This window comes from Coenobita brevimanus, chromosome 76 (assembly GCF_032717465.1).
Source record: "Coenobita brevimanus isolate Jiangsu-jjx chromosome 76, ASM3271746v2, whole genome shotgun sequence".
Taxonomy (NCBI): domain Eukaryota; kingdom Metazoa; phylum Arthropoda; class Malacostraca; order Decapoda; family Coenobitidae; genus Coenobita; species Coenobita brevimanus.
In genome coordinates this window covers 1,417,368-1,489,456 of record NC_137029.1, presented here as the reverse complement: position 1 = coordinate 1,489,456, position 72,089 = coordinate 1,417,368, and positions in this window count along the sequence as shown.

Here is a 72,089-nt window from a genome sequence, read left to right as displayed (position 1 = left end):
CTGTGTGACGAGAGAGAGAGAGAGAGTGTGTGTGTGTGTGTGTGTGTGTGTGTGTGTGTGTGTGTGTGTGTGTGTGTGTGTGTGTGTGTGTGTGTGTGTGTGTGTGTGTGTGTGTGTGTGTGTGTGTGTGTGTGTAAAGCACGGAGAAAAATATTACCGTTTTCGTCTATCTTAACCTGCCTGAGACTTGTTTTTCTGTTTGGAGCTTATTTCCATTATCCAACTTCATTTAGTTAACAGTGAATCATATGAGAGTGAAAGTGTTAAGGGAAGAATGGAGAGGAAGAGAGAGAGGGGGTGCAGGAAAGAAATGGAAATAAAGGTTGACTGAGAAATAAGAGAGAGAGGGAGGTTCAGAGTGAAAGAAATGACAGGTAGACTGAGGAAAGAGAGGGAGCGGTGTACAGTGTGAAAAGAAAAAGGTTGGCTACGTAAAAAGGGGGAGATGTATACAGAGAGGAAAGAATAGAAAGGTAGACTGAGAAAAGAGGAAGAGAGGTATACAGTGAGAAAAGAAAAGTAGACTGAGCAAAGAGGGAGAGAGGTGTACAGAAAGAAAAGAAAAGATGGGTAGACTGAGGAAACAGCGAGACAGGGGTACAGAGAGTAAAAGAAAAGAAAGGCAGACTGAGAACAATGGGGTGAGAGGCGAACAGACAGATTATAGAGCATGTGAGTGATAAAAGTTTGGCACAAAGGCCAGGCGCTAGGACCGATGTGGTTATTCAGCGCCTAGGACAGATAATATAGATGGAGGGAAAGTAAAGCAGTGCAGACCAGCACAATAGATGCTGACAAAAAACTGATGAATACTAATATCGGCATACTACAACACGCACATGCCGAACTTTGACCTTACCTGGTGATACTGACCTTTGAGAGGTTGTTCTCAACATCAAATCTATCATCTCTGGCTAATTCTAAGCCACTCCACTGAGTTTGGTATAAACCGTATAAAAGCTCTTTAAGTTGACCTTGTCATGTGTCTTTGACCTTTTGCCACACTGTTCTAAAAAAATAAAAGTAAACTCCATGGATGACTCTCACTCCTTCAACCAAGTCTTGACCCAAATCAGATCAAAACTGTTTACTTATATTATTCACACACTCATATATACACGGTTCTAAATTGGACCTTAACCTGTGATCTTGATCACTGACTGACTGTTCAAAACAGCTTTCGTTCTTGTCGTACTCTCAACTCATCCACCAGTTTGGTGAATAAAAAATGTTTATGTTGACCACTGAATGTGACCCTGACTTTTTTATCTAATGTACTGTAAACAGTAAGTATCTTGGCCTCAGTCCTTTCACCAAGTTTCCTTTAAATCCAATTAACACTTCTTGATAAAATTAGGAAACAAAAACTCGGTCCCTTAGTCACTAACTTAGTTTCGTAAGAACAAAGTCAGTGATTAGGTAACATTTTGAGACGCTTGTTAGAATCAGAAAACAAATAAATGGATACAAGAAGAAGAGAGGGAAAGAATCCTAGAAAGAACAATGGGAGAGTGTGCTATATACAGTAGAGTAAGAGGGAGAAAGAGGTAGAGGGTAAAGAGGGAGAGAGGGGTAGTGAGAGAAGAGGGATCAAGAGGATAAAGAAGATCAGCTTTGTATCCAGTGGTGAGGACGAAGAAGGTGGAAGAGGAAATGAAGCAAGAAGTTGAGAAGATGACTCAGTGTAGATAAGGAAGTGGAGAATAGGAGAAGAAAGGAGGGAGGAAGGGGATAAGAAAGATAGAAGAGGGGGAGGAAGTAAAGAGACTGATGACGGAGAAAAATGAGGGACTTAAAAATGATGGAAAAAGTGGAGAAAATTAGGTAACCGAAAAAGTGATACTTCAAGAAACGAAGGAAGAGGCAGAGAAAGGCTGATAACGGAGAGAGACATGAAGAATATCGGAAGTGGAAGAGGTAATGGAGAAGGTTGTAAACAGAGAGAGAGAGAGGGTAGGAGAGGGGTAAAAATGGAACTAGGTAAGAAGCAAGTACAGAGAACAATGGAAAATGAGAAATTATATCCAAAGTGATAGGCAATGCATCAAAATTGTGAGTAATATTAACGTTTCATCCTGCAGTGAAGATATAGAAAGGAGAAGGAGGGGAAGAAATATGCGTAACGATTGATAATGTGGAGAGAAAAATGATACCGTCGATGATGGAAAAAGAAAAGGATAATGATGACAGCGTGAAAGCTAAAAGCATGAAAAGTGTGAGGAATTTCAACATGTTTTTAAGCAAAAGGGATATTAAAATGGGTGGAAAGGAGAATGAAAATAAATGAGACGTGAACGAAGCTCAGAAAATTGCTAGTATTAAAGAGAAAGCATCACACTTTAAAAATTAGTCAAGATATGGAAAAAGGAAGGGAGAAGAAATACAGGAAGAAAGAGATAACGACTGAGAATGGAAAAATGAGGAGAGATGAAGGTTAATGGTAATGAGAGGAACAAAAACAGGAAAATATTGCAGTTTGGGAGATTACGACATCCAAAGAGTGGGGAATATCATTAAAGAAGGTGGGAGAAGGTAATAACGAATGAAGAGAGAAAAGAGTCGATTATGAAAGTGGAAAAAAAATTAATAAACAAGCGGAAGAAGGCATAGAGTAGGAAAATATTGTGTCAGGAATATAAGCATCCAAAAAAAGTATGACGAGAATGAGAGGCAGACAGAGTAAAAGACGAGAAAGAGGTGGGACAGGAGTAGAATGGAGGAGAAAGGAGGAGGGAGAGCAGGAAAATACAGACAGCCTGAAAAATAACGGCATCAAAATTGTCAGGAAGACGACCAGTGAGAAAGGATGAGAGTGGGGGCGTTGTATAATGAAGGAGGAGGAAATGGACGAAGAAGCAGAGGGAAGGTGAAAGAAGAAAGAAGCAGTAAAGGAAAAAAAATGAAATGTGTAAAAGACCATGGAAACAAAAGTGTGGTCATGAGCGGATATGAATATAAGAAGTGGAGAATGAGTGGGACATATGAGGAGTGAGCAGTATAAGTTGAGAGTGAGTGAGGAATATGAGGACTGAAGAACACGAACACATAAACCCCTCTCCACCTATATCTCCTGGAGGTCAACCCCCTAATCACTTATTTTCCTCAAGGGACCTGATTCCTCATGCACCTACTTTTCCCATGTATCTCATTTTTTCCCAAGTGAGTTCTTCCCCATGAACCACTTTTCCTCCATGAACCACTTTTCCTCCAAGTACCACTTTTCCTCCATGAACCACTTTTCCCATATGGACCTCTTCAGCCCCCTGGACTTCTTTTTCCCAACGGACATTTTTCCCTCCATGCACCCTTTTTACTCCATGGACTTTTTTCTTTCATGGACATACTTTCCACGCTTGATCAATTTCCCCAAGGACCTTACTTCCTACGAACTTATTTTCCCTTCATATTTTCCCTCATGGACTATCATCCCTTATGGACATATTTTCACACAGGAAAACAACATGATTACTACTTGGACCATTTTCCTCTCATAGGTCTAATTCCCCTGAGGACCTATTTCAACGCGCTGGACTTATTTATTTGGACCAATTTCGACAAGGACTTATTTCCCTCATGGACCTATTCCAGCTATGGACCTTATTTTTCCATGGACCAGTTCCTCACGGACCTATTTTCCCCCACTCCCACACCCATCCACCCACCCACCTCACACATCCCATCCAACCCACCCATCTACCCACCCACCTCACACATCCCATCCAACCCACCCATCTACCCACCCACCTCACACATCCCATCCAACCCACCCATCTACCCACCCACCTCACACATCCCATCCAACCCACCCATCTACCCACCCACCTCACACATCCCATCTCACCGTCCCATTCACGCACATAATCCACCCCACCCACACACCCATTCACCCACGCCATCCATCCTGCCTACCAACCCCACCCATCCACTCCACACACCCTACCCAACTAGCTCACTCATGCTCCTCATCCTACCCATCGACCCCAACCACCTGGCCCACCCAGTACCCCCTAATCCACTCCCACCCACCCACCCACTCACCAAGCAAACTATACAGGCAGGACGACTAAGCAACTACACACACACACACACACACACACACACACACACACACAGGAAGGCAGAGCGGCTCATAGTGTTGACAAATTAGGTGACTGGAATATTATGTGAGTAAGGAATATGGCGACTGTGCAATATGAGTAGTCAAGAATTAGATAAGCAGCGAGTATTAGCAGTAACGCATACGAAGAGTAGAGAATACGAGGAATGAGGAATATAAGGGAGTAAGGAATGGCACAGGTGATGGTGGGAAGGGAGATGGCGCGGTGGTGCAGGCTGCCCTCAGTTCCACCTTCCTTCCCCAGCTGGTGTCACTGTGGAGCAATGAAAATACACAAGCCTCTCAATTAAGCACCGACATTCCAGTCTCCTTCCACCGTTGAACCCTGCAAGGCTCAATATCTGGCTACTACATCCACAGCTCTCTTCCGTGTCACACCTTTACACCGGAGTTCAAGTTGGCTGTGTGACCGTTGGCACCTTGTTAAAGGTTTAGGGGAGTTCTTTGCATGTCTTGTAGGTGATATTTTTTGCTTCGTCAGCAGCAGCAGTAGCAGTCATCATCATCATCATCATCATCATCAGCAGCAGCAGCAGCAGCAGCAGAAGCACCACCACCACCACCACCACCACCACCACCACCACCACACAACAACAACAACAACAACAACAACAACAACAACAACAACAACAACAATAATAGATAAAATAATAATAATAATAAACAATAAGGGGGTGACTTGGAGCCCATCATGATGCCCCTGTTAACTGGGTGGAAACATGCAATTGTGATACAAACACAGGAATCAAACCTCCAAAGCAATCCCCGTTTGAATTTATGTTGTACTTGTTGTTGCTGTGTTGTGCTACTCCAGTCTGTCTATGTGGTAAGGCACCTTCAGCCACGTGGGACCATCATTTCGCTGCACGGGATGGTCCTGCAGGGGTGGTTTCTTACCAGCGGTTGATGGGTCTCCTCGATCAGACAGACTAGGGTAGCAAAACGTAACGAAAACCACATGTACTACATAAAATTTCGGTCCAGCCAGTAACTGTTCTTCAGACGAAGTACTCCTTTGCCGGTATTACGTCTTCCTTATTTTATCCTTTTCTCCTAATTCTCTCAAGTCCTATATTTCACGTGGCGGCAATATACAATATAGATTTTGAAACACCCGATGCACGCGACCTGCCGAATACCAATACATATATTTTTGGGATTATGGCCGATTAGAGATATTATGAAACCGCGACTCCACTGTTTTTATTCTTCCTTGTCACGAGAGCACCTGCCCGCCTGACCTTCGCCACTGACAAAGGTGTAATGACGCTCTCGTTTGCTGCTGCGCCTTAAATTACTCCTTCCAATCAGGTGACACATTTTTAAAAATCATATCATGCTACCTTCACATGACTTTATTCAGCTCAGAGAGAAAGCAAGTTAGGCAGTGAATAAGTACAACGCTGCTAATCTCGTCGCAACGGATGGTTTCTCTAAAAGTGTCTGTTTGTACCATGAATTAAAAAAAAAAAAAGTGTATATATGAGGAGATTAGTAACGTGAAGCTCATATGACTCACTCACTGGCGTGTATTCTTGTCGGCTAAGGAAGCTCCCTAACACCTCTTTCATGTCGACTTACTTCTAGCTATGATACGTTAGGGTACAATTCTTTTGTATGTTATACTGTAGATGCAGATTTTATCGACGCTAAAACGTGATCAAAAAGTCCATGTGCACTTGAACAGTATCGTGTTTTAAGTGAAAGGAAGAAAAAAATGTATCCAGAATTATTTTAAAGGAAAACAATTCTAAGGTAATTTTACCTTTAACTTTATATGAGATTCCTTAATTTTACTATTATAGCTGAGTATTATAAACCGTCTCCTGTCTAACACTATAAAGGTGCACAGAGCCATTTCGATCACCCCGTAGAATGCAGTAACTAACATAAAAGGGAAAACTAATGTGAAGTATGGTAAATAATTGGCTAAGGAAACGGTGCCAGGGAGCCTCCATACCCCACGCGAATATGGACAGCAGAGCACCATGGACAGACTAGACATTTCGTGGCTTCTTCAAGGCGATTTTACTGAACTTAGAGAAATCCTAGTTATCAAAAGCTGTCTCGATTTACCCATTCTTAGTTATGGACTCAAGTATCATACTGAGATAAATTTCTGGAGAGGGACGCATATGGGGACACCAGTATGACCGGGAAACTAATTTTCGTTCTGTGGCTCTGTGTAACATTACTGCACTTCTTTATTTTTATCCACCAAAACCTAGGGTAGGTTAGAATTGTTTTGTTAGTACCAAAATAGGTTTGTTTGTAGGTCAGTCAGGTTAATCTGTTCGGTTAGGAAAGGATAGGATAGGACAGACTGTTAGGTCAGAGTAAAAAAGAAAAAAATGAAAGACCGATCATATAAAATCAAACACAGAGTCTAGTGAGACAACTGTATACAGAAGGCAAATTTGCGACCACGTGGTAGAGCTCCCTGGCTAAAGAATAAAAAGTTTCAAAATCTCTGCTCGATCCCAAAAAAAAGAGGATGGAGGACTGCAGAATAAGGACAGTTTCCAGCTACAGTCCACAGGGTTCATGATTTTATGAGCCTGGAGTTCCAACTACTACTTATAAACGATTTCATTGTGCTGACAGAAGTTCGTGTGTCCGTTCGCCCATCTGTCTGTCCGTCTGTTTGTCCATATTAGGTTGACTGCTGGACCGGTCCTTCATGTAGGGTGAGTGATGGCCAGAATTAACTTTCCTGCATGATGTTGAAGTGCAAATAAAAAAATAAAAAAATCGTAGATACCAAAGGGTAAACTCCACCGATAATGAACAGGCTTTTGAATTGCTTTGTTATCTAACCTCTTCAACCTGATGATATTTTTAAGACATGACTATTCTGGGCTATATAATTAAGGATTCTCTCTCTCTCTCTCTCTCTCTCTCTCTCTCTCTCTCTCTCTCTCTCTCTCTGTAAAAGGTAAGTGTGAAAAATACAATCACGAACTCATATTAACGCATACACTGCAATGCTTTCTCTAATATTTTATTCCTTCCAACAGCGTACGACTTTCTACTGCTTAAAATGAGTTAAAACTGCCCATGAATGTCAATGTTGTCACCATTAAACCTATCATGGACGCGAAAACATTAGGATTCTATTTCTGCTACCGACAGACCATTTTATCTAGTTGAGAGTGAGGCATGGAAGATTCAGTGTTAATATGGTATCATTAACCTAGGGAAAACTCACTGATATTCTCTTTCAGCCTCCACCAGACGATTTTACCTGGCATAGTGTTATTACGCATAAGAATAATAACGCTACGCATAAAAAAAAACCTACGTAATTCGTCTCATTAGTGACGAAATATGGAGCATGTTAGGATGTGGCCTCATTGCAATCACCACCATCATCATCGTCATTCCTCCACTCAGTGCTGGAGAGGGACGGTAGTATAAAACGTCCCTCAGCTATATTCCCTATCCCTTGAATGGAGGAAAGGGATGATTTTAGGGTCATATCACCATCGTCAGCCCTCGACTCAATACATCCATGCAATTCAGCTCATTCCATTATTTTTTCACCATTGTCACCACCGTGTATAAAAATAAATAAATAAAAACATACAGGCCAGTCCATTTTAGCCTTCCAACCCGAATAATGTAAAAGGCTAATTCTAGTTAATTTACGCATGATCCACCTAATTATGCTAATGATGAGTTCATGTATGTTAACAGTTCGTGAAACACTAATTGCATTCCAAATTTGCTGTTTCCTGCGACACCAGAGGAACAGCGTTTAGCATTACTGCCAACACCCCAACCTCGTACTGCCAACACCCCAGCTACCAGAGCCTCATACTGTTACCATATCAACTTCATACTTCAAAAACGCCAGCCTCATACTGCCAACACTAACCTCACGATACCAACATCCCAATCACTTTTTTTTCTTCAAACATCGCAACTTCATACTGCCAACACAGCTTCATACTCCCAACAAACTTCATAATGCCAACACCCTAATCTCATAACTACATCCCAGCCTCATACTACAAACATCCCAGCCTCATACTGCCAACATCCCAGCCTCATACTACAAACATCTCAGTCTCATACTGTCAGCACTCCAGCCTCATACTGCCAACACCTAAACCTCTTACTGTCTACACCCAAAACTCATACACGCAATACCCAACCTATTATTGCCAACACCCCATCCACATACTGCCAACACTCCAGCCTCATACTACCGACATCCAAGCCTCATACTGTCAGCACCCCAGCCTCGTACTACCTGCATCCATACTTTTTACTGTCTACACCCAAACATCATACTCTAAATACCCAACCTCATATTGCCAACACCCCAACTTCATACTGCCTACACCCTAACCTCATACTGACAACAACCCAACCTCATACTTACAACACCCCAATTTCATACTTACAACACCCAAACCTCATACTGACAAAACCACAACAACATACTGTTTACACTCCACTCAAGCTGCCTACACCCCAACCACCTCTCATAAAGACAACATCCACACCTCATACTGCCCACACCCTAACCACCCATCTCATTACGGCAGCATCTCAACCTCATACTGGCAACAACCTAGCTTCATACTGCCATCATCAAAACCCCTCCCACTGCCAACACCCCATTTTCATACTGTCAACACCCCAGCCTCATAGTCCAACACCTGAGCCTCATACTACCAAAATTACAGACTCATACTACCAACAACCTAGCCCCATACTATCAACACCCTAGCCTCATACCACCAACACCCCAGTCTCATACTACCAACACCTAAGTCTCATACTACCAGCAATCTAGCCTCATACTACCAACGCTCCTGCCTCTTATTACCAGCACTCCAGCCTCATATTAGCAGCACCCCAGCCTCATACTGCCAACACCCCAGCATCATACTGCAAACAATCCAGCCTCATATTACCAACACTCCTTACTACCAACACTCGTTCCTCTTACTACCAACACCCCGGCCTCATACTACAAACATCCCAGCCTCATACAACCAACACCTGTCTCATAATACCAGCACTCCAGCATCATACTACCGAACAGTCCAGCCTCATACTTCATACCCCAGTCTCATGCTACCAACACCCTAGCTTCATGCTACCAAACACTCCAGCCTTATACTACCAACACTCCAGCCTCATACTACCAACATTTCAGTCTCACACTACTAACACTCCAGCCTCATACTACCAACACTTCAGTCTCATACTACTAACACTCCAGCCTCATGTTCTCTATTGTACTATGAGGTGTAAGGCCTTTGTTCACAAGCTTACAGCAAAACGACCCCATAACAATAACATAATCCCTTCAGGCCCATGACCAATTTTTATCTTGTTTTTGCTATTCTCGGGCAATTTTACTCAACTCAGAATATCTTTTCCAACTGAAGGGTTAGTTAACTTGCCTTAGCCTCTTGAGTTCCAAACATTCTTCTTGAGTAAAATCGTCGTTGGTAACCGGAGTAAAGGAAGAAAGTACGTCATGATGAATAAATGATAAAGTTTTAGGAGTTAATATACAGTTTTAATCCCATAAAACATGAATCTAACAAACAAAGGGAAAACTGTACAAGCTCATTCCCCTCCCTCCCTCTTTCACAAGTTTCTAACGACTGGCCATATTCTTAATGGCACTGGTGATTTCGCAACACTTCTTTTTTAGGGACTTATTCTGCACACTACACCTAAGTAATCCTCGTGTGTGTTATTAAGGTAAATTATGATGATATTACAACGGTATAATAATGGAGAGAATGCTTAGATGTAATATCCAAAATAAATTGCCAAGGGAGAGGCGCTACGACCCCTCCATCATCATTTAAAATACAGGCATACATCTCTTCAGGAAGTAAAGGAAAAGAGTAGACTAGTCTAGCTGTTATGATCCAAATAGAATGCCCTCAGGAATGTAGAAAGAGAAGCGGAATTGTCATTATGGATACTGAATTAAAGATCAGAAGGACTGAAATTGAATCAAAACTGGGAATGAGAGCCGGTTGTGCCCTGCTGTTACCGTTCTGGCCATAAGAGTTGTCGGATGGCATAAACAGTTCCACCATAAAGTGTCATGTAAATTTACGCAAACTGTCAACTCGCTGGCAGTACATTATGTGAAGTGTACGGGACACTTGCTCACACTGTTTACTGACAGGATGATGCTGGAGAGGGACGCTGTCACGCAGTGATACCGATATTTAACTGGGCGATTCTGCTGCCCTGTTATACATATGTCACTCAACTCCTTCCCTAAAGGAGGATGGAGGACCGCAGGAGGAGAGCAACTTTAGCATGCAGTTCACTGGGTCCAGGTACAGATGCGCCTTGGTTCACAATATCAACAGCAACTGACATGACAATCGTGGAGGGAGACGAACAATTGGCGAGAACACTGATTTTTATTATATCTGATGAAACAACTGCCTCGTCGTCTAGTGTCGTAGGTTGGAGAACACCATGTCTGACGCGTAACGGTTAAACGGTAAGAGGTTACTGGGGCTTTGTCTGTCATGAAAACTGTAGTCAGGGACGAAGATCAGTCTCCTACAACTTAAATGTCTGGATAATGCAGCCAAGCATTAACCAGCATTATCAGCTCTCTGATAAGGATAATATGGGACTGGCTGGTACCATTAACATGATAATAATTGTCGCTGGGTGCACATTTTTTCATCAGGTTGTAGATAACCCACGAACATATATATATATATATATATATATATATATATATATATATATATATATATATATATATATATATATATATATATATATATATATATTTCAAGAGTAGAGTTATGTACTTTTTATAACAAAAGGGAGAAATCATAAGGCAACATGACAGTTTCTTATTATTTATGAGAGACTGGAATATACTGTAACTTACAAGCAATACATGAAGGGGAGATCTTTGTAAAGCAAACTCAGAAGATTACATTTTATGTTCACTAATACAACTGGGGTGTTACTTCGTAAATACCACTTGGCTGGAAATGCATGGTGATGAAAACCGTTGAAATGAATATCCCGCACATTTAAACTGAGGAACAGACATAATTCCAGAGGCAAATTATAATGCTATCACTTTAAAAAATCATTAACCTATCAACATATGGAAGAGACTCTACTAAAAATCAGATCTACTATACCACTAATTTTACACGACTACTTAATCCTTTTATGATGGGGACAACCCTAGTGCTCCTTCCCAGCTAAGGCAAACCAATTCCGTTTAGCTGAGAGTGATTATAGGAGACTGAGTCAATAATGTTACCGTTAACCCTTCGTGATGGGAAATGTATATTATTCTACTTCAGTTAACGCCCGACGATGATATTCAGTTGATACTTAATCGGTTGAGTGATGAGATTTAACAGAAATATCGAATGGACGGGTTACATTCTTGGGCTCTTTAGACAGAACTTACACTTCTGAAGTAATGATGAGTGAGCAAAGAAGCAAGAAAAATCTCTGAAATGTTCTTATTCACTAAAAAAAAAAAAAAAAAAAAAAAAAAAAAAATACGAAAAATATAGGTTCCCACATTCCTGATTGGCGACAAGTTTGTCTCCACCGGGTTTAGTACACCCGCTTTATCAAGCAAGGTAAAAAATAAACTCTGTGTATCAATTTTGCCTCTGTTCACTGGAAAAAAAAAAAAAGTGTTAGCGTGATCTAACACTAAACCCCATTATATCTCCAAAAAGACCTACTATTAGGACTCCATATTATAATTACAAATCATAATAGATTGATAGATAAATAGATAGATAGACAGCTCTATGCGAGCCTGGGAATGGGAAATGATCTTGCAAGTTACACTGAGGAAAAGCTGACGACAGACTAGGAAGTAGGAGTCAGGAGATGATGCAGTTAGTTGGTCAGCGATCACCAGGTGAACACACATACACACATACTCACACACAGGCTTCTAGAACTTTCCAATCACAGGGAACACACGTGATACGACTCCTGTTTCACCAGAATTTAGGAAAGAGAGCTCAGAAGGAAGCTAGCCATAGAACAGACAGGTCGCAGGGAGAAGGGCTTAGCAACTTGAGAGAGAGAGAGCGAGACAGGGAGACAGGGACTCATACTCACTCGTGAGTGAGAGACTTGTTAATATTTCCAAGACAAATAAAAATAGTCCCATACTATTCTTTACCTCTCCTGTCACTACATGACAAATGGGAAAGAAGATTATCTACTTACAAAGCTACTCAAGTATAACAACCGCTCGTCCACAAGTCTAATATATATATATATATATATATATATATATATATATATATATATATATATATATATATATATATATATATATATATATATATATATATATATATATATATATAACTTCTCTACAAGTAACTACAAAGTCCTTTTATGACACTACAACTAAAAGTAAAGAATGAGGGCGTCTGAGGTATTTTCCCATGGAACACCTGTACCAAGTTTAGAGTGAATCCGAGAAGAAATGAAGGGATGGAACCAACAACGAAAAGTGTTTGGAAGAAAGCAGAAAAAAAAGAGCATGGGCAAGTACAGTGTGATCTCGATGCTAGTGACCATAAATATCCATCCCTGTAATGACCGCTATGTACCAAGTTAAGAGTGAATCGGAGAAGAAATGAAGGGATGACACCAACCACGAAAAGTGTTTGGAAGAAAGAAAGCAGGAAAAAGAGAGCATGGGCAAGTACAGTGGGATCTCAGTGCTAGAGACCATAAAAACCAGTCCATAAAATGACCGCATCCAGTTCTTTTTCAGCCTATTTGTCTAAACTTTCTCAGCATATTTAACCTGATTTGAAAGGAGGGGAGGAAAAGGAACGCAGGCACTTATCTTGTTCAGCTAAGCCACTTCCTCCATCCCCTTCTCTAAGTTAATCACTTCGTCTACTTCTCTTCCCCTAACCTTAGTCCTTAATCTCCTTCCCTTCCCTTAACTTCATCACTTCATTTTCATTCATTCCCCTAACCTCATGCATTTGTCTTCCACCCTCGCCTAACTTATTCCCTTCGTCTCCTTTCCTTCGCCTAACATCATTCATTCATCTCTTTCCCTTCCCCTGACCTACCCTCTCTGTCTTCTTCCCTTACCCTAACCTTATCCCATACTCTCTGTCTCTTTCCCCAACCTCATCTCTTCATCTCCTTCCCTTCCCCTAACCTCCTCCCTGTCTCCTTCCCTTCCTCTGACTTCACCCCTTCATCTCTTTTCCTTTCTCTAACCTCAATCCCTTCATTTCTTTCCCTTCCTGTAACCCTATTCCTTCATCTCCTTTCCCTCCCTTCCCTTCCATTCCTTTCCCATCCTCTTAACTCATGCCTTTGTCAGTTTTCCTTTCCTAACCATCCCTCCAACCCCTCTCCGTCCACCAGTCTCATCTCTTCCCCTAACCTCTTCCTTCCGTTTCCTTCCCTTGCCATAACATCATCTCTTCATCTTTTTCCCCTCCTCTAAGCTCTTCCGTTCATTTCCGTACCTTCCTCTAACTTTTTCCCTTCGTCTTCTCTTCCCCTTCTTTCCCTTACCTAATCTCTTCCTCCTCTTTCCTTCCCTTAACCCCGTTCTTTCATCTCCTCCCCTTTCCCTAGGGTCTTCTCTTCATTTCCTTCCCTTCCCGTAAACCCATTCTTCATCTCGTTGCTTTCCCCTAACCTCATCCTTTCGTCTCTTACCTCTCCCGTAACTGCATTCCTTCGTCCCCTTCCATTCCTCTACTCTCATCCCTTCGCCTTTTCCCTTCCTATCCTCATCCTTTCACCTCCAACCCTTCGTATACCCTGTTCCTTCATTTCCTTACCTTCCCCTAACCCCATCCCTTTGGGTAATTTCCCCTCAACAGTATAAACCACAGTTTCCCATTACAGAATCCCCAGTCTCATTGTCATCATCATCATCTGCACGAGCACTGCCATACCGCAAACATCACCAATATGACTGCCATAGACACGGCGCTGATATAGCAGGGACAGTGTGTGTGTGTGTGTGTGTGTGTGTGTGTGTGTGTGTGTGTGTGTGTGTGTGTGTGTGTGTGTGTGTGTGTGTGTGTGTGTGTGTGTGTGTGTGTGTGTGTGTGTGTGTGTGTGTGTGTGTGTGTGTGTGTGTGTGTGTGTGTGTGTGTGTGTGGATACACTGGAAACACTGGTAACGAACACAATGTTGCCATAAAATATGTATATCAGAATATTAAAGGCGACATTACTGTAAACGTGTTCCATACATACTAGGGAGAGGAAAAAATGATCGTATTAGAAGATTCACTTTGCTGATAATTGAGTATTATTATATCAGGCATGACAGACATTGTTATTTAAGGTGAGACAAATATGACCACGTTATTTTGAATAGCAGAACCAGTCTTAGAGAAGAATGTTTAAAACGAAAGGCATTTTATTTACTGACAGTGTTTTATTAAATCTAAACAAGAATTTCATGAGTCAATTTGTACTGGTGAAGAACGACAAGACATGTTGTACACTTTTTTGCAAGGAGAGATATAAAATAATCCAGCCCAACGACAGAGGAAGATACTTGCGAAAAAAAAGGAATGTATGACACGCATCAAGTTCGTGCCAGATTTGTGTACATGCTCTAAGTCTAGGTAAAAGCATGTTTCAATCTAACTAGAGGCAGGATTTAAACTAAGCCGGAAAAGACAGTGCTATGAGACAGGCCGGAGAATGACAGGGATCGTTTCTAGGATGTGCAAAGCATGGGTTTTGGGTAGAAAAGGAAATAATGGAGAGGGACATCCTAATCAGCACGTCAGCCCAGGTTTAATGTCGCGTGTTTGGCATCTAGTGTCACTCGCACGCTCCTATAACTCCATTACAGCTGAATACAATCGTTTGGCTTTTGCTGCAGCACAATACAAGAGCTGTGCTATCCATATGATGGTTAAAGTCGACAATAGTTCCACTCTCCGCTTTATTTCAACCATACGAAGCAGAGGAACGGCCATTCAGTGCTGGTTGCAATCGAACACTACAGAATACGCAATGATGCAACAAAGGTCACGAAAATATTGAAATTATGTGGCAATAATTTTTATTTTCACTGTCGTCTAAACGTAAACCTAATTCACTGCATAAGTCTGATTTGTGTGGCCCAAAGTTTCTAGCAATAACAGTTCGTAAATACTTGAGTCAGATAATTATGGTCAGCAGTGAACGTTGACGTTTATTGTTGGTATTAATTTGCTGCACTTGCACTAAATGTGACGCAAACAAGGCTGCTGCAACACTTAAATACTGCACGCCTCGTAATTACCAATACGGTTTAAAACTGTCCGCAACTTATAGAAAAAAAAAAAAAAGATGAAGATGATGAAAATATACTTATCTGGATTAAATATAAGGTAATCAAGACTCAGGAAAATGCGCAGGTACCATACAATGATGTCACAGTATATATATATATATATATATATATATATATATATATATATATATATATATATATGTATATATATGCAGTATGAATATTATTTAACCTAGGAATGTTCAATCCAGGGTATTTACATCCAAAAATAAAGAATCCTGTGCCCGGATATGAAAGGAACATTATATTCGTGTAGAATTCCATGAAGATAGGATGAAATGCACGTCATAATTCACATTTCACATGTAGGCATCATCTCCCCCCTCTCTCTTCGTGTGTGTGTGTGTGTGTGTGTGTGTGTGTGTGTGTGTGTGTGTGTGTGTGTGTGTGTGTGTGTGTGTGTGTGTGTGTTTATAAGGTCAGAATAATCTTTCTAAGAACTCACAAATATCTTCTTCTCCTGCACCATGTGCCATTAATCATTCATTCAGATTTGTTTATACTATATATAGAATGTTAATAACTTCTAGACACTCATGGAAATTGTGAAAATTAAATCATAACATTCTCCATGATACAAAAAATAAACTCTCTCTCTCTCTCTCTCTCTCTCTCTCTCTCTCTCTCTCTTTACCATCATACATTATTTCCAAGATACTTTCTCTAACGCAATGCAACACACACACCCCTGGCCATCAAACATTAATAATACATACTGCACCCGCGGGTATGCATTAAAGGCTTGTAATATATTGCAGCACACGTGACACATACGCACAATACACCAGGGCAATATATTCGAAACATAGAAATTCCCATCAGCCACAATTTTCTCTTACACAGAAACACACACATTTGCAAAATAAACTCAGACATGCACACAGACACAAATATGTACACATACAGCATACGAAAAGCACATACATAAATGCAGTTACACACATCCATATACACATATAGCACAGGCAACACGAACATAAATCAACACACACACACACACACACACACACACACACACACACACACACACACACACACACACACACACACACACACACACTCACTCACATGTACCAGGGCTCTCACTACACAAGCCATGACCATTGAGGCCCCTTCCACTCAAACTGCCATTATTCACTGAGCACGACCCATCCTCCACAAGGCCACTGCAGTCGCTATTCATACAATCACCCCAACACACATCATTCGTAAACAACACACTCTCCATAATACCTTACACTGACAGTTTACAAGCATCACACCCTTGGCCATTACCTTACGTATATGATCTATAAACACCAGTTAACTGTACATAATACACTGATGAGTTTCATGCCTTACGTCAGTCACAAGCTTAAACAATTATTATATATATACTGCATACATAAATACAATGCTTACATTCTGCACAAAGTATACTTACCTACATCATAAACTTGTATATTTCCTTTCATTCTTTAAATACGTTAATCTATCTCCAACTTTCATGCATACATAAACCATGCACAAACTAACACATTACACCCTTCATAATCTTATACACCGTCTCGCATTTTTCACAAGCTTATTTAGCTACCTAGTTCATTAACTTACGTACTTACTTGCATCCTTCACCAACATATGCTGACCAACACGTCAGGGAAAATTCATGCTTCCGGCTATCATTCACGAAATAATTATCTTTGCGATTCAGATCTATTGGACCAAAATACATACAAATTATGTACACTTAAAGGAAATCAAATAGCTTGGTCCCTACCATGAATCTGAATTACTGAGAGTACTTTAAACACCAAAACCTTTTTATTATCAATACGTTTGTCGCATGGGACTCATTCTAAAGAACATTCACATTAATCATGTCACATATTTCTAAGTGCCACACATTAATCTAGTACATCCTTCAAAGTTTCTCGCATCGTTTAAATCCATAAGTCCACAACTTTCACCTTCTACAACACGATTCTCTTCCTCCGGAAAGACCCCACATACTCTTACATTCACCTCCCCTGACACGCAGTCCCATCCCGCTACAAACTGCATGAGCATATTCTCTCCCATGAAACTATAACGACACACAGCCTATTTTTTTTTTTTTTTTAATGTGTCCGACACTGGGCATAGGCTTCACAGCCTGCTCTGAAGGCCCAGTAGTCCTCCTACATACCATAAACCCCTACATGTCACCACTTCGGCGCTAACAACCACCGTCCATATTGAATACATGCTAGGGCTGTTTCATACAGGACTGGTGTATTGGTATTAGCGGGGGTATTTTTACGACATGTCGGCGGGTCTTCTGGTAGATCAGTGAAGTCTGCATAATAAATTCAAATCCTAAGCTGTTCCCTGCCCCAGCGGGGATTTGAACCTGGGTCCGGTAGGGCCGCAAGCCACCTCTCTACCGACTGAGCTACCCCATAACCCATGTATGAGCTCATTTCCTACAACACGCAAACCCATCCCTATCCATAGTTCCGCACGTCCACGAACATCATCCCATCGACACAGTCTCATATCACTTCATAACTTCCTATAAATCCACATTCTTCTCCACATAACCGAAACCCACCCTTTTCTAAAGCTTTATAATTCCACGTACATTCACCTCAACGATGTACAAAATCATGTCTCTCTACAACAGTCTGAAGTACTGTTACACCTTCTAATCCCATGCAACACTCATACTCAGTTCCGATGACCAATAAGCCTATATATATCCATGTCAAGGAGGTTATGTTTTACCCCGCGTTTGTTTGTTTGTCTGTCTGTCTGTCAATTAGCAGGATTACTCAAAAAGTTATGAACGGATTTTGATGTAATTTTGTGCAAGGATGGGTCATGGGCCAAGTACGTAATAATTAAGTTTGGGGACGGATCTAGATCCGGATGCGGAGTATCCCGCACAATATCTTCAAAATTTCTCGATGAACTTCAATGAAACTGTGTGGAAAGGTGGGCCATGGACCAAGAAAGAATTGATTAAATTTGATGGCGGATCCGGATGCGGATCCGGATCCTTTTTTATGGCAATGGCACTGGCGGAGGTATGCGATCTTTGAGTGCTTTCAAGCTCTTTATATCCTGCACACATATATACCTACATTCACCTTCCGTAACACAAACCATCCTTCTTTATAATCCCATATAGGCTATACTGTATAGGCTACACCCACTGTAAAGCCCCATCTCTCTCCATAACACACGATTTACAGTTGCATCCATCTCTTAATCTATACATACACTCATGTTAAGCTCCCTTGGCCCACAACCTCATCCCTCTGCATAAATCAACACGCATAAACTCGCATCTACATCTCACGACACAGCCCTACACTTCTCTGTTTCACATGTACTCACTCTCTATTTCACATATAGTCACAGTCACCTTCCACGACGCAGCAGACTAGGTAACTCACATATATACTCACATTTACTGACGCTAATCCCCATCCAAGTCTCTGCCTGAAGTATGTATATTCTATTCCACGCTTCCCCAACCTAATTCTCAGCATTAAGCACAAAGAGATGGCGCAGTCCTACCGGACCCAGGTTCAAATCCCCGCTGGGACAGAGAACAGTTTAAGGATTTGAATTTCATTAAAAGCAGACTTTACTGATCTACTTGACGACCCGCCGACATGTCGTAAAAATACCCCCGCTAATACCAATACACCAGTCCTGTATGAGACAATCCAAGCATGTATTCAATATGGACGGTAGGTGTTAGCGCCGAAGTGGTGACAGTACAGGTGTATGGTATGTAGGAGGACTACTGGGCCTTAAAAGCAGGCTGTGAAGCCTATTCCCAGAGGCGGACACATAAAAAATAAATAAATAAATAACTCCATATGCATGGTGGAATACTACTCAGTCTCTCTCCATAGCCTATACATACATTCAACCACCACGTCTTGTAGTTCACATTCACATTCATGTTTTGCGACTTATAACACTTCTTAAAACCCATATATACTTTCGCATTCAGTTTCCTCTGCAACATCCAAATATACCGTACATTTATATTCATATCGTTTAAGTCATACTGTCGCCCTATTTTTTTTTTTTTTCTTTCACGACCAGAGACCCATTTTTCTGTATAATTCACACGTACATTTACAATCACTTTTCATGAAACTCAGCCCTTTCCCTCTCCATAAACCACACATATTTTCACATTTGCCTCCGACGACACACACATCTACACCCCTCCCACCCACGTCTCCTACATAACTCACTCACTCAACATATATTTCTTTTATGCGTCATAGAACTCTTGCCTCTGCATAACCCACACGCGCACCCTCATTCTACTGCCACGACCCCAAAATTCATTTCTACCTTATACTCCTCCCACGCACAGTCACGCTCCTTTGCAAAACCGATGAGTTCTTATACTCGTATACACCTTCCACAACATGTAAGTCAATTTCTTTGCATGCCTCACACATCCATTCATAATTATCTCTCCGTAAAAAAACAAAAAAACAAAAAATCCTGTTGATGTGATCAAAAAGAAAAAAATACTCTCCGTAACTTCAATATAGGTTCAGGTTGATTTTGCACGATACACAACGCTATTCCTCCAGACAACTCACACAACCATGGGCTATTTCCGCCTCGCATTACTTTGCCTCACCTGCCTTCAGTACAGATATTCATACATATCCTCACATTCACCTCCACTGGTCTACAAGCCCATTCCCCCTGAATACTCGAACTCACATATCGAGGTACACTGACCTTCTTTGACACAAAACCCGATCCTCCAATTTTTCCCCCACGATACACCACCTCATCTCACTCCATAACCCACAAATTTCAACACAAACACCTCCCACGCCACACTACACTACCACACACTTCATGCAACACAATGATACAGTACGCACACCCTCCTCTACTGAAACACAGCACCATCACACATCACCGTGCGTAACACATCACGCACGGGCATCTCTAATGCCATACTGCAATATCACACATTCATTTGCACAAAGCACGAATCCATGCACCCTCGTTTGCAATGACACACAACACTATCACACATTCCCTTGAATATTACTGAAAGCCATGCACCCTCACTGTCCGCACCACACGACATTATCACACAATTTACTGCTTACCACATGTTCATTTACACTCTCCTCCACAGCCACACAACACTAGCACCATCTTGAGCAAGCCACAAATCCATGGACGTTGACTTCACACTCACTTCGCACGCCAAACACCACCATTAAACACACAAATCAAGATTCGTTTCCCAAACCACACAACACCATTACACATTCCCAAGCATAATACAAACATCACGTACACTTTTCTCTCACGACACACATCATCACTCATCATCACCACCACATATCGCCATGCAAATGCCAGACATCCACGCAGACCTCCCAGGGCACACACACAACTCCATTATACACTCCTTGTTCAACAAATAAATCCACGTACACTCAACTTTCATGGCAAGTCATTCATTTCTTTGCGTAGCTATCTCAAATACACTCACTCCCCGCCCACGCAACACAATCACACGTCCTGTTAAATAAGCCATTCATCCAAGGACATTCATAACCTAAAAATCTACTCACTTCAAAATCTACACATCCGCAAACTTATACTTATACATCCACACATTCACCCACTGATACCTACACAATCACACATTCATACCTACACATCCACACATGCATACCTACACATCCATTCATACCTACACATCCATACATATTCAGAATCTACAAATCAACACATGTTCACAGCATGCACATTCACACACGTTCAAAAGCTAAGCATCTACACACATTCAAACGTAAACAGCCACACACATTCTAACAATTTATACATCCAACTACATTCACAATCCAATCCGCACATTCACAACCCACACATCCACATCTTCACAATCCACACATCCACACTTTCACAACCCACACAACCACACCTTCACAACCCATACATCTACACATTCACAACACACATCTACACCTTCACAATCAATACATCCACACATTCACAACACACATCTACACATTCACAACACACTCATCCACGCACTCACAACCCACACATCCACACCTACATATCCACACCTTCACAACCCACACATCCACACATTCACAACCCACACATCCACACCTACACATCCACTCTCATTCTTGCTACACCCTGGCTCGTCGAGTCGAGGTTGAGTGCAAAATACTTAAACAGATTAATTTTGTGGCGTTGGCAGGTGACGACAAGGACTCTGGCTGCGACTAAAGTGGTGTTGTGACGCATGCTGGGTACGTGAGGCAGTTATGCACTAAAGGAATAAAAATGAGAAGTCGACGATTGCTGGTGGAATAGAAATTTTTGAGTCTGCCATTGGTGCGTAAATTGGCAATGTGGCACCATGATAAACGTGGGTGAGGGAGGGCCATGAGGGATGTTTTGCGTGTGTGTGTGTGTGTGTGTGTGTGTGTGTGTGTGTGTGTGTGTGTGTGTGTGTGTGTGTGTGTGTGTGTGTGTGTGTGTGTGTGTGTGTGTGTGTGTGTGTGTGTGTGTGTGTGTGTGTGTGTGTGTGTGTGTGTGTGTGTGTGTGTGTGTGTGTGTGTGTGTGTGTGTGTGTGTGTGTGTGTGTGTGTGTGTGTGTGTGTGTGTGTGTGTGTATTTCTGTATGTGTGTAAGTATGCATGTGTAAGGGGTAGCATTTTTATGTAAGGGGATCTTGCCGATTTGTGTCAAACGATAAGCTAACACAAAATTAATCAAATGGTGTCTCTAATTGTTTGTAAGAATGGGAATAAAAATAAACAGGAATAAAAGGAAGGAGGACGAGGAGGAGGTGTAAGGAGGGCAAGAGGAGGTGAAGTGTCCGGAAAAGTAGGCTTCTTGGCTTGAAAATGGATCGGTAAGTTTTAGGTACTCAGTAAGTTTGTAGCCGAGAATGGAAAAACCACTCTAATATTTGCTTCCCCCCGCTCACCACCACTCCACACCCTGACAGGCCCACCACAATGAAACTCTTTCTTCCTCCCCTCCATTCCCACTCCACGCTTCCATTTCTCTGTCCCCTTTTTCCAACTCTCTCACTCCTATCCTGCCTCCTCTGCCAGATCATTAATTTCGCCTCTTTTTTTTCTCTTTCTTCTCCAGACTTTCTCTTCTAGTCCCTCCCTTTATTCTTCTTTCTCTGGGAGACCATTTCAGTTCGTTCCAATTTTCCTTTATTTTTTAATTCGTGTTTCTTTTCTAGTTCCTCCCCTAAATCTCCTTCCTGTGTGAGACAAGTTCTATTATTTCTACTTTTTTCCCTCTCGTTTATCTGATTTTCTACAGTTTCTCTCTTTCCCTACCCTTCTTCTTTCTTGTATGTTAGTTCATTTTTATTCTTTCTGAAAACTTTTTTCCTCCATCTTCCTCAGTTCTTACCTCTCATCTCTCCCTCGACCCTCTGCGCCAAGTAAGACCTGAGTTTGATCAAGATTGTGTGCGATATAAGAAGCATGTGGGTTAATTCGTCTTTCTTCTCTAGCTCCTTCCTTCATTGTACTTCATGTGTGAGACAATTAGTGTTCTTTTCGTAAACTTTTCTTTTTTATATGCACTTCCTCCATTCCAGTTTCTCTCTCACGCTGCACTCAGTAAGACCTAGATTTGATCAAGATTGTGTGCGATATAAATGATAACGTGTCGTATGGGTAAATTCGTCTTTCTTTCCTAATTCTCCCTTATTCGTCTTCCTGCAAGAGACTGTTTCTACGGTATTCTTTTCTCTAGCAGTTTTCCTCCATTTTCTCCCCTCCCGTTTTTCTCCTGCCGCACCTAGTTTTGATGAAGTGTGTCTGTGATGTATACTAACGTGTGACTGTATTCAGCTTTACAGTACCTCTCTCCATTCCTCTTCCTGTGTGACACCATTTCTATTCTTTTCGCATTATTTTCTTCTCTACTTCCTCCTCTCATGTTTCCCTCTTGCTGCACTCGGTAGGACCTAGATTTGATCAAGACTGTGTGTAATGTAAAGTAATATCTCGGTTTATTCGTCTTTCTAATATTCGTACCTTCCTTACTTCCTCTTCGTTAGTGACAACGTGTTTATTCATTTCGCAATCTTTTTTCGTTTTTTCATATCTTCTCAGGCGCCTAGTGAGGCAGTTTTAATCAAGGTTGTGTGTGATATAAGACAGAGTTTTAGTCATTTACTTATTCAAATATATATTGTTTTTTTTCTTTTTGTCTTTTCTTCTGCAGTTCCCCTCTATATTTTTCTAGCTGTGACACTACTTCAATTCTTTTCGCGTTTTTTTTTTTCCCCTCCACTTCCTTCGCCCTCGTTTCTCTCCTGCTGCACCCGGTAAGACCTAGATTTGATCAAGATTGTGTGTGATATAGAGTAGCGTGTGGGTGTCCGGCATCGATCCACGCTGGTATCACGGAACGCTGGCTTTGCGTGCGTCATGTGGGGTTCACGTGCGGCGGCTAATAGAACCTCGGGGCAAGACAGTTCCTTCCCCTCCTCCGCCACGACACACCCACCTGAATTAGGATTAGGTCCATTTTTTTCTTTCCTGGACTCGGGTCATTCTCACCTTACCGACGGACTTGCGTGGAGGGTTCGTACGGCCGAAGTGTCCTTATGCGATTTTTCATGCCTCTCCGCAACAACTTGTGCGATAGGTTTGACCATGAGAAAGGGATTTATCTATTATCCCCTTCTCTTCGACGGTGCAATTTGGGTTTTTATTTTATTCGTGTTATTAGTAGCAGATATTAAGTTTTGACTAAATATTGCAAACAGATGAGGTAAAATTTAGCCTACATAAACTCCTTTACTACTGTGGGACTCATAAGTTAGGCAGATTAGCCTAGCTGTACCCATGAATAAGCAGTTGTAGTAAAAAATAATAATAATAATATTAATAATAATAATAAGACTCCATCTCAGTGAAGTGATTGAATTTTCGGCAAATCTTGTCTCACCGACCATACAAACAGTTCCTCCCCTCCCCTCCAGTTCACCTTTACACACCCACCTTAATTAGATTTAGGTCCAATATTTTGTTTTCCGGGCCCAGATCATTCTCACTTTACTGACGGACTCTTTCGTGGAGGGTCCATATGGCCGTACTGTTCTTATCCGATTTTTCATGCTTCCCTGCAACCTGTGCTTCTGCCCGAGAGAAGGATTGAGTCTGTTAAGTGTGTGGCAAATACTCCAGTGCCGACCATACAATGCAGTTCCTCTCCGCTGCCACTACGACGCACTCGGCTAAATTAGAATTTTTTTCTGGACTCGCGTCATCATCACCTTCTTGTCGGACTTTTTACGTGCGGCAAAGTGTCTCTGGGTTGTATTTCTAGCTGTTGTTCAAGAGGTTTTATGACGCCTCTCTCAGGAAATTACTTTGTATTTTATAATTACATGTCCTATTCTGTGCTGATGTTGCTAACTGTTTCATATTCATGGCGGGATAATTAATACACGAAAGAATGCAAAGATGTAGTAATACGTAAAAGTATAAACCATTCGAAGAGTGCATATCTCCTCCACAGACAATAACATGTCTGATTTAGTGGTTTAATTTTTTTTTTCCTACCAGACGAATAATTTTTTGGTTTCATATAATCAGTTAATTCTACGGTATTAGTCTGCCCTGTTACACGATTTCAGAATCAGCATACGCCTACCGACGTTAATAAAATTCATTGTTTATTCCTGCACCTGGGTCCGTATCCAGGTCAGTATCTAATCAACTCTTTCTTGATCCACTGCCCTATCCAGCAGATTTCATTAAACTGCAATAACTTTTTGGGATATCCTGTACACAAACAGATAGACAGATAAACAAACACGGGTTCGTTTGAGGAGGTAATAAATCGCTATGGATGACGTGCAACGAAGGCTTCTATGATACCTAGAATTTGACCCGTAACTCAATTTTTCACGCCTCCCTGCGCCATACTTGTGTAATAGGCTTCACCACGAGAGAGGAATTCATCTTGCCAAATGTAAAGTCAAATATTCGAGCGTCGACCACTGTGCTGTGTAGTAGTTGTGAGTGCCAGTCAATAGTCAATATATCGCCAGGGTTGCCAACTCAGTGCTCTACCTGCCACTCCTTCCTCTCCCTACCCCCCAACCTCCACTCCCGTCCCACATCTTCCCTGGGTGGCAACACTTAATTGGAACCTGACTCCATCTCTCTCTCTCTCTCTCTCTCTCTCTCTCTCTCTCCAGCACTAATATCATCACTTGCTGTCAACTCTCCACCCTCTCGCCAACCATTCCCACGGTCTCTCTACCTCTCAGTTTCCTTCTCCCTCCCTTTTCATTATCTATCCCTTTCACATACCGTCAGTTCGTCCCTACTTTCCTCTGATTTCCACTTCCACTTTTCCCTCCCTCTCTGCCTTCCCTTTCATCCCTCTATCCCTTCCCTCTCACATATTTCCCGTCCCCATTCCCTGTCTCCCACAATTCGTGTCTCCCATCCTCTGGTATCCACCTCCACTTTTCCTTCTCTCTGTCTTCCCTTTCTTCCCTCTATCCCTTCCCTCCCACAACTTTCCCGTCCATCTCCCCTCTGTCTCCCACTATATGCTCCCCGTCTTCTAACCCCCTTGTTTTGCCTTTTTCACTTCCCCCTTTTCTCTTCCATCTGCATACTCTCCCCCTTCGCTCTCTTCTCTATCCTCCCTCTCTCTCCTTCTCCACCCTCTTTCTCAATTTATCTCCTTTACATTCTCTATTTCTACCTGTCTCCCGCCTTCATCTTCCTCTCTCCCTTTTCCCTCATTCTCCGGTTCCAGAACCTCTGCTCGCACTCTCTCACCCTTTCCTTTTCCCCTCTTCCTCTCTCTCCTTCCCCGCACCTCCTTCTCTTCCATCTCCTCCCCTACCTTCAGACAGCCTCCCCAACGCCTCGCCCTCCGTCTCCCCTCTGCCAAGCCAGCCAGCGTTGTGTGTCATATTATCTGACCCTATCCCACGCCTCTCTCCAGCTTCCGCTTCCCCTCTCACTCTACCCTCTCCCTCTTCCCCTCTCCCTCACCACCACCTGTTATCTGTCACATTACCTCGCCCTGGCCATTTCCCTCTCTCGCCCTCTCTCTCTCATCTCACTTTTTTCCAACTCCTCTTTCTGTTCCCCCCTCCCTCGCCTTCCCATTTTCATTTCTCTTCTTCCCACCCTCGATCTGAATACATTTGTTTCATTGCCCAGTTTCTATTGGTAGTGTTAAATCTCTCTCTCTCTCTCTCTCTCTCTCTCTCTCTAACACACACACACACACACACACACACACACACACACACACACACACACACACACACACACACACACACACACACATCAAATATCCTCTACCAACAATGTGGCCTGCCCTTCGCGCGTTCCCCTTAGTTTTATTCATCCTTATCTCTAATTCTCCCTATCTTTGCAGCATCAACTGCCTTATCTGTTTCATCTCAGCTCCTTCCTCCTCTCTGTCTCTCGTCCTCTCAGTCCCTCTCTCTCACTCTTCCAATTTCTGCTGATGTGCGCTTTGCTTCCTCCCCTCCCTCCTCCTGTTGCTCTAGCACTGTATGGCTGTCTCCCTCTGTCTCTTCCGTCTCTTACTCTATCAGTACCTATATCTGTCTCTCTTGGTAAAAGGCCCTACCATCTAGAAGAGACCTTAGGATCTGTGTTGTCTCTCTCTCTCTCTCTCTCTCTCTCTCTCTCTCTCACACACACACACACACACACACACACACACACACACACACACACACACACACACACACACACACACACACACATACACACACACACACACATCAGCATTAATTGACTCTCCCTTTCTTGCCCTGCCTCCCTCATCCTCCCCGGAGTAATTACTTGTTGCCGTGAATCTTAATGACTTTATTTCCCACATTAGCGATTCCTCTCTCTTTGCTCAGTCTCCCTCGCTTGTCAGAAGACCCCTTCACCCTTCGCCCTCTGTGTTTCCCATTCTTCCTCTCCACTTTCCATCTCCCCTGTCACTTTCCTCTCTCTCTCTCTCTCTCTCTCTCTCTCTCTCTGTCTCTCTCTCTCTCTCTCCAGCCTGTTACCTTCCATCTGGTTTTCCCTCCCCCCTCTGCTTTCTTCATCTCCCGCTGCCCTCTACTCTCCCTCTCCTTCTTCCTCTCTTTACATCTTTCCTCCCTCTTTTCTCCGATCTCCGTGTGTCCTCTCCCTCTCTTCTATAATTCTCCATCTCGCCTCACTCTCACACTCCCTCTCCCTCTACTTCCTCTCCTTCTGCTCTCCCCCCTCTCTCCGCTCCTCCTATCTGTCTCTCCCTCTTTACCCCCGTCTCTCCTTAACCTTTTTACCACCCCTCTCCTTCTCCCCTTTTAACCCTCCCTCCGTCTCCATTTTCATCATCTTTCTTCCTTCTTCCTCATCGGCTCCCTCTAATCTCAATCTTTTTCGCTGCTACCCCTCCCTCCTTTCCTCCCTCTGAACTTCCCCTCACCTCCCCACCTCTGTCTCCCTCTTCCCTCTCTCCTTCACGCTCCTCTCTCCCTCATCCGTCGCCCTTTTTCGCTGCCTCTTTCCCTTCACTCTATCCACCTCCTCTTACTTGGGTCTCCACTCACCCTTCGCTCTCTCCATCCCTTTCTCCACTCTCTCCCCACTCTTTCCTCGCTCTCTTTAACTTCCTCGCTTTCAGCTCTTTCAACTCTACCCTCACTCTCACCTTCACCATCTCTTCACTCTTCTCCCACTCTTCCTTCGACATTCTTTTTACCTTCTCGTTTTGTAACCCATCTCTCTTCCCTCATTCTCCCCATCTCCCCCTCCAACCTCGTTTCCTTATCTCCCCTCACTCTCAGCATCTCACCCCACCACCCCTACCAACACTCCCTTTGTACGCCGCCTACATCTAAATTCCTCATCTCCTCGAAAGACCGTCATGTCCCACCTTCTTTGCTGAAGCGAGAGAGAGAGAGAGAGAGAGAGAGAGAGAGAGAGAGAGTGAGAGAGACTTAAGCCACCGGCTAATATTCATAAAGGACCTTAACCATTTCTCCCCTGTGACATTCTTTCTATACAATACAGTACCAAAGGAGTTAATGAAAGTTACATGCGAGTTTCGGCGAGAATTATGTCAAAATAATCTTGACCAATTTCGACAACAGTATTTAGTATGGAAAGTGACGCAAAAACAGGAAATCAGCTAATAGTGTGATCACATGTTTCTCTCCATTACATCATGTCGTGTTAGTTCTGTCATCAACTGAACTGTTTACTTCACCACAGAAGCCTATATTCCGTCTAGGAAGCCGGTACAATGTAATGTGTGTATTTACATAATTGGGAAGACAATACCAGGTCAATATCAGTCAAAATACCTTGGAAGCAGCAGTGACTAATCTCCACTGTCTTGACGAAGATTAAGTTTCGTATTGACTGTCGATGCTCGCGAAAACGGGTATCAGCACGATAGTTGCAAAAAAAAAAAAAAAACAGTAAGATATTTCAGCGACTTAAGTCTTTCACTACGATGACGCCTCATTCTATTCTTACTACAACCAGTCGATTCCACTAAAGCCAAGAGAGAAGGTTTCACTTGGAGAGATCAGCTACGGCCTTCATTATAGGACATCTTTTAGGAACTGAATCAAACCAACTGGAGCTAGCAATAATAAAGACGTTGCTGGAGTGAGGGGATAACCAGTTTGTACACCACTCAAATAATATTTGATATCCTTGTGGTGTGGTACAAAATGAAACACGAACCATGGATTCCGAACCACCAACAGTACTAAATGATCAAGGTTTCCCGTGTTCAAACGATTTCCAAATTCATCGCACCCAGAGGTAGTATATAATTCTCTTGATGGGTGTGCAGTAAGGAAGCCTCATGAAAGTTCAGATGTATCAAGAAATGTACGATGAAAGAAACAGTTCTGTCTGAAGAAAATTCACAACGGGCGATACGCAATAGAAAACCCGTCTTTCCTTGGGCGTGTTTCTGTTGGTTCGATTTTTCCGCTATGTATTTGTCAAATTTCAGGAAGATGGCTGTGTCTCTGCCTGTCTATTTTGTCACATTTTTTAACAGTAATTCCTTTCAGTACGATACTTAAATGTTTTTAATGCTGCTAACAGGCGATTATATTTGGGTTAATATTACTCTACTGTTAGGATAGGGTTGATGAGGCGTACATTAAACCACTCCATTAATAAAAATGTCCCCTGCTCTTAAAATCGCAGGGGGAAACCGAAAATAATACGTAAAGAAATCACTGTAGTGAAAGGAATAATAAATTTACATGTAACACGCCTCTACAACAGCTACAGATCACCGAGAATCATTTTGCTTTCAGTATTTTTCACCTTAATATGATTTATAATTCACGATACAAAAGTCGCTGTGTGGGTGATGATAAAGATATACACAAACAGTATTACAAAATTTAACCACAAGAATATGGTGAGGTATTTTTGTAGTTTATTATTGACAACTCTTAAAGACCATCTTAATCTTTGCAACTGTCATAATAAAATGGTTAAGGAAGGATAAATGTAACTCTGGTTGAAAAAGGAAAACTCCTCAGGTCAAAAAAGTCGTCAGGAGATAGCAGGAACCAGACTTGTTAACAGTTACCGTAGTGAAGGACTTACGATTAGCGTAATTTAGGTGTACATAACTTCAGCGGCTTAGCAGAATGTATAAATGAAAAATGGACATTTAAATGGTCATGTTAACCCTTATAGTAGCATGAAGTCTTTCCTTGTTTGTCACATTGCCCAAAAAGATTTCATTCTATACGCAATTCTAGTTTGAAAGGCACTGGTTAATGCTATATCCAACCCATCAAGTTCGAGAAGTCTCGTCTAAATGAAACTTGAACACAGGTTCCAAGAAAAAAAAATGGTCTCTGAAAGAAGCGACCAACATTCTCACGCTACTGTGAATTAAAAAGCATGACGTTAACCGGAGTAAGCCACAAGATTTATTCAGGCCATAGCCTAATGATGCAAACACTAAAATATATTCAGACGTTTGCGACAGCCTCAGGTAAATAAAATCGTCTGGCGCTAAGTGGAATAAAATGATATGAGAAGCGACTAACTGAGAGTTGGTTTAATGCATTCAAGTAATGCCACTCTATCAATGTTCATTTTCATAAAGAAAGAAAAGGAAGGGGGAGAGAGAAGGAGAGAAAAGGAGAGGAAGGGTGACGCAAGAAAGAAATAGGTATCGGGAGGGAAAAACAAGAAAAAAAAAAAAAAAACAAGGGAGAAAAGAATGGAAGAAGCACTTTTTTTCATTATGCACTAATTTGCAAGATCTCACTGTCATTAATTTCTATTATTTCCTCAGCGCTGAGTTTCCTGCACGGAGAACGCTTCTAATAATAATAACTTCCTCTTACAAATTACATGTCTTAAATTTAATCCTTGAGGTAATAATGTGAATTACAATACGAATAATGAGAATAGAACCCCATCTTTCTCTCTCTCTCTCTCTCTCTCTCTCTCTCTCTCTCTCTCTCTCTCTCTCTGAAGTTGTGTATGTCTGTATCAATGTAGCCAAATTACGAATTCTCTCTCTCTCTCTCGTAGGGTGCGTATGGTCTGCGTATCAATGTAGCATAATTACGGTATGTATTCTCTCTCTCTCTCTCTCTCTCTCTCTCTCTCTCTCTCTCTCTCTCTCTCTCTCTCTCTCTCCAGTTAACCCCTTTGTCTTGCCTGTAAATGAATGCTGCAATGGACGTGGGTTGAGCTCCTGGGAGGGAAGACAAGAAAGTGGAGGGCTCTTGCGTATACACTTCATTAAAGCATTTTCTCCTTTATTCTTGTTACCATAAGACGATTTTATTCAGCTGAGGGACATTTTGAACTGAAAGGGATGTTGTTGTTGTCGGTGATGTTTTTGTAGTTGTTTTTGTTGTTTTTTGCTGTTGTTGTTGTCAGAGAGAGAGACAGACAGACAGACAGAGAGAGATTCATATGGTGACAAAAAGGTTAATGAAAGGTGTGCTGCCCTCGATAATAAACAAAGACAAAAATCTATCCAAAAGTTGAATAGAATTGTTTACTAGTAGAGGAGATGCATTAGAAACTGACACCATACGGCCAAAAAGTTAAACAGTATATGAAAAGTTCAGGACAAATTACGAACACTGTGCTACCAGGTTCTCTCTCTCTCTCTCTCTCTCTCTCTCTTTCTGTGTGTGTGTGTGTGTGTGTGTGTGTGTGTGTGTGTGTGTGTGTGTGTGTGCGCGTGTGTGTGTGTGCGCGCGCGCGCCACTTACGATCGATTCTGACTATTGACTTGTTAGTTCGATCCCTGAAGCCCAGCAGTCCTCTAATGTGTCCCCTAACTACACATGTAACCACACTGGTGCTTACTCTAAACCCATCGTCGATACAGAATAAGTGCTAGGGCTATCTTATTCAGAATTTGGTTGATGGTGTAAGAGGGAAAATCTTTATGACATACCAGTGAGTCTTGTGGAAAACCAACACAGTTAATAAAACTAAAGGCCCCCCAAGGGGAGAATCACACCAGCCGCAAGCCGATACATACCTAGCGCGGCTCGAAATATGTCCCTGACCTTGACCTACTTTCATCAATTTCGAACCCATAGGAAATTTTCATCCCTACCATACCTGTCAAATTTTCTGATGATATATTGAGCAATTGCGAAGTTATAGAGCTAACTGACACACAGACCTTGGCCTACTTTCACCAATTTCGAACTCGCAGATTTCCATCCCTACTACACACCTGTATAATAATTTTGTGATGGCATCCTGAGCGGCTGCGAAGTTATCGTGGTAACAGATACACAGACAGACGGAACAGACAAATTGAAAACAATACCAGCTTTGCTATCGCGGCTGGTAAAAATGATAAACTGTTCCTGGCCCAAGTTAGCTCAAACGTCAGTTAATTAGAAAACAGACAACTTCTTTACTACTTGATATTCATCTTCACCACATATGCCGTCAGTTATTGCTAAGTCACTTCCATATTTATTTCATGAAAACTCTTAAACCCTACGGTAATATATATATATATATATATATATATATATATATATATATATATAAATATATATATATATATATATATATATATATATATATATATATCCTGGCAATTGCTGTTGGGTACACGTTTCGACAATTTAACAGCCAGGTTAGAATTGTTAATATAATGCAGTTCGTCTCGACGAGAAAGGTCGCATCACAATCACGGCATAGTTCACAGATCCTGTTACCCGAGTTTGTATTCCTCAGCTATTTGTGGCTGCCAGACATACTGATGGGTTTGTGATCAATACCTTAAAGTGGCGTTCAGTCACCAGAGAACAAAAACTCCAGAGCTCCATTCCTCCAATGTCCTAGGTCAGTTTTGCAGACATGGTCGCACGTAATTACGTTTTGGCTGCCAACAGACGAGCTAGTTTAGATGAGGGATATCCATAACTATCAAAAGCGTTAATACACAGTTAACTCCACTCTCCGTCACTAATGTATTAGCTTGAAAAAAAAAAAGTTGTTGATCTTCAGGGTACTCGGCTTCAGCAAATTTTCAGTGAACGATCTTTATCATTATTGAAGATTAAGGCTTCAATATGTGCCATCTGACTGCACGCGTAATTCGTGTACATAATCAATGTCCATGTCACAGCATCCCCTACAACTGAAACATGTTATACACTGGTTATAGATATGTATGGTACTGGACTTATGTTTCGAGATGATTGGGTCGTGTGGAACGGTGTACGGCTGGCTGACTATTACTCTTGCATCAAAAGCTCTTCGTCACTGCAATTAGTAGTTCCATCATAATCCTATTAAGCTGTACATGCTATTTTTCATTCAAATGTCACATAATTTTACTGAAACAAGGAGTCTGCTGATTTTTTATTCAACATTTTATCTTCTCATGGAAACAGAAGAAATGCCGGTAATTATTTCCTCCGTCAAGACGCATTAAAGCTGAGTAACAATTTGCCTCAAGTCCTCGTAATCTTTCATTGCCTATCAAATGCAGCGGAGCAGATAATAGGTTGTGCCCCTTTTGGTACGGTCCCACCCAGTTCCGTGATTATAAGCAAGATTCAAGTTTCTTGCAATATCTTTAAAATCTCAAACTTTATTAATAACTTAGATATACTGATTCCACGGTGTGTCTCCTACAAATATGTCCACCAAGCTGAATACAGGCAAATACAAACAACACTGCTCTGCCACATCGCTCTAATCTGCAAACGCCGAAATGACAGGGATTCTCTCTCCTTCACTGTTCACGTTATCTTACGTTTCATAAAGCCCCTGTCCTTCTTCTTAATGTATTCAGCCTAGCTAGTATGGCAGAGTGTGCTACAGAGTGGCCACAAAACGCCTTTACGGCCTAGAAGAATTATCTTGCTATGTGAATGCGGAGTTGGTTATTATTCATTCGCAGGACAGTTCAGATGTTTCCCAAGTTGTTTACGTGCCATTGCGTTTATTCTGTCCTATCAAACATGATCCTGTCAGGCGAAAAATTTCGCTATGGGCAGTGGTATGCTGTAACTACCTGGTCAAAGTATAAAGAAAAAAAATGGCTTGCTTTGTAAACTTTCTTTCTCAATGCCCTGTTTATTCAGATTGTTAAAATGCATTCATAAACTGAAACACAAAGACAGTTTCAGTACTCCTGTTTCCATCTATAATATGCCCTAGCACAAATATTAATAGAAGTTACATACGAGTGATACATTATAAAGTACTAAACGTAAAATTCACTCCCTAAAATCTTTCCTTCGAGTGAGTTATAAAGGATTAATATAACTGTTTAGTGACCATGGTTCTCTAAGACTTCCTTGTTGCTAAAAGTATTATTATTTTTATTCCTCCTCATTACGAAAAGAAATAGGAACAGTGTAAAAACCTATAGCTGTTTTTATGTATTGGAACAACGTATTTGCAGTGATTCCTGTCTATTTCTACTAACTTGATGCCTTTTCACCGTGCCTCGTAAGTTTTATTCTTTATCAAGAAAATGATCATTATCCCGAAATATGCACTAATAATCACCTCCCTGCGGATTTTCCCATTCCAGAGCATTAGTTTTAATGCTTTAACAACATATTTTTAGATAACACAGTAAGGCAGAGCGTTAAAAGAAAACACAAGGAGTAAATAAGTTGCGCGACAAGCAATACGCAGGTCTCCTCTTACACTGCTGTCACTCCTCCCTATCGTTCCACACACACACTACACTCTTTCTTTTACTTTCCCATTCATTCTGCATTTTCTTTCCCCATCTCCCTACATTAATCTCTCTTTTCCCCATTCTTCCACACCATTTTCTCTCTTCTCAAGATCTTTCCACACACACACTGCTCTTTTTCCCCATCCTTCATACATTTCTCTCTCTCTCTCTCTTCCTCCCGCACACCCCCGCCCCCCAGCGTTTTTTTCCACTGTGAGCACCCCGACTGTCACCTCCGTTATTGGCCCTCATTATCTATTTCCAGGCTGCATTTGCTCGGTATTCGGCCCACATTCCCAATACTGTTCCGCCGGTATCTGCAGTGGGGAAAGGGCTAACAAGATGGAATAATGCGAGGGGAAAAAGTGAGAAAAATGCCTAACAACACGGGGAAAAAGAGTGGGCAATGAGCAAACAAAATGGAGTAATGCAAGGGAAAAAGTGTGGGGAATGCCTAACAAGAGGGAATGATGCGATGGGAAAAAGAGTGTTAAATACCTTGCATGATGGAATAACGAGGAAAAGAAAGTGGAAAATGCCTAACAAGCTGGAATAATGGGAGGGAAAAAGAGTGGAGAATAAGCTGAAATAATGAGAGGTGAAAAAGAGTGAGAAATGCCTAACAAGATGAAGTAATGCTTAGGGGAAAAAAAAAAAAGATTTAACGTATATCCTGTTAAACCCTATCTAACACGTTTTCTAGAATGCCGCACTGTGTCGGTGGTTCCAGTAACTGTTATGGGGAAATATCTAACAAGATGGACGAGTGCGAAGGAAAACAGAGAATTCCTTTATGTCCAGTGTTTAAACTGTCAATCTCCCAAGATGCAGAGATGTCTGTCCAAATGGAGTAACGCACAGAAAAACAACTTGCCTTACATTCGTAGTTAAACCTGCGTTAAATGAAAGAAAAGAAAGACTTGCTTCATAATCGGCGTTAAACCCATCCAATGTCATTCCCAAGACGTGATGAGAGATACCTAACTCGATGGAGTAATGTAATGAATACAGACTTCCCTTACATCGGTCGTTAATTATGTCTAATGTATTTTCCAAGACGGCGTGGGGAATGACTAGGCTATAAGAAAGTTGGATTTGCAGAAGAATATATGGACGGACTTGTCTTTCGTCCGGTGCTAATCCTGTCTACTGAATTTTCTAAGATAAAGTCGGAAATACCTAAGTAGACGGAACAATGTTGAGTAGGGAGACTTGCTTCACACCCGGCGTTAAACCTGACTAATGTACTTCCTCGGATTCAGTAGCACATGCCTAAGAAAGATGGAGTTATGAAAAAAAAGGGGTCCTGCCTCATGTCCGTCCACATTTCTTAGGATGCAATTAGATATACCTAACTACAATGGATGGAATTATGCAGCGGAGAGAGACTCATTTCATGCCCGACGTTAAATTGTTTAATGATCCATTTTCCAGGATGCAATGGGATATTCTTAACTACGGGGTAATGTGGAAGAAAAAACTAGCCTCATGCCCCGCGTCAGTCCTACCCAATACTTTCAAAGATGGCGTGGGAAATACATAACTAGATAGAATAATACAGAGAAAAGTTATCTGCCTCACGTCCATTGTTAATTTAGGCGTCTGTATTTTCCAACATGCCGTGGGAAAGGCCTAACAAAGGAGCCATGTTGAGAAAAACGGCAACTTACCTATGCCCGGCGTTAAACTGTCTAATGCATTTCCCCGGATGCAAAGTTTCTGGCGTCGTGTGAAACTACCAGACGGCTCTGGTAACTGCAGAAGTGGTAATTTTAACGACACTTTCATGGGCTGTAAAAATGATTTGTAAGTGCCAAGCGTCGCCGGCCTAAATTTCATAGCGTTTTGGTTCCTTTCTTGAGAAGGCTAAATGGTCCTGAGTTAGAGGTAAAATTGCAACTGCGTCCCAGTTACGGGAATGAGGGTGGCCAGCGCTGTGCTTGTCATCATGACCTTTGAGTCCCTCATTTCTTAGGATATAGAGTGTTAACGAGCTAATTCCAAGATGAACAGAGACTCCCTTGCGTAATATGCTAATGAAACGCGTGTGGCAATTCTCCAGGGAACGAATACTATGAAAGAGAGAACAGAAAAGGATGAAAGGATCTTTTATGATTTTTGTGTTGCACTTACGGTCATTAATGCTAATGTGCAGGAGTGCCCGACTGCAAAAAAGGGCCCAAAAAAGGCTTAGAGCAATAGAGGATGATATTGGAGTGTGGAAACGATAGAATGGAATCATGAAAGATTATGAAGAGTGGGAAGAGCAAAAACGGGAAGCCTTGACAGAATAAGGAAACTGAGAGACGTTAAAATAAAGAGTAAGAAAGGTGAAGAGAAACTGGGAGAATACAAATGACACGCATATGAAAAACTAAACGAATCAGAGGAAGTGAGGCCCATGAAAACAGGAGTAGGAGAAGACGAGAAAGCGGGGGAAAGTAACTGTAAATGAAATAAAAAGAAGAAACAAGGGAAATCTAAGGAAGGACAGGACATACAGTGCGTAACTGGCGCACGCAGAAAAGGAACGCTAGGAAATAGAGGAGAACATGGAAGAACAGGTGGGAACAGAAGTAACGAAAGCAGAATAACACGTAGAGGACAAGAGTGGGGGGAGAGAAACAGAGGAAGAAGATAGGCAGAAGACAAGTAAAGGCAGGGGAAAAAAAAAAAAAAAGAGATACGAAGATGTATTGTGCTACACAGTGCGTATTTTTCACATTGATAGGGTCACCAAAAGATGATTATGTTTATCTTAATGGAAATCTTTTACTGGAGGGGGTGACAAAAGCTATATTTAACTTCGCCACTTCAGTGTCTCCAAGAACTTGAATATAATTGTGTGGATACAGAATATAATGTGTGGATACAGTAAGAAACTTAAGTCACAGTTCTGAGGGGATTAACTATTTGGTATGGATCGATTCCTACTACGCCAAGGAAAATGACCTGGTCGTAACTGATTTTAAAATGTAGTAACATGGTCATACGAAATTAGTAATTAAAAGAAAAGACAATCTAAACTCATTAAAAACTGATTTGGAATAATCAACGAAAACAAGAAACTAGAACAAACAAGACAAAAAGAGAGTTTGTGAAAAGGTAACTGATGATGTCACACTAAACGGCTAAAAAGGGGAAGGGGATATTTTGTGAGGCAGAGAAAGAATGGAAGAAAACGTAAATGGACGGAAACAGAAGACAAGAAACAAGTGAAACAATAGAATCTGGAGGAGGGAGAAAGTTTAAAGTAACGGTGAATCAAAGAACGCCAGCATTTACAAGGCAATGCACGATTGTCTGCACACACCTTTAGTATACAGGCATATAACTGTGCAAATTGCTATGATGACTAGTGCATGTACGAAAACACAGGAGTCAGTAATTTATGTTTACATCGCCTGAACCTCAAATACTCTGTACATAAATCCCTATACAGGTCCTTTAAAAATTGAGAATTGCGTCTCGGGGTTTTTGCATGAGGAAATATTATGCCATACTTGAAGCCAACTGGTGGTGAAACAAAAGGACAGGCACCGAAATGAAGCGTTTTGGAGTGAAGGACGAAAGAAACTGACAAAACAGTGTAGGTCTCCACACTTTGGTGCGGAGATTTAAAAGGGGAGACGGAGGCAAAAGGAGCAACTGGACTGAAAGCCGAGGTGGATGGTGTACGGCAGTGAAAACGGGTGAGAGAGAGAGAGAGAGAGAGAGAGGGGGGGGGGGAATGAATATGAGTGAAGGAAAGTCACACGAAAAAATTACATGGACAATTAGCACTTCAAAATGTTTTACGACATCTGCTGAGAGTGTATAACAGATGAAGTTACCAGGTACAAACTTCCACTCCAATTGTGAGAGAAAAGTGTTACACCTCAGTGTGGGCGTCAAAATGGAAGTACTCAAATCTTGCGGGAAAATGAAGGACAGGGAATTTGACATGAAAGTAGGAAGCGCTCCGCTTGCAACTAAATTAAGCCTAACAAAACTTTATCTAACAGAGTCTTAAACTGCATTATCGAGGAACTCTCAGATTCAACTGCTGATATGCGATTTCACGTATTACGTATCAAGTACTTATATAATAAAATAACTATATGATATAACTTTGTGAAAACACTTAAAGTCAAACTTCTGCCCTCGTGTTGCTTTTCAGCACACAACTTACTTGTCTATATATTGCAGGGTCACTTTGATTTTCACATGAGGTCTTTTTCTTATATCCGTACTTTTCCTTCTTTTGACATCCTAGGTATATTAGGCAATTCCTTGGTTAAAATATGTATTCAAAGTCGATGCTTCCAAATTCAAGAAAGACTTTAAAAACCTCAATTAGCTTTCCATGCAAATGCCGACTCTCAAACTACAAAGTCCGCGTGCCTACAGCCTTCTTCATTATCTTACGTACTGTACTTGACGGATGACAGTAAATACCTGTCTGGACTCTCAAACTTTGCAATATCCTCCTACGGGTCAGGAGACCAGAAGTGCACAGCAATATTTCAGATACCACCAAACAAAAGAAACCGTAACGAGAGAGGATCATCTTTTTCCTTGTGTAACTAAACTGACTATATAATACATACATGTATCTGTACTCTTTACTTCAAAGCATTGTATGGAGAACTTGAGATCACTGGTGATAATACATCCAGATCTTTTTCATATCCATTAGTATTGATTGCCCTTCCTCGAAAACACTTCTCTGTTGATTATTATGGGCTCAAGTGGATAACCCTACAATTGTCCACGTTGAACGGAATTTGCCAGCGTTCAAACCAATCCTCTCCTTTAAAGTCGTCCCTTCACAGTACTTCCACCTTCTCGAATCACGAAGAACTGTGTCGTTCCGTACACAAATTCTCCAGTTTCATGACGATTCTTACATATATATAGATCTCAAATGCAAACGAAGAGAAACAATGCACCCGCAAATGATCCCTGAGCCACTGCGCTTTTAACAATACATGGATCAGCAATTTCTCCGTCAATCAGCGAACTGCGTCATGAATTTCTACGGCACGAGTACTACCTCTTAAACTGTGATGAGGAACTTTAACATTAGACTTCCTTTTACCTAAATGGGGAATATCGATCGCCCGGCACAAGTCATGATAAGAGATCATACAGATATATATTTTTTAATGGTGAAGGAGGAATATGCGCCCTAAAATTGTATTGTGCTCATACAGTAACTCATATGGTGTGTGTGTGTGTGTGTGTGTGTGTGTGTGTGTGTGTGTGTGTGTGTGTGTGTGTGTGTGTGTGTGTGTGTGTGTGTGTGTGTGTGTGTGTGTGTGTGTGTGTGTGTGTGTGTGTGTGTGTGTGTGTGTGTGTGTGTGTGTGTGTGTGTGTGTGTGTGTGTGTGTGTGTGTGTGTGTGTGTGTGTGTGTGTGTGTGTGTGTGTGTGAGAGAGAGAGAGAGAGAGAGAGAGAGAGAAGGTAAGCCAGAGAGGATTAGGGATGAAAGTAGAGACAAAGGGAGTGAGAGAGAGGGAGTGAGTGAGCGACTGAACGAGGGTAAGAGATTGGAGAGAGTGAGGAATAGAGAGAGGAGGGTGGCGAACTTAAATTAAGAGACAGAGGGACGGGAGGGTTGCAGATGAGAGAGAGAGAGAGAGAGAGAAAGGATGACAGTGAATGAAAGTGAATGGAAGGGAGAGGAGAGAATAAGAGAACATGAGTGTGAAATGAAAGAGAAACTAAAAAAATAATGAAGGAGGGAGGGAGGGAGGAAGAATGAAAGGAAAAAGATAAAAGGAACGAGGGAGGGAGAGGGAGAGCGAGAGGGAGAGAATCAGAAAAGCGAGGGAGGAAAGAGAGAGAGAAAGGGAGCAAAGAATACAAAATGATAAAAGAGGAGGAGGAGGAGGAGGAGGAAACAGACAATAGGAGGAAAAGTACGAGAGAGAGAGAGAGAGAGAGAGAGAGAGAGAGAGAAAAGAGAGAGAGTCGGCGTAGATATAAAGGGAAGGAATAATAGAAAAGAAAGAGAATGGGAACGATAGAACAAGAAAGCTGGAAAGCAGGAGAGAGAGGGGACGAGAAAAACTAAGAAAAAAAAAAGAAAAAAGTTAGGAGTCAAAATGAGTGAAAAAAGAAAGCTTAAAAAATGAGAGGGGAAGGAGAATGGACGGAGGGAGGGGAAGGAGAAAGAATTATAGATAAAAATAAAGGAGGGAGAGAGAGAGGAAGAAAAAACTGACGCAAAGAGAACGATAAATAAAGCAGACAGTTATGGAGGGAGAGGGAGAAAATAAAAAAAAAGGGAGAGAGGGAGAATATGACAGAAAATAAGCAACTAAAATAAAAAAGGTGGACGAGGGAGAGGACGAGAGAGACTAAAATACTGTATGAGGGAGAGGGAGAGGAAAGAATGAGAGAGAAAGAGAAATGAAGAGGGGAGACGGACATAGAAGCAGGGAAGAAGAGAGTGAACGAGGGATGAAAGTGAATGGGGAAAATAAAAGAAAGTGAAAACGAGAGAGAGAGAGAGAGAGAGAGAGTAGAGGGTGGGGTTATCTTTGGCCAGACTGTAAACCCCCAGGACATAAAGCCTAGACCCCACGGATTTGTGTAACCATGACTTACCCCTGCCCCGCCCAGCTCGTGTTTAATTATGCTCACTTGTCCCCCATCCCCCTCTTCCCCTGCCCCCAACATGCTCCCTTCCTTCCCCTTACTCGCTTACCTCCTGCACCTCCGAAAGCCCCTTTCATTTCCTCTCCCCTCACACTTCCTCCGCCCTCCCTGCAGCTCCCTCTTACTCTTTCTTTCCATCCCCTTTCCCTTTTCTTTTCTGAATGACCCCCTTCTCTCCGTATGCTCCTTCAATTCCCCTTAATCTCTTACCTCCCATTCCAACGTAAGTGTCCCTCCTCCCCCCCAAGCTGCGTTTACATACACTGCATGTCCCTTCTTCCCCTCATTCCCCTCGCACCCCCTTTCTGTTCTTCTCTGTATGCCACGAGCCCTCAGCGGACGGGTCAGTAGCATATTCCTCTTCCAATCCTCTTCAACTGGATACATTTCATCCCAAGGCCAGACATTTATTAGGGTGTAGCAGAATGTCCTTTCTTGTATTCTCACATGGTTATTCCCACTATGATATATATACAACCATTCCAGCATTCACTTCTCACCCTTATCTTCAAAAGTCTTCCACACTTAATGTATAACTGTGCCTTAAGCATTTCATGGAGGCGTGACACCCCCGGTGACAAATTGTTATTCCTTGCATTTACGAATCAGTTGCCTTTCAGGCACTGTGAAAAAAGGCTTTGTCATGTGTAGCTGAACTTTCCGCTCTTCTCAGGCGTGCAAGCGGTCGCTTTGATACACATCAAGACACTGTATCCTCCCCAGTACCCTCTCTATTCTCCTCATATTCTTTCCGGTTCTTCCTGCAATCATCTCCTCACCCTCTTTCCCTTCATGCTGTTCCTCCCTGCATACCTCTACTTCGTCCAACTACTCTCCTTGCCAACCATGCGCTTTTCCTCACGCCCACTTCTTCCCCCTTCATAGCCTTCCCTTCTACTTCCTACGTGGCTCTTCTCTGCCTCCCTACATTTCGTGTGTGAACGTGTACAAGTGTTTGTACCTGTGTGTGGAGTGTGCGCGTTCGTTTTTATGTGCGCGTCCCTCTCAGGGGATAAGCAGGACAATCCGTTCCCTGAGGTCCAGCAGGCTAATATACTGCACACATACAAATGCTGTTTCTCTTCTGCCCTAACTCCGTACATAACTCACCACTCGTCTTTCCCTTTGTCCCCATTCTAATTGCTTTTGACCCACTCTTTCCATATCATCCTTGCTTTATGTATAAATCCATCCACCCCCGACTGGTTAACTATTACATCAGGAATGTTTGATCAGGATCGTTGTACTTTTGGTTTCAAGGCAACAACTGCATATATACACATATAAAAACAATCCAGACTAACCTACCAAATGACCGGATCTTGGATCTGTTCTCTTCTGCTTTGTTTATTCATGGGAAGAACTTTCTGAGTGTCTAGTTTTGGGGCTTTTCTTGTTCACTGTAAAAGAGAAATAAAAGAGGCTCCAATATTTATTGAGGACAGTATTTTCCCTCAGCCGAAATTATCACCAAGCGACGACCAAAGGAAAACACCTAAATGACTATGTTTTCCTTCAGTCTCAGGAAAAGGCTAAGGTAAATCTGAAAATACAACGCTCGGATGAAAGTAGGTAACCTTTCAATGTCAATACATCGTGTCTGATCTTTAACAATGAACCTATCAAGTATAGTTGTACCTGACCATCACAGCTTCATGCATCGTCGAATAGCACAGGATCTCTGTCTGGGTACGGCAGTGTTCTGTCGAAAAAGTGAACATTACTGCACTTCATTCCAGCTAAAGTCAGACTGTTTCATTCAGGTCAGGGGAACTCGCCGCTGACAGAGGATTAATGGCGCGCAGAAAATAGAGAGGCTGTAGCGAGGCCTTTTTAGCGGGCATGTGTGTGTTTTAATATTTCAGTTGTGTTGTGCAGCGTCCCTCGTGTGCAGTTTTGATGCTACGGCTCCCGGGGATAATTTGCTTGTGGTTCCGTGTTCCACTGTCGTTTAAGCACTCTGCTACTATAAGGTATCTTTAAGTATTGCGGTCCCCAAAAGATTTTATTCTCTCTCTCTCTCTCTCTCTCTCTCTCTCTCTCTCTCTCTCTCTCTCTCTCTCTCTCTCTCTCTCTCTTATTGGCGAAGTTAGAACCTATATAACTTAGCTATTTCTTTAGGCGAGTGCCTTTATGTATGTTTTATCCTTTTTTCCCTCCAGACAACATTCTTCGGGTTGGGGATATCTCGTAGCAAAAGGCTTAATGTTCAAGTCATTTATTTAAAAGATACTCCTTTCTCTCTGCCATTCCTTTTCCCCTGTCCCTCTACATCATACTTTGGTCCACAAGTAGGTTTTGTTTCCGCTCGTGTACAAGGCTTCGTACCGCCTCTTCCTAAAGGAACAATTTTGTATAATGCATATTAATACTGTACTATGTAATTTGCACCTCTCAGAATCTGACATGCACACGAATCATACCTGAGGATATTTAGGTGTAATAGGCAAAATAGTGGACTAATGACAAAAAGTTACCATAGACGAGTCATTGAGTTTAGTTCACAAACTCTGAACACGACTTAAAGGTTATTTATACGGTGTAGGCTTAAACATACAATGATCTTGTTAATGGGATCACCTTTCGCTAATAGTTACGCACATGCACACATCCCTGTCGCCTACCTGCCTGCACGCACATATTCAAGCACGCAAACATCTATGTAACCACGCACATCTGACGTCAGTACAGAGAACAGTTCTTTTTACTCACAGATTATTACCTGTATTTTATTAACTTCCTTTATCCCTCTCAGTTCAGTCAAGTAATTCTAAAATTATTCTAGCCATTTCCAGACGATTATCAAATTTGGGGAGACGTCGAACTTGAAGGGTTAAATACAGCTTCCATTAACCTCTTGATTACTGGAAATCTTTTCTCAGCTGAATAAAATCGTATAAGCTGGAAAGAAAAAAAAAAAAGTTGTTGGACTGAACCTGTTAAAAATCTTAAATATACAAATAACCCGGTCATGAGTCATTGTATGCTTCCAGTCTGGAGTGGTACCAGACGCTTAGGAAGCTTACTAACACCTCTTCCTTACTGGTTATGCCTCTGCCCACCAATGATCAAGGAGGCACTAAGTGACTGGTCTGTCCGAGCGTGCGTGCGTGGGTGCATTCGTGGGTTGATCCGTGCGTCCGAAACACTTTTCTGGACGCGATATCTCCTAAGCCCAGCTACGGATTTCCACCAAACTCCGTGATGCAGTATGAGATGATGAACTGATTAAGTCTGCTAGGTCATGGGGTCAAAGGTCAAGGTCATATGGATGTTCGCGCGATATCTCCTGAACCCCTTGACAGATTTCGGCTAACCTTTGGTCAGTGACAGTATGAAGGTACAGTGAACTGATTAGGTCAGTAAAGTCATGAGGACAAAGGTCAAGGCCATATGGGTTAGATTTAACTTATCATTAGTCTCATTTCAACCCACAATGAACCCTGTCATGGAGGTTGTACGGCAAGTCCGTGCACTAGGCTTGGTGGAGGCATACCGAGCGACGCTTTGCATCAACAGCTGGGCCCCGAGTTCTCGGCGTTTCATTTATCTCTGATTTTGTTCAGTTGCTACATACTTGTGTCTTATTCATGCAATCTATGTCGTTACCAAAAAAGTTATATGAACAAAGAAAGAGGATATTACTGTGTAGTTTGTTAAATAAATAGTTAAGGAAGAGATGCTACGGAGCCTCCTTGCCCGACGAGAATGCGGGTCCAGGTCATTTTAATGGATGGCACTGCTCATTACTCATTCAGACTATTATTTCTTTTGATGGTGTTTTTACGGTCTAATTTTCATGAAGTGTGTACTCATCTCTCCATATGCCCAAACCATCGCAACACCCTCTGCTCAACTCTACTAGCCATCTCCCGAACAACTCCAGTTCTCCTTCGCACTTCATCATTTCGCACTTGATCCATACGTGTCACTCCACACATACTCCTCAAACACCTCATCTCCAACTAGATCTGATGTGAGAGGTGTAAGGCTGAGAGGAAGACCACGAATAGGATGGATGGACAGTGTAAAGAGAACGCTGGATGCGAGAGGGATGTCTGTTGAGCAAGGAAGAGTGGCTGTGCGTGACAGAAATTAATGGAGAGAAATTGTGAATGAATAAGTGATGACGCAGCCCTGAGGGGATATTCTCCCGCATTTGGTCTGATCAGCTAGTCAGGTCAGGTGCAGGTAAGGGGATGGGTCTGTTATGATGTGGCAGGGGTAAACCAGTTCTGCTGTAGGGCCCTGCTGCGGATGTCACTGATTGCATTGCGCAGTTGACCCTTGTGCGGTGTGGTGCGGTGAGGATCTGTCCGTTCTCCCCATTGGGGCTAAGATGCGAATGAATGTGTTTGAATGGATGAGTAAATGGGGAGTGTGTCGTCCTGTCTCGGCTACCTCCCTTTCCTTGGGGGAAGCAGCCTAGGTATATAGATAGATAGATAGTGTACTCATAGTTTTTTTTTTATATACTAAACTCTGTTTTCTTCAAATCTCCGGCTTTGCTCGACATTTTTTCAGTTCCAGTAATATACCATCATTTTTAACAAGAGGTAAAATTTAAACAGATATGTACCTTTTAAAGCACTGCTTATATTTGTCATGAAAATGTGCTACGTACACATGAACACAGTGCTCTCATAAACGCACGTTTCCCTCAAACAACAACATTTTATATATGAGGGAATGAATGAGGAATGTTTAGAGTTCTGCATTATCACTGTGTACGGCATGTTACCGCTTATTATTTCTCTGTATCCATTTTCGTGATTTTCGTCCTCTATTAGCAACCCAGTCCAGTCCATGCAACCTTAGCTCTGAATTTTTTGTCTTTTGGTACGAAGAAAAAGTATTGATCCCTTTTAGAAACAGTTACTTTTCTAACCTTAACTTGCAACTAATTCTTTGATATGTTTGGTATATCACGGAACTTTCTGATAGTCGGGAAATTCTAGCATTCTCTTCCACCTAACACCAAACGCTATCACTCAGCTTAGAGCGAGTCCCAGGAATCTGGGTGAGTCAACTTCCACAATTAGCCACCCGGTCAAACCAACCTCACTTTGGCTTACAGCTCTGCGTGTTCTCTGCCTTTTTTTCATGCTGCCGGTGCTACCCCCGCTTACCCTCTAACTCCTCCCTGATTTTCTTCTCCACTCTCCTCACTTTTCCCCTGAGCTCTCGTTTCCAGTTCTGCTTAAGACCTGGGGTGGGATTCTCAAATATATTTTATATGTTTTTTGCAGGAATAACTGGAAAAGGGAGACTTTGCTCTTCATTCCCTAATCTTCCTGCAGAAAAAAAAAAAAAGTTATAGCCTGTGGTAATTTTCGTCTCGTAACTAAGATTTATGAAATTATAAGAGGAGAAAGGGGGAGATTCACCCAACTCCTTATCCTTCCTGCAAAACAAAACCTGAGTTACGACGAGAAAGTGATCGGGTGTTTCTGTACCCCGGGCCAAGGGAATAATATTCGAGTATTACAGATCTTAAAACTCGGTGCACGTCCTTTTTATTTTAGACTTGCTGCTAACAGGTGGTTTTATTCAGCCTTGGAGAGCCCTCAAATAGTGAAGCTGTTAATGAATGTTATATCTGACCTCTCCACCATAAACAACCTCTCATACCTTACAAGATCACGTTCTCATTTATCTGTGCATGTGTTTTATTTATATCTTCAGATTTTCTCATCGCGACATCTTCCCTAACTAACTTAAATAACTTAGAACACGGAGATATTAAAGAGCCATATTAAAATGTCATCCTGATAAAGAGAATTGATGAGAACAAAGAATCGGCCCAAATATTCAGTGGTAAAAGAAAATGAGTCTCTCTCTCTCTCTCTCTCTCTCTCTCTCTCTCTCGCTCTCTCTCTCTCTCCTTCAAATATGCAAGAGCTTCCTTATGCGCCCTCTACACCCAACAGCTCAAAGCGACAGCAGAAGATGAACCGAGGAAGGAAAGGAAGGGCAGTGAAAGGATAGAAAGAATAATTGATGAGAGCTTAGATTCAGTACTCTCCTTCTGCGTCCTCGGTCTCCTTCTGCGCCTTATACACTCCACAGTTCGTAGCGCTGATAACATTAACATTTGAAATTCAGTGGGACGCTCTCCGAAACCCAGCATTTTTTTTTTTTTTTCAGGATAATGTGTAGGGCTTTCATAGTCGCTCGTCTTGAAAGTGGATCGATAATCTTAACCGCAACCGATGGTAAGAAGCGCCTCAGCTTACTACAAACAGCTATGAACCCAGCAGTCACAGGCAGGAGATACGACGTTATTTTAGTATCTGACTATACACTAGCTGTTAAGGTGAGGGTAAAATATGGAACGCGGGAGAAGATGGGAGGAAATGGGGGAAAACGAAAGCATAAGAGGCAGCTAGAAGGTAGTCGTAAACTTACTTCATGTTATGTTCTGCTTAAGATCGTTTGTTTATAGTTTAAGTTTCAATCATACAATCACCAAGCATTTCATACCCAAAGTAAATTATACCTTAAAAAATATGACTTAACAAAATGATTCCTGACATACTCCACTGAGGTAGAGATTTATAATTAAATTTCTTATGGATCGTTTATGAATAATGCCCTTGACAGCAGCACAAATTTCCATCAGGTATTCAAGAATCTCCCTGACGCACACTGTCAGCCCGTTAACTGTGGTGGTGGAAAATGGGCGAGGGAGGAAAGAGAAACACAAAAGGATGCAAGGAATTGTTAAGATCTCTAGATATTCTAGTCATACGCTCGTCTCTACACATCACGGGTCGTAGAAACACAAAGGATATAATGAACTGATAAAAGCTAATATTTCTGCTGTGATATTCACTTATGCTATTTAATTCCCTTAAATTCTTCATTACGAGGTCTTCCTTCGTTTCTGGATCCTACTTCACAGCATTCTGAGGTGGAAAAGAGGGTCAAGATAATGATGATGACAACGAGACCTACCCTAGGCTGAATTATATTGCTTGGCCGTAGTCAGGTGAGGTTTAAGTGTCTCGTTTATGAGTCCTGCACACCACAATTCTTAATCTCCTCAGTCTGAAGATGATTTTGTTTTATCCTTTCCTATTTTTTGATTTTGATACTTATTAATTTTTTGGATACTTTCATTTTACGTTATATTAGCTTTTGTTGTTGTTGTTGTTGTTGTTGCTGTTGTTGATGTTATTCTTATTCTTATTCTTATTAATTATTATTATTATTATTATTATCATTATTATTATTTTTATTATTATTATGATTATTATTATTACTATCATTATTATTATTACGTATTCTTTGAAATCCTGCTATTATCACTCATGGAGCCGAGTCCAACCCTTGAACTTAGGGCTCCCATGAGGATGTTATTATTGTTATTACTATTATTATTATTATTATTATTATTATTATTATTATTATTATTATTATTATCATTATTATTATCAATATTATGTTGTGAAAATAATAAGGCTGTGAAGGCGCATGTCATTTCATGAGGTCTCTCCTAAGCAATAAATGTCGCTTGGAGGTGAAAATAGCAAACCTACTAAAAGTGTAAAGGGTTCAAGGGGTTAAAATTAAAGTATAAAGTGAGCCACAGGAGGAAAGGGAAGAAACCCAATGTGGATAAAAGAAACTGATGACAGGACAGAGATAATGGGAAAATTGATGAGAGGGACAGGCGAAAGAGGAGTGATAAGAGGATGATAAGAAAGCTGTCAAGATGAAAGAGAGGATTGACAGAGGGTAAATCCAGTGCCAAGACGCGACAGGAGGCGGAAGAAGAAGCACAAAGTCACACACGAAGATGATGGGGACGGATTAACCTCTCGCTTTTATGTTACATTTTATCTACCTTCTGACGATATTATGCTGCTTAGAAGTGTTTCTTTTTAAGTGGAGGGGTTAGATATAGCCTTCTTTATTTCCTTCACTTCTGCTGAAAAAATACACACACACACACACACACACACACACACACACACACACACACACACACACACACACACACAATATATATATATATATATATATATATATATATATATATATATATATATATATATATGTAAGGTACCAATACTTTATCAATAAAATATACCACCTACCTGAGGGGGTAATAAAAGTCACTCAGTGGCTAAATAAAATCGTCTGGAGGTATGAAGATTACATGGAAAAAAAAAATTGTGGCAGTAATGGAGGTCTCCCAAAAGCTGAATTAAATAATCTGGAGGTATCAAAATATATCAAAAATAAATAAAAAATATACAAATTATCAAAATATACAATACCTTACTGCGGCGGTAAGCCCTATACTTCTTGGATTTTTATGCTGAAAAAATCGTCTAACGTTTGCTTAATTTCCTCACGTGTTCCACTAGCACAAAAGGGATTATTTGAAATACTTATTGAAGTCCTTAACTGCTTGTATCTCTCTCAGCTGCATTACGTCTTCGGATGTTCATGGAATAAATTGACGAAATAAGGTCACCATCTCGAGTCCTATCGGTATCTCTAGCTTGTCCCTCTTTGCCTCTCAAAAATACGCATTAATACCGAGAAGCAGACAACACTGATTATTTTTTTGGCCACAGATCATTGTCATAAGTGGCGTTTGAAGTGGATTCACATGATTAATTTTCAAAGTTATTGGTGCAAACAGCAGGATACGCGACACGACTTTTGATCCCAAATGTACATCTAATGAAGGAAAGGTGTTAACCATCTCCACCACGTAACTTTTTTATGTAGTTTTTCCAGCTTCAGAAAGTTTCTTCAGTTTAGGAAGGGAAACTAATACTGATGAGAAATTAGTGGAAGTTGTGTCTTATCCTGAAAAAAAAAAAAAAAAAAAAAATGGATCCTCCGAAACACAACTGTCTTTAAGTAACATGAATACATAAAACTTTCGGCCTCAAGCAGAACGGCTTAACCAATTTCATTTACATCTTTTTATGCCATTCTACTGTCTTTATGTGGCTCCATTTTTAAGGCATTCTTTCCAGTTTAAAGAGGCATTTTGCACTGGAGGGGTTAAAAACTGTCTTCAGTTTTCCCTTCACAATAAGAGGTGTCCCAGAAGTTCAATAAAACCCGTCACCGGATGGAAGTGACTAACCACGTCATTTCGCTTTTTTTTATTATATTCTCGCTACCAACAGACGATTGTACTCACATGAGACAGTTTTCTAACTGAAGAAGCAAGACACAGCCTTCAATAATTCGCTCACGTCGAGAGATCTTACGTAAGCCGAATAAAATGTTCTGGAGAAGGCATGAAAGAACATGACAGCCTCGGACATGTTACATGATATTCTTAATTCCATCTACATATAGGGATTTTCCTTTCTTGAATAAAAACGTCTAGAAGCAACAAGAACAAAATAAAATATAAACGAGTTAAAAGTTCAAACATAAGGCATGCGTAATATATTTTACTATGTTTACTTTTTCTGTTTAGTCTTCATTGAATTAGACTTTCTCCCATGACGAGAAGAAAAACTAGAAGCCTGCAAAATCGATAAAAATAAATAAATAAATAAATAAATTCAAGATCCACTCATTTCAATATACTTGGACCCATCAGGTTTAAAAGACTGGAGGTTACAAAAGGAGAAACTACAGACTGAAGGGACAGTTCCAGTCTTGACCTGTTGCATACACAAGAACTCAGAAAAATGGTGAACTCTTGCATTAGAGAGCTGGACAGAAAATGGGCGAGACAGTGTTGACAGTCGGGTGCTCCCAGCCCGAAGAGGGATGCAAGCAGACAGTCCAGAAGAGCAGTGATCACTGAAGTAGCGACAGTAAAGAGATGAAGATGCAACAGTTCAGTGAAGAGCAAGAAGTTGAAGGGAAGCAGTAGATGGGGAGCTGGGGAGTTGATGAGACAAGATGGCATTGACTTCACCCTGTTCAGAAGAGCCGTGAGTGCGTGTGCGATGTCCCCCTCACACATGAGAGGTGTACTCCACAAAGAGGCGAATAAGATCTCTATACAAGGTTAACGGCTGTGTGGTGGTAAAGAAGATAACAAGTTGGCTTGGTACGCCCAATCTCCTGGAAGCGGATTTTACAAGGGAAATAATGTGATCTTTCCATGATAGGTTCCAAGAGAAGAAAACCCAAGGAATATTGAGAGAAAATGATTAACTGAGTTGCATATTAAAAAATTTTTAAGGAGACTCCAGCGAATAGTTTAGGCAGGTAGAATAATATAGCAACTGAATTTTTGAAGCTATAAAAGTATTAGTGGTTACTTTACTTTAATCATCAATGTAACCCAAGTCAAATTAGGTGTGTCATAACTTCATACTGCTGAAGCAGTTGCTGTAATGAATGCTGTGAGATGCAGGAGGAGACGTGAGGAGTGGAGTAATCAGCGAATGAGTTGATAGGGTTAGATGTATAGCTAAGTCCACCGGTGAAATGAAGGAAGAGAGGTGGTAATAAAACAGAACCCTTAGGAACACCATTATTGGTGACTCTAGAAGAACAATGGCTATCTACAACAACGGCTTTAGAACAATCAGAAAGGAAGCTAAACATAATGCAATGGAGAGAAGGATATAAACAGTGGCTTGGAGGTTAAATGCACGTGGCAGACTCTATCGAAAGCCTTTGGGATGTCAAGTGCACCGGCAAAGCTATCGCCAAAGTCCAGGAAGGGGAATGACCTAGGCTCGTGTTCTCGTCGACTAAGGAAGCTCCCTAACACGTCTTCCTAAGCTATTAATTTTGCTAACTATATGTTACTAGCGTAGTTTGTATTGCTTACATCATTCTACTATCGCCATACTCTACAAAGATGATGTGCACAGGGATAATAAACCAGCCATATCAAAAAATAAATAGCTAAGGAAGAGGTTCTGGGGAGTTTCCATATTGAACGGGATTTCGGGGTCGAGAACTTAGGGGAACCCGCTGATAGTGAAGGAGTTAATGAAGGCAGCATCCAAGCACTCTAGTTCGAAAAGTCTCATTCTCATACTGAAAAAAGTCGAATGGCTATAGTAAAATATGAATATACAATTAAAAATGCGTCACTATTCTGAAGGCGTCGTAGCAGCAAGGGTAATAATAATAATAGAAAGTCTTCATTATGGGTTATATTCTGTTTCGTTTATTTTTGCATCTCATAGACGATTTAATTTAACCTAGGAAAAGGCTCTGGTATTAAAGGGTCTTATTGACGTTATAGCAATCCCCTTCAGTTCTGAAACTCTCTCAAAATTTATAAAATGGTTTGGAGAGGGCAAGAACAGAAAAATCATAGGGGTGACATGTTTATAGCTGATAACTTTTTCTTTCAGGTAACATCACAAACAAGAAAACCAAGACATGAGACTAACGTGACAAACAAGACACAAGAAAACAAACAGGCAAACAAATCATAACGTGTTTATTCAAAACTAAAAGTCCGTCTTAAGCGTATCTAATGACCTGTCTGGAGTAACAGTTCTGTATAATCAAAGGTACTATCAGAACGGATTAGCTGTAATTAATCTGTTTATCACGATTAGCAAGAAATATACCACGACTCCCTTTGTTATTCCATTCCATTGTTCCTTCAACCACTGATTACTGTTTTTAATTACACTCAGAGTGCAGCCCTCTGAAGTTAACGACGTGTTTGCAGTTGGTTTCCCTGTTGGTTATTTTCTCAAATCCTCTGAATTTTCGTCAAGCAATAGGGAGCAAATACCCTCCTTGAGCTGACCTGAATGGAAGACCTTTGAAGCCGAGACTAATGATGGACTCAGGGCAGACTTTGTGCAAGGGACAGACGAGGAAACCTGCCATATTTCCACAAAAGCTTCGAGAAAAGGAGATGTGATAAAGCAGGAAAGCAGGGGAAGAGTTTTCTGGGCTTTGTGGGAGACGGGCGAAGGAAAGTTGAAGAAGAGGACAGACGGTGGCGTGATGCAACCAAACCAAGACTTCCGGCTCTCCTCTCAAGTGGTGTGTGTCAATACAACACACGTGCCTTGACACGATGCTTTTGCAAGTGTATGGAAGAAATGCATGCTAATTAATAGAGGATTGGACACTAGATGGAGTTGAGAATGCACACCAGCTTAATTTTATAAAAAGGAAACCGTTTCTGATGAGTTCAGTTTGTGCAACATATCGTATATCCTATCTAATCTCATTTTATGTCGCAGCAATCTGATTAAAATGTACAGACGATTAATAAACTCACAACAAATCACTGAACATGCACGAACGCACACACGCACGCATGCAAACACAAGCAAATACGCATATGCGCGCGCGCGCGCACACACACACACACACACACACACACACACACACACACACACACACACACACACACACACACACACACACACACAAAGATGTAAGCATGATATATAGATATAAAGCCATGACAATCATAAGTCATTTAGCAAATTACAGTCAGATTACAGCCAGGATGAGCTCTTCCTTATCTCCAGATTCAATTTATTATCTAACATTTAATCAAAAGGCCAGCGTGACTACTTAATCGAGGGTCATGCAATGTTCCTTTAAATATTCAGCTTTAATCCTTCCCTCACTTAAGCTGGCTATAACGAGGAAAATGATACCTGTCTCCCAGACGTTGTATCTGACCATTTTCTCTCCCTCTTATCTCCGCATATTTTTATCTTACGCGAGGGGGAAAAACCTGTTCGCCTGTGATGAAGGTAATGGTGAAGATGGATGGCAGGGCGAGGCTGGGGTGAGCGAGGTGACGGTCAGCTAACACTCCCAGGCCTCGTTATCGCTCTGATGGAAGCGATGATGAACATTTTTATAATATTGATGATAATGATTATCTCGTATAATGACGTGGTAATTAATAACGTGGATGCTGCTCCTGCCGCCACACTAATTACAACAGCGATAAAAAGACAAACGGTTATGGGGCCAAAGTATCCCTTGGGGACAAAATCTTCCAAGAACTCGATTCACGAAAGGTATTAGTCAATCTTTACGATAAAATAAATCCCCGTAGCAGCTAACTGTTTCATATTTCGTCATATTTATTTCATTTTTTTACGTTAATAGTCATTCAGGGGTTTTTCTGAAGTATATGGTAGCACTATGGGTAAACACAAACGTAAACACACGCATCTCACACACAATTAAGCAGAAGAAAGTTTATAAATACGACGGCAAGCTCCCACACACGAAACGGCGAGGGTGCCAGCCAGATTTTCCCGCGAGGAGCCATGTTGGGTGATAACGTAATTAAGCGCACAATAAGAGCACCAGGACAGAGCGCCATAAAAGTTGAATCTCTTTCAAGAGAGCTTTTGTGAAATTAAAAGAGTTCATGCATAAATACATGACTGTCAACTTGAGTCGCGTTCCCCGCCGACACGCCAAGTCCTCAGCACATGATTATTCCTTTTCATGAACGTACCCAACCACTCTCACGCTGACGAGGCACACTTCTACCCTGGCCCATGCTCGCGATAAAAAAATAAATAAATAAATAAAATAAAGAAAAAAAAGAAATAATATTTTTCCAACTCATATGGGCATAGCAAAAGTACATCAAACAAGAAAGCGACTAAAGAAAAAAAAAAAACAGAATCACACACACACACACACACACACACACACACACACACACACACACACACACACCTCTGTGTGTGTGTGTGTGTGTGTGTGTGTGTGTGTGTGTGTGTGTATATAATTTAATTTCCGCAATGGGCAGAAATTCATAACTGCTGAAAGGCTAGCAATAAACAGAAATCTACACTTATATATCATCGATTCAAAGGCACGCAATTTGTAGGGTAAAAATATGATTCCGCCTTTTACAGAGACTACAGAAATGACACTTAAAACTAGAAGAATAATGATTTCCTGTTCATCAGTGGGCCATTTCTGATATTTCTTTCTCTGCTGGTGATTTGTGAAAAACAGCATCAGAGAGAGAGAGAGAGAGAGAGAGAGAGAGAGAGGAGGGGGGGGGGAGTTGTGAGCGAGTATAATGTGTTGTGTACAGAGTTACAATGGAAGAAACATAAGCAAATGACTGAAGATAAAGTTTCAGTTGGTAATCCTTCATAAGCAAGAGTTTCAGTGTGTGATGGTGCGAGTGTGTGGGGGTGTCAGTGTGGGAGGCTGTCGGTGTGTAGGAGTATCAGTGTGTGGGGGGTGTCAGTGTGTGGGAGTATCGGTGTGTGGGGGGGTGTCAGTGTGGGGGGATGTCAGTATGTGGGAGTATCGGTGTGTGGGAGTGTCAGTGAGTAGAGTGTGAGAGGGTGTCAATGAGTGTGTGTGTCAGTGTGTGAGAGAGTCAGTGTGTGGGTATGACAAGGTGTGCGGATGACAGTGTGTGGGGATATCAGTGTGTGGGTGTGTCAGTGTGTGGGTGTGACAGTGTGTGGGGGGTGTCAGTGTGTGGGTGCATCAATGTGAAGCGGTGTCAGTGTGTGGGTGTGTCAGTCTGTGAGAGAGTCAGTGTTTGGGTGTGACAGTGTGTGGAGGTGACAGCGTGTGAGGATGACAGTGTTTGGGGATGAATGTGTGTGGGGACGTCAGTGTGTAGGTGTGTCAATATTTGGGGTTGTTAGCAAGTGTGTGGGTTTCATTGTCAGAGTGTCGGTGTGGAATTGTCAGCATGTATGGGTGTCACAGGTCGGGGTAAGTGTCAGTGTGTGGGTGTGTCAGTGTGTGGGGGTGTCAGTGTACAAGGGTGTCAGTGCGTTGGGGGTGCATAAATGTCAGTGCATAACGGTGTATGAGGTGAAGCCCTGTGTAGTAGAGCACAGTATTATAAAGTATTAGTGTAGTGTAGTGCAATGCAGCGCTGTGTGTGTGTGTGTGTGTGTGTGTGTGTGTGTGTGTGTGTGTGTGTGTGTGTGTGTGTGTGTGTGTGTGTGTGTGTGTGTGTTTTCATCCAGTGGGGGTTGTCAGTGTGTGGGAGTTAGGGGGTCGTGCAGCACGTGTGCCGCGCCGAATCAAGGTACCCTCCACCCCTTTCACTCTTTAATTTCGTCTTTCCTTTCAGGCTTTTAATTTGCAGTCAAATGTCAAGGTCGCCTCATATTGAAAGTCCGGTCTCTCTTTGTGCGCTCTTGCTCTCACGACCTGGGTTATAAAGTATCTGATTTGGTCTTCTATTCTTGTATTATTCCTGGAAACTTTCGGTGACTGGAGAGAAGTAATATATATTTTTATAATGTCATGGCCGTCAGATTCTAAAGCCATAGAATTTATATCATCTTTGGGTTTAGTTGCATGACATCTTTTATATATCGTATTCGATCATTTATCGACTTAACTGTTTGATAATGAACTAACGCTTTGATTTATGTGTAGTTATTATTTTAATAATAATTTAGATGAAACAATTATTGTAGAGTCTATTAGAAATGCAATATTAAGACGTAAGTAATGACTGAATGTTTAAAATGATAGTTGTAATGGACATTGCATTTAGGACATTGTCATTTATCACTTATTTTCTTGAAAACAATGGCGCCTACTGCATTAAACTGTTGTTGCTACCAGGCACATTTAAACAGATTACTTCATCACCCAAGAGGTAAAGGGATTATGAAGGTGTCACTTAATCCCTCCAGTTCAAAAAGTCTCTTCGACGCATAAATAAAATCGTTTCAAACCATCAAAAAATTGCAGAGTCAATAATTCGTTAATTAACTGTAGTAAAATCTCCAGATGACACTATATCGGCAAAATATACAATATATGTTAGGTATATAAGTGTTCAGAATGCTAAGAACTTATTCACAGTTAAAGGTTGAGGGAAAATCAATATATGTTGGGGTATATCTTACTGCAAGAGGGCACGGTTTGGATAATGCCTGCTCTGCTGATTGTTAGTGATACTTTATTAAGTGAGGATGAGTGGGAGTTGTAAGGCCTGGAGATTGGGTTTGGAAGTGTGGACTAGAACTGAACTAAAAAGGCAAATGCAGCAGAGAGTAAATATCTGGTCTTTGTGAGGGATGAAGGTACAAAGTGCGTAGTGAGGTTAAAGTAAATGGTCAGGATATGGATATGGAGGATCAAGGAGGAAAGTTAACACGATGGAATGCAAGAAAATGTACAGTTGAAAAGAAAAATCGAAAGTATACTGAAAGGAGTGATAAAAAAGAGGGATGCAAGCATGAAAGAAAAGAAGCCATTGCATGGCAGTATTATGAGCTCCATTCTTACATATGGAAATGAAACATGGACTCAGAGTATGTTCAATAACGTGGAAAGACATGTACAGACAACTATGGCAGTTATGCGGTATTGTCGTGACGATGCAGATGTGCTGGAAACTCAACCTTGAGATGATTTGGTCATGTGGAGAAGTAAGAGAATGAGGGATTAAATAGGAAAGTACTGTGAGTGAGATGGAAGGGAAGATGGAGATGGGGAGACCAAGGATGAGATGCGTGGGGGTGGAGATGCTTATGAGCAAGGATGGCTTGAGTTGGAGAAAGGTCAGTACGATGGCTGAGGAATAGGTGACTGAGGCGATTCGTTTGTGGTATCCCTTCCAAGATTAAGGCGACAGATCGATACAGATAAGGTGGGTACAGAATATAAAGCGATAAATTACAAGTATCTATCTATCTATCTGTGTATTATAATATACATATATACGGTCTACGTGTATGTAACCAGATGTATAAAGAATAAACTGTGATGACATTGATTTGCAGAGAACTTCATTAAGTGAGAACAGGAAATGATGCCAGAAGGAAGATGTAAAAGAAAAGTAAAGAGTTTGTGTCTGACTTCTTTTCTCTTCACAGTCGCGCCTAATGGGTGCCACAGAACAAAGACGGGTACAGTGGAACACAATGCTTTATTGCAGAAGACGGCGCAACGAAATAAGCAAGCAAACTGCATTTTTCACATATCACAATATCTGCTTAGTGGAAAAAAGAATATCAATAAGGTCTCCTTAGAATAATAAATATATATAATGGTACCATGAATGAAAATTTTAAGGTTTCATCGTACTGCAAAGGCTAATAGAGGTTACATGTCTTCCATACAGTGTCTCCTCAGGATGACCACATTAAGTTTACAGTATTAAAGCCATTGTACTGAAGGGGATAAAACAAGCCATCATGACGAATATCGGGGGTTCTATATTTGTCATCTCCGGGTGACCTCCTGTGCCTCTACCTTACCAGTATATTTTTCTGTATATGATGTCAATCTTCTATTTTATATTTTTGTAAAGTCAGGCTATATGAAAAGCCTATTTATATTGCGTAGGGAAATATTAGTATTTACCTGAATAAATCTCCTGGCGTTAGCTGGAATTGAATAGTAGATTTGTACCGACCATTAGAGGATTAAAGGTGACATTCTTTGCATCATTCAAGACACATTTGGCTGAGGAAAATCGTCTGCCGTTTGCAAGAGTAAAATGTTAAGTTTGTCTTGACCATCAGTGTGTAAATATTTATGTAGGTAATGGAATGACCGACTGCACGTGTCTGGCAAGGGAGGGACGTATACCTCTTGTACACTAAAGTAGTTTTAACGGAACTGAAGGACAATTGATCTGTAGGGCCAAAGAACACAATTTCTGGTCTGTGGAGAAGTGCCCCGACCCCCAACCAAACCTTAGCACGTGGGTATTGGAATGGAGGGATTTTGTAGTATAGGGTGAGAGAAACATGCCAAATATATTGCTCAAAAACCTCTTAAACCAGCAAAAAAACAAGCACTGTCAGCAAAGAGAGAGAGAGAGAGAGAGAGAGAGAGAGAGAGAGAGAGAGATTGGTGCACCCCCCCCAAAAAAAAAAAAACAGATTTATTTCAAGGTAAACTGACATCAAAGAAATGCTGCATTATCTTCTAAACCAATGACTATTTAACTTCAAGTCATATATTAAGCCAAGTCCCGCAGACAGGTCCTAAGATAAAATAGGATTAAAGAAGTGTTAGAAAAGCTCCTAAACCTATGATTTTACAGCAAGAACTGATTTACATACAGCCTACAGCCTCAGTCAAATACCACAGACGCGTCCTCGGGTGAAATGACATCAAAGAAGTGCTAGAAAATCCCCGAAACGAGTATAGAGCTACTGATCACTTAAATAAAGCCATTAGATCCACCCACATACCACAGACAGGTAGCACGAAAAAATGACACGTAAGAAATGCTACAAAAACTCCTAAAGCCAACTAGTACAAAGCTAGAAATCATATCATAAGCAAAACCAAGAGTCCCATTCCCATTCTACCAACGGGTCTCAAGGTAAAACAACATCATGGAAGTGTTAAAAAGTTCCCCAATCCTATGAGTACAGAGCTACAAATCGTTTAAGTAAAGCCAGGTGCCACACCCACATACCACAGAAGGGTCCCAGGGTCAAATGGCGTCAGCGGCCTCAGTCAAGAGCACAGACGCGACCACAAAAACTGGCCAGCAAATCAGAGTCAGCACGAACACGCCCAAAAACCGCAACCCGGAGCACGGAACAAAACGCTCCAGTGGCCGTGAACGTCCGATCCTGCACTAGTTTTTTTTCCCGGCGGGGCTTGCGTGAGGCCGGCCCAAAGCAAATCACTTCCTGAAACATTTTACATTTACGTGAAAATATATACAGGCTCTCCTCCGTTCCATTCTCTCTCTCTCTCTCTCTCTCTCTCTCTGTCTACCTGGGTATATATCTATCTACGTCGATCTATCTGTCTACCCATATCTAAAATGAATGCAGCTGACCAGTAATAAGTAACAAAAATTTTAGAGATTATTTTTCCTTTACAAACTATCAAAACGTAGAATCAAAAGAAACACTATAAACTGATAGCCGAGAGTGTATGAATCCGATGGCCTGACCCACGTCCCGAAACCCGAACCTGTTGACATGGGGGATCAGTCAAAGGGATGCAAAAAAAAAAAAAAAAAAAAAAAAAGTGGAGAGGAAGGCGCACCATCAGGCACCGTGGCAGGTCCCTGCAATTGATGTCACTCGGGCGACACTGCCACTCAGGGATCGTTCTTACACCGAAAAATATTTGCCTGCCATCAACCTCCGTATGAATTTTTGCGAGTTGCGAGCTCCCAAGACCTCTCACGACTGACGTTTTTGTCGATGAAAGCTATCTGTGGACGTCACCGTGTTACTTTTACGGTTCCTGCGCTATTAATAAAAGCAGTGGCGTCTAATGTTGTTTGAAAATATTAAGAAATACAGTTACTTTCTTTTGAGTTCCAGGTACGTACTTCATGGTTCTACTGCCAGTAAAGTGCGCTCTGTGGGCGCGTGCCGAGCGAGCGAGCGTTTGTACCTACGCCTATCATCATAATTTCATCTTGGTGTAAACTTTCAACATTTGGTGAGGTAGTTGAACAAAAACTGAAGAATGACTGAGCTAAAATATTTACTTTCCAACATTTTCTCTCTCTCACATTTTCTCTCTGGATGTGCATATAGCTAGGTGCCGTAGCATTTATCACACGCGCAATGTTCAGTTCTCTGCTCCCGACTTGCCGTGTCAACGAACTGCGTTGGTAAACGCTTGGCTATTGACTGAATGGTAAAACCCTGAAATGGGACGATTACCCTTGCTGATTTCACCCCCTAAACATATCAAAAACGTTCATGTAAAACTATGAGCGTAATATCCGATATTTAATTGTTGGAATTCATGCAAGAAAACATGGTGTTACAACAGAAAATCTTGTTTAATTCGATTTCATAGTGTGGCATGTCAACTGATGCCCTTGGTACATTCCTTTTGGAAAGCTGGGATTCCAAGGGGTTTCTTTAGTCTCGTGAGTTAATATATAGCTAATAACAAAATTTACTGATTGTACCTACTACTTGCTGAAAGAATCTCTTCTCTATCTCACATAGTAGACAAGTTATTAGCCACAGAAAACCATCGCGGTCAAGCCGTGTCGTGTCGGGCTAGGCCCGTTCTTGTCGGGTCACTCATTCTTCAGCTGAACATAAACATCACTTCACTAGCTGCGCACGCTCGCTCGTAATAATGTGCGCACTTGTGAATGTAGCACAAAATTCTGCATGTATTTTTCGTACTCAGATAACACTGTAACTCTTACCTTCAAGAAACTCAAGGGCTAAACACACAGTGGATTCAGTCATACTCAACATGTTTGAAAAGTTAGTTTGTGCGGAGCTGTTTTGGCTCTCCACATCTGTAGTCTTATGAAGTACCGTTGAATGGTGAGCAGCACTTCAGCATAATAAAAATATCTAATACATTTTATCCCCTAATTTTAAAGTATCATTAGACCTCATATGTTGAGTTTGCAGTAGTTTCAGTTCATAGACAATATATTTCTTGGCTCTCTTTACTCAGTGAGCACAAGCCGTCAGTGGCATCTGAAGGTTAATGGAGCCTCCAGCTAATGAATAACCTAATTAGGATGGTTGTCACTCGTATGAATTAATGGCGGTTGCGCTGATCGATAGCACAACGTGCTCGGATATGAGGAACACCTAATAAGCGATTGATTGGAATTTACACTAGACTCATGTATATACAATGATGAAGAAATTTTTAATATTCCTTTTTGTATGTGCATTAGTCTTTATCAACTGCGCCAGAATAGACTAAATAACTTCCTTAACTATGTCCATGATTCATACTGTTGCTCCTAGTTTAGCAGACGATGATGCAGTTGATCTGTTTCCTTTAGTACATGGTGGAACGTATAAATCCAGACTACTGAAAATATTATGATAGAAAAAGTATTGCACCCAAAGGAATGCAAGATGATCTCCACACAGCTACAGTTCAGTGATATGCTTCAGTCATGACGATTAATATACATACAAAAACACATAACCTCAAAATTTTTGTTTATATATTCTGACGTTTGACCCAATCCTTTTAAATGCCCCTGCCTCTCCCCCCAAAAAAAAATGAAACGGGTGTCAGTGAATATTATCCCACGGAAAAATTGTGCCAAGTTTGATGCAAATTGTTGACGAAACAAACGAATGGCGAAAAGTTGAAGCAGCTTTTACAAGTGGAAACAAACTAAAGAAATACAATAGTTCTCAAATCTATGGTGAAGACTTAAACAAAACAAAAATCATGTAGCGTATCACAGATACTAACCAATACATCCATTTACCTAAGCACGTCAGTACATACAGAGCTCTTAAATATTCCGACAGGGCCGTTTCCACAATTGATCTGTTTGCATTTCGCCTAAAATAATCCCCAACGTAGCACGCCTCATTAGTCTGATATGGAGATCATTAAGGATTTCATGGTAGCCGTTCTTATAATAACCCTGTTAATGGATCGTGCGTTTGCCAACATGGTAGTTTCACTATGGAGCCATGGAACTTAATATCATGGTAACTATTCAAATAATAGTTTACGCTCACAGTACGCACACTTGCCAACATGATCGAATCACTGGCGAGCCATGGATCTCACTAAGAATATCAATGTAACCTATTTTATAATACCTCATGATAATATTTCGTGCTCTAGCCAAAATGGTAGACCCACTGGGGATCCATGGAGTTTAACTAAGAACATCATGTTAACCATTCTAATAACAGCTCATGTTGTTTGTTCGTGTGCTTGCCAAAATCACTGCCAAAGCTGACCGTGGACGCGAAAACAAACGAGTGAAGCTTTAACGTCGTAACAAAAACTAGCGACTGAAAGCGGCTTATAAACTCTAATACAACCAACACAAATTGTACAGAGCTTTACTTTGCATAGTGTAGATGTGGTTATATACGATAGGAGTATTTGATTGCAATTACTACTCGTAAAACAGTATATTTCTTCCTCATCTGATTCTGGAAGACATGAGTATGTTTTAATAGGTTTTCTAGCTTTAATAAGTACTGTTGTTAATATTACAGTTATTGCTGCAACCCCAGGCTCAACCCGATGTGAATCCAATTGATCCTAGGAAACCGGCCAACTCAACTAGATGATCCCAGATCTCTTATTGAGGTTATGTTGCAGTATTGTCTGTGTGTGAAACTACTGCCCTAGAGAGGGTCACCATCCTGTGGCGGCACCTATTTGCCCAAATGGGACACCCGCCTGGATGGAAACCAACAAACCTACGTCGGAAGAACACTTGACAGAGCAAACGACTCTCAATCTTCTTCGCCCATCCCCGAAAAGAGGATGATGAGTTGCAGCGTCAGTATCTAACTGTGGTCCTGGGGCTACATATCTCCTTTTTTCCCAAAGGGTCGGCAGTTAAGCTGACCTGAAAGTCCTTTTCACTCTTCCGAACCGGAAACATAGAGTCCAACACTGGCTCAAATGTAATAAGAGCATTAGAGGCAGACATTTGTGCCGTCAGCAGCAACACAAAATTTGAGACCACACAAGAACAAGCATAAAAATTACACGCTCGTAATCCCACAATCAAACACCACCAGTATGATTACAAAGACTACAGAATTACACAACTTCCTTCACACACACGCAATGTAAAGGTAATATGTACAATAAAGACTACACTCACTAATAAGTCCAACACTCCATACCTCAACTAGACTACAGACTAGAAGAAACATGGCATCATCCTCATACACAGTAACATCTCTCTCCCAAGGATTTCCAAGGACTACACAACAAACAAAGTAAAACCCGCCCACTGATGACACCAAATTGATAGCAATAAAAAAAATAAAACAGTGATCACACAACACCGCCAACATCTGCATACTACCTACTTTCTACCAACTAGGATCCATCCAGTCTCTCACTCCGCTCCACAAAATCCCAACCGTAATACTGTAAATGCTGATGATTTTCGTTGGAAAAAAAAAAAAATTAGATGTGCAGTTTTTCCTGTGCATTCAGAGAAAACATGGGAACTGCATACCTGATTCTCCTTTACCCGGAATAATCTTATCCAAACCGAGAAGGATTTTATGGATATTCTGTTTATGCGACATTTCATGGCATTTCTTTTTCAGACACGTTTACTAACAATACCTTCTTGACGTCACACAGACGTAAATGAAAATGCTGAAAAGTACTACAGCCTCCAAAAGTTTCGTTATTATTCTTACCCTTCTGTAATCCAGAATATTATAGCAGTAAGGATAATTAAAACTATCACTTGGTTACAACTGCCTATTCAACTAACCAAACAGATTTTTGCGTATAAAGAAACTGACAGGTGTGCCAGTGTTTAAAGAGACTCAGAGTGTGCCAGTGTTTAAATGCAACTTTACCGAAACTGCTATTGTGTTATGAATTCCTGAGTGGCAGGAACAACAGAACTTGTACCAGAGGAGACAAATCCCTCCGAGTCGTCGAATCGTCATTGCAGTGAGCGTTCTATTTTGTCCATTTTAAGTGATCCTCACACACGCGTTTTTTTACGAACAAGTGGGGGATGTGTTTCCTCTCTAAGCGAATTACTGACAGAAATCTGATATTGGACATGATAGTCCGTTTCGTCATCGTGAATGTTTTCCGATACAGTTCAGTAATCAGATTATGTGATGGCTTAGTGCGAGCCCTTACACACAGTTAGCAATAATCATTTCGTGAAATGCTTGACGTGTTTCCTTTGATACATTTACAGGAAGCTCACCGGGAATCGTATTTAACAACTGCTGCTTACTTTAAGGGATCACAGTTCATTTTTTGGGGTGAAAATGAAATTATGTGTCAATCTACATGAACTTTACTGGATAATAGCTATGATACCTACTTAGGCGTGTAGAAAGTTTCAGGACGATACATGAAGAAAAGAAAAAAATATTTAGTAAAATCTTAATATATTTAACCTAACTTTCACTGACTACTGCTCCTAAGTGAGTAAACATATAATTATTTTAAATATACCAGTGAGTAAATTAATCATTTACAAATGAAGTTCAGGGATTAGTTTTCCCAAATATAGCCATTATCCAGTAAAATTTCATGTAAATTGATGCATAACTTCATTCTCAACCAAAAAAATTAACTCTCTTCCCTTAAGTACACAAATCACTTTTTAGTGCGCGAGAACTGTAATGCATGGCACCTATGTAAGGTTGACAATAAATCGAAGATATTTCAACTATAGGATTTATTAAATTACTAAAATATGAAATACGTAACAGATTTCACTGGAAACTACGTACATCGATTTAGGTACATTTTAATTTGTCTGTGCATTAATTTGACTTCCGTGTCCTATCTACCCCATTAATTTTTCGGATGCCGTTATGATTATTATTTTTTTTTTTTGATGACCAGTATCAAATGACTATAATTACTTTAGAGTCCACGAAGACTTTATGTATGTACTTCTACGGAAGTGAAGCTTGGACGTTGTTGGAAGGACACAAGTCAAGAGTGAGAGCAGTGGAAATGAGTTATTTAAGAGGAGCCTGTGGAGTCACATGGAGAGACAGGCTGACGAATAAGGATATAAATGAGCGTTGTGGTGTGGATGTGGATGTGATAGGAAGCGTTATGAGGAACACACTGAGGTGGTTTGGCCATGTGGAGAGGAAGGAGGGTGAAAGACTGACGAAGAGAGTGTATGTGAGTGAGGTGGAGGGGGGAAGAGGGAGGGGGAGGCCGAGGATGAGATGGAGGGATGGGGTGGAGAGGTATATGAGAGAGGGGGGTGTGAGCTGGAAGCAGGGCAGTGAAATGGCGGGGGACAGGGCGACTTGGAGGCGATTTGTTTGTGGCCACCCCAAACGGGATTGAGGCGTCTGGCAACAGATAGATAGATAGATAGACTTAAATAATGCGGCGGCTGGAATGCGCACGCTTGACATAGGAAGGTAGGTCTACCATACACTGTCAAGTTGTGTTAAACGGGCTCTAAAGACAACTGATATACACGAGGCCGAGACACGCCACTTCTCTTACTGGAGAAATGATTTGCCCCGACCCAACGCTTCTCGCATGGGTAAGGGTGTGGCATGCTTTTCGAGTGTAGGGTGAAGCGGTGCAAGTGGAAATTATGTTATAGTAGTAACGTTTGTGAATGAATGAAACCATGTCATCCAGGGATTTCTGAGGTGTGAACATGTGAAAAAACATGAAAGGACATACTACTGCATCCTTCTACGTGTCCATCCCCGAATAACTTTGGATCCAGATCAGAGGAAATAGTAGACACAAACACTACTGTCTAGACCGACAAGACTCCATGATGTCGTATGTCATAAGTATTTACATCTCCCTTCTCTGACTTATGGAGTATCTGTAATGTGGAATGTGTAGGTATATTAATTTTGCCGTGTAAGTACCGTATATGCTCATACAGGCAGCTGCATTGGACGCTACTCTTCACTACGCTGCACTACACTATACACACACACACACACACACAACCAGCCTTTTTCTCTCCCCTCTATAAATCCCTCAACCTCGACTCCCCTTCTGGCGACCCTTCTCCTCTTCTAACTTTCTCACCCGCCACCAACTACCTCTGCATGATAAAGGGGTGTAGTATTCTTATTTATGTTTCTTTTAACGTGGAAATGCCCAGTTGTAGGGGAGGGAGCTCACCATCCACTCATTCGCTGTACTGCTGCATTCAGGTAGCTATCCGGTAGGTGACAAGCCAAACTCTTTCGCGTAATCCAAGAATGAATTTACTAGGTTGGCTGGTAACCATAAATCGTTACGGCTGGTGGTCTGGTGGGTTAAGTCACTCCAGTTGGATGGGGTCATTATGTGTTTGCATCCGATGGGTGGTTGGGGTTTATAGCTTACATAATGCCACTTTGGGCCCAGTAAATATAATCCCCCTCGCCTTTGATGTCCTGGGTCCCTCAACTCCTGATGAGAAAAACACGACTAGTTTTTTTTTTTTTCTTTTTTCTTTTTTTTTTTTTTTTGCCTGGAAACCCCACTACCAAACCCCTTAATTACCCGTCCCCGCCCGGGAATTGTCTTCACTCTGTTTCTCTGTCTGTCTGTTTGTTTGTGTGTTTATTTGCTCGTCTGTCTGTCTGTTAACAACTTTATGCGAAAACCACTTTACGATTTTGAGCAAAATTACAGGGATATTGGGCTATGACTTTCTGATCACCTATTTAAAATTGGGGCGAAACTGGGCCAAGGCCCATGACCTTCTGATCACTTATTTAAATTCTGGGCGAAACTGGGCCAAGGCCCAGGCTGTAGGCCCCCAGATTGAAAAATGTAAAAATCGTTATTCCGCCATAACTCCTTTCAAATTCGTCATATCAACATGAAATCAAAACTTACATGTGCATCTATCTGCATCATATAACATGCCTCATTACATAAGGAAGGCCAACCCCCAGTTAGCGGTAGGGAGGTCAATGTCAGGTGGGTCGGGCCTAAAATTTCAAATGGGCATAAAATCGTCAATTTTCACCCGAATTACTCCAAATCTGATACGTGACATCTTTGACTAGATATCCTGTTGTGTTTATACATCAGCACTAAAATAACTGCCGGGGACGGGTTTACTGTGCCGTGGCACCTCTTCTTGTTGACGCAGTAATTATTTTTATTTTTATTTTTTTATTTACTGATCACTCCAATTACTGTCACAATATTCGATAGGTTTTCTGGAGCTTCATAATAAGTTTCATGTTTTCTCTCTTGCTCCTCCCCCCCCCCTTTTTCTCTCAATTTTCTAGGTCTGATATACAGTAAATACCCCTCCCCCTCTTCCCCATCCACCTGCAGTCCAGGACACGTCCTGACCATCACTTGGCTTGTCTTACTTCACTTAGCTTAGATATGCGTTTAGAGACAAAAAATGCTTGAGGATTATTTCTCACTTAGAGCATATCAGTCAATTACCCCCGTGTCACATCATGGCTTGTATTTTCGTCAGTTAAGGAAGCTCCCTAACACCTCTTCTGAAGCTATTTATTATTCATATTGCTCCTCTCCGTCCTATTTTGTGTCAATTTAATCATTCAAATACCACAATACTCAGCAACAAATAACATACATATTTATATAAACCAGCAGTATAAAAAAAGTAATCACTAAGGAAGAGGCTTATGGGAGCTTCTTAAACCGATAAGAATACGTGCACATGTCACAGAATATAATTTTTGGAGAGAACCATAACAAAACATCGTCCAGCTGAAAAATATGAGCCATCTGAGTAAGGTGAGAAGAAGAAATGAAATATTAGGCGAAATTCAGTCCTCACTGTAAATATTCGTGGTTTGGAGTTTTTTTTGCGTCATTTACTTAACAAATCTCGGTAGGAAATGGTGTCTCTAAATCGATGGTTTTTAATTAACGCTGGTCTTTAAAGGAAATTTAATGCAGCAGCTATTTAATTACACAGAGAAGAGAGAGAGAGAGAGAGAGAGAGAGAGAGATGGGGGGGGGGGAAAAGAGAAGGTCAAGTTCTATCGACCCGTCACCAGTCTATTATCACCCCCACTCCTAAGCCAGCTCATCACATCACCTTTACACAGGACACACAGAAAAATGAAACTTGGAATCATGCACACACGCAAATAAGGAAAATTTTAGGCACCTACGCACCTACGCTTACTGACGCACACATACACCTTAATATATACAACCTTATATCCCCATCTGTGCATATCCATCTAAACATACACATTTATACCAACGTCTACTCCTTCATCTACTTGTATACATATTTACCTAAACCTATGCAAAATCACATATACTTAAACATTCACAATCACTTGCAGACCCAGTACACGGAAACACCTACACCTGTTCATGTACCGCCCCAAATATAAGCCTAATTCCTACACACACACTCCTACACCTATTCATATTCACCTACTGCTACACACTTCACCTAAGCCAGCACATACTGTACATATTCACCCACACACTAACGTAATGCTGTGGTAATTCTAAGACAAGTATGGTCCATGAACATATATTTCGGATATGCAATAGTTATGAAATAGACGGCAATTAAATATGAACAGTGGTAGTGGGAAAAATATCTATTGCCGACCTGTGTTACTATACTTTATCCTCTGTTTTTGGCTTCAGAGTTTACAGTGTAACTGCTCATCACTGTTTAGACTATTCGTAGTAAAAGCAATGAAATAATGAGGATAGAGTATAGTGGCACAGATTGGGAGTAGGTAGTTTTAACACAACCACTTTAAATGAAAATGTTCTTTATTGCATAAGGGCAGAGGCGTGCACTGATATCTGGGAGGTAGGTGCTTTAGTTACAAAAAAATGGGCAGCAGCACCTTGTCAGTCACTACTAGAATTACCTGACGATTATATCTAAGAGGGAACTTTTCAGACAGCAGGGCAAAAGGGCAAGGGCTCTAGCCTTTCTGACCCTTCCGTGTTGACGCAACTGCACAACCGTTCCGAATCCGACATATTTTCATACAGCATTTAAGCCTTAATATGACCTCAGAAATCACCTCCTGAAGTTTGTACGTCAGCTCCTGGGACACTATATTATAAATAATTCACTCATGCTGCCCCTGCAGAGAAGCAAAATTACGATCACGTATATGGTGACGTCCACACGAAAACCCTTTCTTTTAACATTATCTATGCATAGTACTGTGCATAATACAATGACTCTCTCTCTCTCTCTCTCTCTCTCTCTCTCTCTCTCTCTCTCTCTCAGGTCACTGTTTCCCATATAATGTACACTGGCACCTTATCTCTCCACACTACTCTCTGTCTTACTCTCCTCCTTCCAGCTATTTAACTCATACATTCATCATTCAGTGTTCATTATTATCCATTTCCTCCATATAGCCAAATCTCCTTAAGAAAATCTGACTCTTTTCCCCACAAAGACTCTTCACCATATTCTTCACAGTCCCGCTCATAGGTGTTCTCTCTACGTCAATCTTCAAGCAGGTCGGATATAACATCTCTCTTCGCTTATGATCATCAAGCATTACCCAGATTCCCCTGCTCTGCCTCAGTGATGACTCTTATGTGCTCAGTTTTTTTCCACTTACGTGCTCCTATTTCTAAATCATTCAACACTCCAAACATTTCCATATCTGCTTCTTTCAAATACTGTAACAAAATTTTGTTCCTCCCTACTTTCACTTTTTAATTACGCCTTTGAAACAAACAACCTAATTTTCTTACCAGATTCTTTAGCTTCTAATCCTTCAATGCTATGGGTTCCAAAATCCTCCGCAGACTGAAAAAGTTCCCACTCATTTTAGCTCTTTCAACTCAATCTGACCCAGATATTTGTCCTTTTCCAGCTTATAGCTTCTTCATTGGCAGTAAGAGATACTACTACGATTATACGAGTATCTGCCTAACATGGCACTCCTTCGTATTTAAGTATTACCCCTGCTACTTATTAAACTGCTAGTACCTTCCACATTATCTCCACATCCAAGAACAGTAAGAGCTACGATACTTTCTGCTTCCAAAAAAATTGCCATAAACTGCAATGTCAAAACTGTAACACTCCAGTTGACATATCACACTGCCCGTCCTTAAGTCACGCTAAACTTCACACATCAAAGCTCTTGCAATTATTGCTTTCCCTCTCTCAATCCTTATTCTCCTTATCATGCACCTTTTGTACAACAGTCAACCATCAGATATCCTTAATGTTTCATCATCGTCCCTTCTCACCCATATTCTAACACAAAGGTACAATTATACTTTTTTTTTTTTTTCAGTCCTCAGGCCCTTTCCTTTTTACCCAGACTAACCTAAACAGTCTCCACGTCCCCAATATAAACGCCTCCCTTCCCAGTAACAACATTTCTCCACTCACACATCCATCCCTGGAGTCTTTCCCCTTCGAAGCGTTATTGCGTATGCTCGTATGCAACTCCCTACATGCATCAATATATTGGCGAGGGACGTCGTCACGTGGTAGTATCTGCGTAACCAGGCAGCGGAGCTGCCAGATCATACAAACGCCCCCTACGTCTCTCCATATCCCCCAGTAGGAGGAAGGTGGACTGCAGACGAGCAACTTCGGCCTGCAGTTAACAGAGTTCGCGTTCAGATGAGCCTGATATCACAAAAACAATATACATAAAACAGTGTTAAATCTGACACCTTGAACCACGGAGAAACACACACACACAGCCATTCCCTTGATCTGATACATCACTACGTGTCATTTCCTTCCTCCTCCTCCTCTCATTCCCTGTTTTTCTCACTCTTCCTCAATTACTCTCTCCTCCCTTTCATTTTCTCCTCCCCTCGCCCTTTCCCTTTTATTACACTGGATATTTAAGCGACGTTTAATTATACAGTGTGCATGAGTATAAGGTAACACATTATAAGCATATATAAACTGTTTTTGGCAATGATTACAAGGATAATTCATTTGGACTGCTGTTTCCTACGGATATTCAATGCTCTCAACACCTTCAGTCCTGTGATGTATATTTATTGTTTATTCCTGCTGTTAACTGACGATATTCTTCAGCTTAGGGTCTTTAATAATGAAAGGGCTAACGAAAGGTGTATTTAACCTCAGAATCGAAAAAAGGGCTGTGTTCCGAGCAATTAAAATCTCATGGTAACAAGAATATAACAAAAAATATTTCATCGTACTGAAGATGTTTATGTTCATGTTTTTTTGTTGCTTATACGCGTGAAATTTCGATGGGCTGTTTTCTGACTCCTGCCTTATCATGATTTAATATATGATTAGTATGTAACGCGAAAACATATACGTTAGTCACTGTCACTAAGTTCTCGTTACCTAGCTACGCAAAAGCTTAACCCTCTAATCGCTGGTACAGTTCTGGTGGTCAATTCCAGCTGATGCCAGACGATTTTATCAATCTGACTCTGACTATAGAACCTGCGAATGTTAATACTGTCACCAATA